The 72089-nt window shown below is 35.7% G+C and overlaps 1 long non-coding RNA gene across 1 annotated transcript; it reads left to right on the top strand.

Annotated features, from left to right (window-relative positions):
• Window positions 1–43902: 43902 nt before the first annotated feature.
• Window positions 43903–47983, top strand: LOC131061695 (uncharacterized). Its single transcript, XR_009110580.2, has 2 exons — window positions 43903–46925; window positions 47020–47983. It is a non-coding gene; the product is annotated as an uncharacterized LOC131061695 (long non-coding RNA).
• The last annotated feature ends 24106 nt before the right edge of the window (window positions 47984–72089 follow it).

Below are 72089 nucleotides of genomic sequence, written 5' to 3'. Positions count from 1 at the left end.
TTTGCAGGTTGAAGCTCTTGGAGGTTATCTTTGGATAACATTCTACAAGCATTACCATTGTTGTAGCATTTCAAGCACTCTATGCCAACATTTCCAACAATCGTTTATGGAAGGGGAGTTTCCTTGATCTCTCTCTTTCATTTTCCTATATCTTTTACCAATCTCTTGTTGCATCTTTTCGATTATCTTTATCACTTTATTATTCCCGTGGCTTCTTGGGTTGTCCGTGGAGGTGGAAACACCAAAACAAGGGTTTGACTTAGGCAGGCTCCAAAACACAACCCCCAACATTTTTCTTTCTTTCATGTGTGTAGGTACACCACCGTGAAGAGGAGACTAACTTGTGGGAGGCTTCATAGCGTGGACCACGTGTAACATTCTCTCATTCCTTTTTAACTCTTGGTCTAGTCTCGTGTTCCGTGTTATCGCTTTATTTTAATACCTTTTTATCAATTAATACATTTTGTTAGTGCGCCTAGAGATTTTTGCTCAGACTCTGCGCTTTGTTTGTACAAGATGATAGTGCACTCCGCTGGTGTCCTATCTTTACGCCCTCGTCCCAAGGACAGAGGCTCAGTGCAACCATCTAGAGAGTCATCTCGACTTTATGACACTTTAACATAACTCTGATATCCCCTAGCTCATCTTAGTGCTAGTTCGAGGAGGTATCAAAGGGATAATTTGTTCTCAAGGATCCATCATCCTTGAGGTAGAAAATATCCTCCGCTACATTTTGGTGAACTCGACATGAAGCAAATTCTATTTTGCATCTTTACTTTTTGTTTGGTTTATTGCATGAGCTTTTAAATTTGTAAAAAAAGGCGAGGCCGGGGGGGGGGGGGGGGGGTGAAGAAAACACAAAAACAAACATTCGCATTTAGTTTAAATTTCTACATTTCCTTTTGGCATTTGCATCTAACTTAAACCAAATTTATCATTACAACTTTTCCATGTCCCTACGGTGTGGTCCTAAACATTGTGTAGCTCATATATGAGCTTTACAACTCAGACTACAATAGAAGTTGTGGTTAGGAGGTCTTCCAAGAGGAGTTTCCCCCCTAATCATTACAGTCCTCCTCTACCCAACACGATGAACAAGGGCCCTCTCCCTGATCCGAATGAGTTTCTCACTTCTCATACTCTTAGGATCCCTTTCATGGGCAGTTCTTCAATTGCAAGTTCCCAAAACAATTCCCGAACAAACTCTCCACCACCTTCTCCTCCTGTTGTTGACCATGAATCAACTGCCACTATCTACTTTGATCGAATTTAGTCTTTAGAGGAGAATCTGAGAGACTTCGAAGGGTTTCTTAATTGGGAGAATGTTCTCCCCCAAGTGGGGAATGTAGTTAATACCCTGAGGGATATGCTCATCTCAGATAAGAGAGGCCTAGAGATGGTAAGAGCGTTGTCCATGATTGTGAAGAGTCATGTACCCCTAGTAGATGCCTCTCCTCAGGATGGTCAGCCATATGTTTGTGGTTCCTAGCTAAGTGTCGACATACTTGGTTTATTAGTGCATATGGTCGACCCCAGGCTCACCATTCATGGTATCAATGCCTCTAATACTATGCTGGGTTGTAGGGGTATGTCTAGTGGCTCAACCTTCGCTTCTGCTACAACTCAGATATATGCGGTTAGCACTAGAACTACATCTACCACTAGCACTGGTCCTTTTTGAGGTTCAGGTGAAGGTAGTGGCAAATCCGACCCACCTCCACCTCCTTCGCCTTCTAATCCTGTCCTGAATACAATCTTGCAAAACATGGAACAATTGTAGTTGTTGCTGCCGAACTTAGTCTCTACCTCTAGTCAATCATTTGTTCCTGCATATTACAAGAAGAGTCCCCTTGATATCACCATCCTATATACCATCCTTTCAACTATCGCTGAGTCTCTAAAGTTTGATAGGTTCAATGATGATGGGGACCCGAACGTGCTTATAGATTCCTTTTTGGCTATGTGTAGTGACTACCATAGTCTGGACTTCATTCTGCTAAAGCTGTTCTCATGTTTCCTCAAGGGGACAACGTTAGAATGGTATAGCTCCTTACTCGACCATTCTATTTGTACCTTTGATTAGCTTATGGATCTCTTTCTTAAACGGTTTCAGGAAAACATTGGTAGTAGGGTCACCATTCCTGACCTTGTTCAATGCAAACAGAAGCCTACTGAGAAGATCACAGATTTCATTTCGAGATATCAAGCTATCTCCACTAAGATCCCCTTTTCCCTATGAGATAGTGATCTTCAGAGGATGTTTCTCAGCAATCTGTAGCTGACATTGAGGAAAAAACTATCCCTTAACCGATATCGAAACTTTGCAAACATGTGCTCTACTCTTATGGATTATCAACACACTTTGTCACAGTTCGAAGATGCCACTTCAAACCCTCATGTTGGGTCCTTTGCAGGTACATTAACTGAAGGGTCTAGAAAGAATAAAGCAGTGGATAATGTCATGGTTGTTCCTCTGAAAACTACTAGACAAAGATCGTAACATAAAAGAGTCTTTACCAAGTTGAATAACTCTTACTTGAGCATAATATAGTGGTTGTTGAAAGACAACCTCATCACCCTTCCAAAAATTAAACCACTGTCTCATAGTCATACATACCCCCATTGGTATGATGGATTGAAATTATGCCATTATCATCGTGTGCCTTCCCATGACATTGAGTGGTGTTATCGTCTTCAACATGTTGTCCAAGACCACATCAATAGTGGTGCAATCAAGGTGGATGCTTGAAAGCACAAATCAAACAAGTTCCTTGATAAAACAACCAATTATTTGCAGATTTACACTGATCCATTCCCTTCGCATTCAACAAATTTTTTCTTTGCATCTGAACCTTCTTCGGATGATGGTCCATATGTGAACATGGTCATGATCACTCCCATTAGCTCACCCCCGACCCAAAATGGGAAGGTATATGATTTGTCATTGTCATTTACCCCTTCAGATGCCCTGTATTGTAGAGAGCCTACTCCCCTTTATGTCCTTTCCAAGTTGAATGATCAAAATGTCACAAGAGTGATAGTTGAGCTATCAAGCAGAGTCAACGTTATCACAGAGGAGACTCTCTTTGTAAACAGTTGGCATAGGCTGACGTATGATGATTTCCATGCAACCTTGAGGATGCATGATGGGTTTTCTATTCGCCCCTTGGGTAGTATCACCTTGACAGTCCTCGTAGAGCCTAAGGTGACATCCTTTGTGTTTGTGATCATCCCTAAGTTAGACCTCTTCTGAGTTAATCTCAGTATTCCTTGGTTGATTCCGATAGAGGTGGTCCCTTCAGTTGTTCACAAATGTCTTAAGTTCCCCCATGAGGGCATGATGCATGTCATCCAGGACATTGGATATCGACCGTTGATCACCTGTGGGGATTTTTTCATTGGACCACTTTTGGCCTGCTCTGGTGGGGCCATGCTTTCCCATAGTGATCTAATGTACCACGCTTACTATCAATATAAGACGAGGGAGTTGGCTCCTACATCTGTGTAACCTAGTGTTTAGTTGCCACCTCCTGCATCGACCCCTCCTCCATCGATTCGAGTCTTGGAGTGGGTAGTGCCTCATGTCTCCTCGTCATTGAGGGTCGAGGATCATCCTGTTCCCTGGAATAGACCTCCACGTCCACCTAGGACCGCATAACCTCTAGTGGTGTCTTCTATTCCTACAACTGCACCTAGCATAGCTAAGGGAAAGACACCTCTGCTGCCCAAATCCGCGGCCCACCCTCCCTTTGAGCTCCTAACAATGGCCAATATTCCTCAACCCTTTGGCTACGAGAAAGGGAATAAATATTCTCGTGTTTCTTCATCTCTGCTTGCACCTTCCTCACAACCTACATTAACACCTTCTGTTCCTCTGACCGCTCCGCGAGTGAAATGATGTTGGGCGCCCGTTGTTGTGCATGTGGTGCCTCTCCAAGTTGCACCTCCTATTTCATCGTCTAGGCCTTCTCCCATCCTTGACACAATTCTAAAGGCTTCTCCTATGGAGCATGATACTCCTAAATCCTCTTCGGCTTTGATTGGTTCTCCTCACCTCCGTCGAAACCAGCGTGTGCGTGAGCGTAAACATTTTTTATGGGTCCAAGCTTGAGAGCGTGATGCTGCCTTGTAGTCTACTGGGTGTAGCCTTGACACCCAACTCTTCTGCTTCAGAGCCTATCCCTTTGGTTGCTCCTATCTCTACATCTATTCGGTCTCGCTCCTTGCCGCTTCAGAAGCTTTTGATCAACCTCCCCCTAAGAGGGTGCAGGTTTTCATCACTCCTTCCTTGGAGCCTCCTCTGAGTACTTCTTTGTCGGACATACCTCCCTTGTCCCAACCGCTTAATATGTTGCACATAGAGGTGGTGCCCAATGCAACTCTGTTTGCCTTGCTTGTTTCGTCATTGCTCCAGCATCCGATTTTTCTTGGGATCTTTCAACCCGTTACGATTGATAGGAGGCCTGACACTCCTATCCCGTGTAAGCAAAAATTTGAACAAGGACTTGTCCGAGAATTCCAACGACACAAGTATTCATAGGTATGTTCCTCACCCCTTCCTCTACCTATCTCAATGCCTATTATTTTGCCTGTCTCTATGTGCGTGATGAAGAAGACCCCTCCATCTCCCGAATATGTTACTGCCCCTCTTGTAGAGGCCGATAGTCCTATCCTTGTTTCATCTTCTCCAAGTGAGTCACCTGCTTCTTCCATGGAAGCCTACATGTTCACCTCTTTGGAGGACATCCCGACTTTATCTACAATCTTCACGCGATCACTAACCCTTGCCTCCTCCGAGCCTATGGACAAAGATGTAGTTGTTGCTTCATCTCTTGCTCTCACCACTAGTGAGGCGCTCGGTGTAGCCCTTGTAATAGTCACTCTTAGAGCTTTCCCCCCTTCTCCCTATGATCTAGATTGGGAGGATGAGGATCTCCTTGAGGACAATGATCTCCCGCAGTACGATCCCCTCCTAAGGGCTGATCATTAGGATTTTTATCTTTCCTCTACATCTGTTTGCATGTATATGTGACTATGTTCCTCTGTGCTTTCTTTATCTGTTTGTTTCCTTCCACGAGACCCAAGTTACTCTGTACGTACTTGGATATGGGAGGTTGGCTATCTTTATCTGTTGTTCTCCCCTGAAGGACCAGAGTTACTCCGTAGGTGCTCGGATACAGGGGATTTTCTGTCATACACATTCCTCTATTTGTCTACCTTCTTCTTCTATTTGTCGTTTCTTGCTTTTCGCCATTCAGGAACAATGCAAAGCATTGGGGGCATTCTTTGTCTTCTTCCTTGTTGACTTGGATTTTTATTTTATCTTTGTCTTCATGTGCTCTTCTTCAGATTCGAGAAATTTGGCACTATGATGATACACCCATCTCGCAGTGATACTATATATCCTTTTGACACTGCTATGGGTTCTGATGCAAGACTATCGGATCCCCCTGTCCTCTTGCATTGCATCTTTTTATGTTGTGGATATCTATGTGCCACTTTCTCTTGGTGGTATTCCGTGGAAACATCTCTCTATGTTGACATGCCACAACTACTCTTCTCCTTAGAATGACATGCCTTCCATGCATATCATTCTAAGGGGGGCCACCATAGCTGCATTTTATCTTTCAGCTCTTGCATTTGTTTCCTTTGCTAATTGCTTTTTCATGCATGCCTAGGTGGGGCCAAACCACTTGATATTTTTCTTTTCCAAGATTTCCTAGGTGGGGGAAAAAGCCATTGGATCTATTCCAAAGATTGCCTACATGGGGGCCAAACCATTTTTTATTTTTCTCTCTTGTTTGCCTTTGTAGGGGCGAATATACTACTTACCAAATTTATCTACCCCATCGCATGCCTATCTAGCATGCCACTACCCATGCTAGAAAATTTATCTCCTATTTGCCCTATTGCATGGTCATCTAGCATGTCGCTATCCACGCTGGCAATCATCTCACCCTATTGTGTGGTTATCCATATCGGCATATTAAGACCTATCGTATGGCTATCTAGCATAACACATCTTGCTACCCATACCGACGTATCTTATACCAATGATGACCATTTATCTTATATGTTTCCATAACCGAGGTCTTTCCTCCAAAGCGAGGTTTGTTTCTGTTATGTTGTCTTATTCCTTTCCTTTACCTTACCATCCATCATGCTAGTCTCCAGCTAGCATGTTTGCGATGTACCAAGTACCAATATCTATTCCAAAACTTAGCATCATCTCATTGGGGGCAAATTTGTTTGATCAACCAAAATCTGCCTCCCAATCATGACTTTTATTTCTCTGTATCTTTCTCTACTTTATCTTTACATCCATTGGCAAGGGCATGCTCGCTAAAGTGGTGGAAAAATGTAATGCAATAAATGACACCTTCCTCCATGTAATTAGAGGTCGGGCTTTGCCATCCTGTTCTTTGGTCCACTTAAACCATTTTTGTCAGATCTGGCCGAAGTATCACCAATGCCGCCAACCTATCATCTTTGGGGACACAGGCGTGACACAGAGACATTTGCGCGATGCGCTAGCATCCTGCAAATCTAAAAGTCTGCAAGTGGCCATTTGAGCATTACGCCTGCACCCGAAAGAAATTGTAACACTTTTGTATGACCTCACCAATGTCCGGTTTTCTTCCAAGAACTTTATCGATCAATTTCGAAGGAATTTTGAGCGATTTCTCTTGGTAAGTTGATGATATTTTGCAGGTTGAATCTCTTGAAGGTTATATTTAGACATCATTCTACAAGCATTACCATTGTTGTAGCATTTCAAGCACTCTACGCCAACATTTCCAACAATCATTTATGGAAGGGGAGTTTCCTTGATCTCTCTTTCATTTTCCAATATCTTTTACCAATCTCTTGTTGCATCTTTTCGATTATTTTTATTACTTTATTATTCTCATGGCTTCTTGGGTTGTCCGTGGAGGTGGAAACGCCAAAACGGGGGTTTGACTTAGGCAGGCTCTAAAATACAACCCCCATACCTTTTTATCAGTTAATACATTCTATCAATGCGCTCAAAGATTTTTTCTTGGACTCTGTGATTTGTCTGTATAGGACGACAGCGCGCTGCGCTGGTGTCCAAGCTCTGCGCACTTGTCTTGGGGACAGAGGCTCAACAGAGACATCCAGAGAGTCCTCTCGAGTTTTTGACACTTTAGCATAACTCTAATATGCCTTTGTTCATCTTAGCGCTAGTTTGAGGAGGTATCAGAGGGATAGTTTTCTCTCGAGGATCCATCATCCTTGAGGTAGCAAATTTCCTCCACTACAATATGTATGTATATTCACATATACATATACATACATATACATGTATGTACATACGTACACACACACATATATGTAGATGTTTAAAATTAATTAAATTAAATATTCAAGTAATTTATCCTTTCTTCCATAATCTTGCTTATCATTATTCCTCAATTTTATATTCCCCCACTCATTCTCTCTCCTCTTGTCACATCCTCCTAACTTATACACTTGCCCTCTAATCTCTCATTAACCCACCTAATCTCCTCACTTAATCATTTGCACAATCTTAATCACCTTTATTAGGAGCAAGTCAACCATTTTTCATAAATGGTTTGTCCCCTTCACCTTCCAAAACCTTAAATGCACCTACTTTGGTAATGTCAAAGGATTTCAAATCCTTTGCACATTCCCATGCCCTCTCTTCTCAAGGAATTTTTAATTCCTTTTCTATTTTCTTTTTCCCATACAATCTTCTATTTGAGAATTTTTAATTCCCTTGTCCCTTCCGAAGGAATTTTTAATTCCTTTCATTCTTCCAATGTGCCTAGGGATCTCTTCCCCATGCACCTAGAGGAGTGTGGGGACAAGAAATGTCTTAATGGCAAATTTCTTGGTCTCCACACCATGTACTGTCAATCCTTCCCATCAATTTCATTCAATCTCCAACCTCCATTCCAAATTGATCTTAGCCCTCCATTTTGGCCTTCTCAAATCTATAAATTGCGGTCTCCTCCCCTCATTTTCATATATCATATTTATGCAATATCAAGATACCTCTTTGAGCCTAGAAATACCTCATAACATCCATATTATAGCTAAATTCATCCACACTTAGCCATTTTAATGCATCCTCCATCCATCATGTCATCATCCAACCTTATTGTTGTGTAATGGAGAGCATTCCACATCCATATCAAGGACCAATCCAATCAAGCGAGGGAGGGGCACATCCTTGGCTTCATCGTAGGTCCAATTTGAGGAACAAGAGAGACTACATGCGAAGGTATAATGGTTTGCTTCATGTTTATTTGAATATAATTGAAACTAACCTTTAACTTCCATGCTTGTTTTCCCTTGGATCATTTTGGCACACTCGGTGGGACCCACGTCCATTACTACAATCCTTTTAGTGGATTTTTGAGAATTTTCTCATAGTTTTTCCAATTCAATGTTTGAGACTGCACTTCGATGTCTCTACCTTGCTGGATCAACATTTGTGCATAGAGGGATCAATGCCCGTGTTTCAATTTGAATTTTACCTCTTTGTTTCTTTTGCAGGTTCTAGATCAACGTCTACGATCTGCCAAACGACATCTCCACCTTATTCAGTTTTCTAACCTATTTTGTTTATTTCATTTTTAAGTTAGTCCAAAAACACTAAAAATCATAACATATTATTAAAAATCACAACAACATTTAAACTAAAGATTAATATTTTTCATATTATTTTGATTTTTAGCAGTTAACTTAGATTTCCTAGGCTAATTAGGTGATATTCTTGGGAAGTAGTACTCTGATGGCTGCGTATACGTTTAGTGTTTGCCATGTGGTTTGACATCTCTATCGAGCCTATTTTGTTGCCTTTGTCCAGTTTTTGAATTTTCAAATTTTCTGCACTAACTATTTGCTGCAGGTTGTGTCTTAACATTTGCATAGATGATCAACGTCCGCGCTCTGCTTTAACGTCTCCGTAGGTGAAAAGTTCCCCCCCAGATTTTAAATTTTTAAATTTTGTTTTTGTCACTGTCTGTTTTTATTCTTAGGATTAGGTCTTGTTTCGATGTCTGTGAAGATGTTCAACGTCTGTGCCTGCACTTCAACACCTGCGCTGGAGTAGTTAGGATTTTAGTTATTCATCAAATTTTGAGTTTTGCAGGATTTTCCCATGTGTCCAATACCATTTTATCAAACTACTAATTGTTTTTTCTTTTGCAGCACACTTACCAAAGATGAAATTTTCTTTCCACTAAATTCAGTTTATTTTTCTTGCAATTAGATTAGAGAACCTGTTGTTGTGGGACTAAAAAGATCCTTTGTTGTGCACTTGAACGTGTGTAAAGCGGTCTCGCAGTGAACATGCACTATCCTCTCCCCCTGGTCTTCGTGATCTTGGGTGCATGAGAAAAGTGTTAGCAACGCTCAATTTTTTTTTTCTATGTAAAGGGATTGTCCCCCCGAGAAGCCCATAAGGCTAATGAGGGGAGAATGACCCAAGCAGTAATAGGCTTTTAGCCAAGTCAGCTCTCAGTCGCTATATAAAACACTTGAGATGAAAGTCCTCACGACAGGTGCTAATTGCCTACCTACGTCGACTTCCCCAGTACCCGTGTTCTATAGGAAGGAAGCCTCTTGAGGGAGAGAGCATACATGGATACTCAAAAGAGAGTTCCATACTAAGAGCCTTGTTTTGGTAAGCTAAAATTATACATTAGTGGTGCAGGGGATGCCGATTATACCTTGAAGTTACCTCTCATGTACCAACTCAAGATGAGGTATGAATCCATTAGTTAAAAGATCTTTGTATCTTCGAGGTAAGAGAATCTGGTATGCTTGAGAAGTGAGTGCCATGGAGGGGAGCTAGTGCTACTAGAATCTCTATCTATCTACTTGTTTGAGGTATCACTTTATGCGAGATGCCCATCTAATGGTTTGATATTTTAGCCTAGGATGTATGTTTGGTATATTTTCATTACATTTTTGATTGGGCTAATCTTGGTCCCCATCCCTTTTACACTTATCATAAAGTGTTGTCCTTGGCTAATGTGTCTTCATTGTCTGATATTTTCTTGCTAAGAGTAGACAAAATCAAATATTTTCCCAGTTTGACCAAGTTCCATTTGAAATTTTCATTCAAAATTGTCAAAACTATCCTTTAGTGTCTCCATCTTGAGAAAACTATCCTTCAGCATCTTTGCCTCATTGTTTCAACATCTTCATCTTGCTTCAACATCTCCACCTCACTTATCTTTTCAGCCAGTTTTATTCATGCACCATAAGACAAAATACCTCAAGCATCTCAAGAAGTCAATTTACCGCTAAGTCAAGAAGAAGAAACCTAGCTACAAGTAACTCCTCAAACATTGAAAGTTTTTATACATCATTCAATTTTTTTTGTTGAAACATAGGACCTTATTGCATCATTTCCATGATTACTTTCATGGTCACAACAATGATTTTGATGAGGAGTCCTTGAGAATCCACACTTTCCATCAAAGATTAGGTCTATCACAAAGCATCAATAGGAGTGGCCACATTCCTTTGTCTAACTTGCCCCATCCTAAAATCACTTATTGAGTCACTCATCCATCTAAGGTAACCTTTCTTCTTCTCACATTTTTTATTTTCTCCAATCAATTCCCTTTTTCTTCCATAATCATTATCATATTTTCCAAGGACTTAGCACAATCAATCATCAACCTTAATCAATCCAGCCAATCAAATCATCCAATAAATCAATCAACCTCATCCTAAGGTTAATAATTTGTGAAAGTTTAATTTTGACCTTTTACCTTTAATAAATCATCAATTGGATTTTGTGCTTGGGAAAGAATCTCCCCCAAGTACCTTTTCCTAATCATTTGGGTTGATCAAAACCCTAATCCTTTTTCCCTATTTTGCTTGATAACTTAAGTATATTCTAAGTAGAAGAAGGTTTGATCACGTATTCCTAATCCAAGAGTATACACTTTTCCTATCTTAGTTGTCACCTTGCTTTGTGGTCAACATCATCAATCACATCAAAGTCTTAATCCAAGGGCTAAGGTGTTGTTTTAATCAAATCAATCTTATCCTAATTCAAAGACCATCCAAATCAGTTTCAATCCAATCCAAATCAAATCTAATCCAACCTTGTTAAGTCCTTTCATCACTTTTTCTTATGAAATCCAAATTATTTTTAAAGTCCTCTTTCATCACTTTTTCTTATGAAATCCAAATTATTTTTAAAGTCCTCTTTCATCACTTTTATCTTTAAGGTTACCCGTGTATGGTCTTGAATCACACACAAAAAGTAAAGATGGTTGCTGAAGGCAATGAGATGCTTGAGAGTAGTCACCTCTTAGTTCAAAATGTCAAACAAAGAGGAACAACTTATTGACCAACCTAAGCTTTCTCTAAGTGTCCAAGCCTTCATAGAGGATCCTTACAATTAAGACATGATGGAAAGATTTTTCAAACATGATCCCAATGTGCTTGTGGCTCAACTCATCGCCCAAGGGGCACACTTACCCCTTGGTTTTGATAGATCTATCCTTGATAAACTGTTGGAAGGTGGCCTCATAAACAATTCCATTCTTGATCTCCTTCTTCATCAGCAAACCACAATATTCGTACCCACAACCTCTTTACCCCCAATCTCTATACCACCAAGCACTTCTAACTCAACCATGTCCCAACCTCCTAGGTCGACCACACCCCTCCATAATTCCCTCAGCTTTATTAACACTAACTTACCTCCTACTAGAACTATTCATGGGTCACATCCTCAAGTCACTTCACAACCTCTTGGTTCTGCTCACCAATACATTGGTGGTGGTGGTGGTGTCCCGCTTGTGGCCAACCAAATCCCAGGGTCTAACATGAGTCATTATGTCCCTAATGTCCACAATCAACCACTTGACCTCATGAAGGAAATTCATTGCATGAAGGACCTTATCAAAAATTTTAAGGATGAAACTAATAAAAGACTTTATATATTTGAGGGAATAAGTCCTTGTCCATATGACCCTTCCATTTCAGTTGCGCCCTACCCTCCAAATTTTGGAGTGCCCAAGTTTGAAAAATATAAGGGAAAGGGTGACCCTAGAGACCATGTTTGTGAATTCTATATCCTTTGTCAAGAGGTCTGTTATAGAGATGTCTACCTTAGAAGAATCTTCCCTAAAAGTCTTAGTGGGGATGCCCTCGCTTAGTTTTCCGCCTTGCCTCATGGCTCCATCAAGTCCTTCCTAGACCTAGCAGAGAAGTTCGTGTCCCATTATGCTTACAATATTAAGAATAATGTTTCCATGGTGGATCTATGCAATACAAAGCAAAGGCTTAGACAAATCTTTGCTAACTTCCTTCAAAGGTGATAACATCTTATCAAGAAATTTCTATGAGACATACCAAAGTACAATCAAGTTGAGCTATTCCAACGTAACCTGGTACCTGAACTATCTAAACCCCTGATTTGTCAATGTTTGTACACCTTTGAATAAATCACCAAGAAAGGCTTAGCCTTAGAGCATGTCCTCCTAGAGGAAGGAACATTAAAACATTATCAAAGTCTAATCAAGGTTCCTCTTCGTACAATGACAAGGCCAAGTATTGGTCTAAAAACAAAAATATTGTCAATGATGGAGTCACTGATGCCAAGCGTGTTCAGACTGTGATTGTCTCATCCAAACCCACCACCACCAATAATCTATTCAACACTCAATCCAACCCTCTTAATCAATCCCAACCTTGCAACAACGTCTCCACTCAATTTCAACCTCCTCGCTCCAACAATTAGTCCGAGAGTGAGTATACTCCACTCGTCGAACCTATTGAGGTCATCTTCTAGAAACTTGTCAAGGCTAGCATTGTTGTCTTTCTAATGAGATATTCCCTTTCAATACAAATCAGTCTAAACCCCGGGGGTATAATGAAACAAATATTGTGACTACCATGGTGTTAATGGTCATGATACACACAAGTGTATGAAATTGAAGAACTACATCCAAGACCTAATTGATAAGGGTGACATTCAGGTTGAAACCTCTAAACTTGGTAATTCCAACAATAAGCTTAATATGTACTTGGATCCTTTTCCTAAGAATGGTAAGGACAAAGCCTCATCATCTCATGAAGCTCACTACAATTACACCAATTACATTTTTGGCTTTGACTCCTTGGTAGGCCACATAGAACTCAATGATACCCATGTCAACACCATCATAATTCAAGGAGCTAATATCCCTCCCACCTCTCATAGACCAAAGGTTACCATCCAAGGTTTCCCTCCTCCGTAGTCATCAAAACGGTCCTCCCAAACAAAAATAGTGATTCAGGGTGCCGCACGTTCCACTTCCTATTCCAGAATGACTGGAATGTCACCACTCGACGAGAAAGAGTAATCATCCAGGGAGCTCCTTCACCTCCTTCGCAACCCCCATGTCATCCACATGTTGCTATGATATCCTTGATCACCTTAGTAAGACACCTGCACAGATCTCCATCTTGGAACTTCTCAAGACTTCATCTGTCCACAAATAGATCCTTGAGAAAGCCCTTCTAGAATCCCGTGTCCCGGATAACATTAGTGCAACCCAATTCCAAGCCCTCATTGGTAAAATTTTTGTGCAACGCCATCTTGTTTTCACATCCAAGGATGCCCCATCCAATGATCCATCCAACAACAAACCCCTTCATATTGAAGCCATTGTACAAAAGAATAAAATGAAGAGGGTCCTTATAGACGGTGGGTCTAGCTTAAACCTTTGTACATACAAATTGATCGAACAACTAGGAATATTTGAAGATTTGGTTGATCCATCTGGAAAGATCACAATAAAGGCTTATGATGATGCAGAAAGAGTTTCAAAAGGTACCATAACATTACCTCTTCAACTGGGCCCTACAATGGTGGAAACAACATGTCAAGTCTTGGACCTTGATCTCCCATTCAACATTCTCCTTGGCCGACCATAGATTCACTCAATTCAATCCTTTGCATCCACCTACCATCAATTCTTAAAATTCCCTTATAATGGTAGAGAGATCACCATCCTAGTTGATCCACAACCTTTCCAAAACTGCAAGCTCCTTGAAGGGAAACACCCCTATCATTGTCTACTTACTTCACCTGTTCTGCCTCCTCCTTCTAATCTATCAAATTTCATCACCACATCATCCCAACCTGAGGTCAAAGTCAAGATAATTGACAATGGTTGTGGAGAGTACACCCTTCAAAATGCTCTCTATGTGGGTCAACTCCCACCCTCTACAAAGTGATATGGTAAACCAAAGGAAATAAATAATCAAAAGAAACCCACCATGAAGTGGAAGAAGACTACCTTTCAACAATGGGGCCCACTTGACAAAGAACGCTTAGAAATTGATATCACTTATTGGTTATATAGAGAAGAAGATGAAGCACCACTAGATATCCCCAAACAGATATATCCTAAGGAATCTACTATGCTAGATTGTTGGATATTGTTGCTTCTAGAATATGTTATTGTGATTGATGTCAATATATTCATGTGTTTTGGTTTTTTCAGTATTGTAGAGAGTTATGTTGGTGTTTGATCTATTGAGCTCTGGTATGATCATATATTTGGTTGTGGATTTGGGAGAGTGTTTGGGATATTCATGTGCATCTTCATTTCATATGGTTCATGATTTGGTTCTCTGCAAGTTATCTTTCTTGTCCGAGTTGTTGCTGTTGAGTGTTAGCATGTTGATCGATGAAGATTTGATTAAGTGGTGTTGGAAACAACTATTGTGGATGGTTCTAATGTTCTTGTTGGTGTTTCCTAATTGTGTCCTATTTGTTTTGCTAGTCCGCATAGATCATCGTGCATGTTGTTGAAGATCTTATGGGTCTGGTGATGTTCTTCATGTTATGCTATATTTTTGGTGGTGTAGCATGTTGCGGTTGATCTTGGAAAGACTTCTAGTGGTGTTGCGTGTTTGAGGATTTGGTTTGGGTTGATGCTATGTCATCTATGACATTGTATTGGTTTGGTGGTTTATTTATGTATCGTGTGATGTTATTTTGTAATTAGGTGTTAAGGGTCTATCTGACCTTGTAGTCAAGGTTGATGATCTGTATAAATAGGTGTTATATTCATGTAATTCAGGTGTTGGTGTTGTGTCTGCATTATCAAAGAGTGGTGTATGTCTGAATAAGTGAATTCATCATTCCATGTGATGTATTGAGTAGAGAATGTTTTAGAGAAGACAAATGAGCTTAACTAGAACTGTCATCGGGGCATTAGGAGATGCCATTCTTTCAGTTCATCCAAACCGGATTGTAGTCCAAATATTATTGTAAGGTAGTGAACCTTCCCTGAGGGTTGTAGTCTTTCGAGTTATCATATTTTGAGTAGTGAGCTCTAGGCAATGTGCCTAAATGCATGTGCATTCCCCATTATAATATTTACACAAACTACTACAGAGTATCAACTTATTATGGGTAGGTTCCCACCATGGTTTTTACCTTTACTGGGTTTTCCACATCAAAATATTGGTGTCATGTGTGTTGTTGATATGGTGTTCATTTATGTTCTTATTGCTACTAATTAGATCTAAGATTGTGCTTAAATTGTTTTATCTAGTGAAAATTGATTCATGCCCCCCTCAGTTTTCCTTCATTGTTGTTGCCAACAATTGGTATCAGAGCTAGATCCTCCAGAAGAAGCTTTATTGCTTGAGGAGATCCGAGATGACAAACTATGTTTTTAAGAAAGAGAGTTCAAGATTTGATGGAAACAATTATACTGTATGGAAGGACTAGATGGAGTGTCATTTGAAGTGTCTTGGAGATGATTATTGGAAGGTTACAAAGAATACCTACAATGTTCCTCAGAATGGTCCGGTTACTATTGATGAGATCAAGGATATTGAACGTAACATAAGAGATAAGGAAGCATTGTTGAGTGCCTTGAATGATTCAGAGATGACTAATGTGATGGGTTTATAGACTACACATGAGATCTGGAAAAATTTGGAGACCTTGTATGAAGGAGATGCACAAGTCAAAGTTGCTAAGTTGCAGAGTTTGAAAGGAAAGTATGAGATGTTGAAGATGGGAGATGAGAACATAACATCCTTTATGGGTAGAGTGAATGAACTTGTCATGAACATTAGATGTGTTAGTGGAACTCTTGAGGAAGATGAGATTATTGATAAGCTGTTGAGATCATTGCCTCCTGCTTACAAATATAAAATTATTGCTATTGATGAGACCTAGACTAACTATTGTGACAAGAGACATGTTGGTTGGTAAAATTGCTACTTTTGAGTTGAGTGAATTTGGAGAATAACATGGTAAAACTAAGATTGGATTTAAAGCCTTTGTATCTGAGAAGCAGAAGTATGATCTGAGAGAGAGTTCATTTAGGGTTTCTAGATATTAAAGAGAGATGAGAGAAATGGAAAAATAGGAAAGACAATTGGATGAGATTTAAGTACTTATTGCTTTGAGATTGCCTAAGGGAGCCAGTGTGATAAATGAAGAGTTAGAAGATGAATTTGTATTTATTGCTATCAAGGAAGATGATGCGATACCAATAAATTCTACAAGCTGCATTATTGAGGAGAAAGATTTGACTGCTAAGATTGAAGAAAATATGAATGGGTAATTGACAATGGTTGTTCACATCACATGACAAGTGATAAAAGAAAATTTGTGAATATGGAGAGGTATGATGGTGGTATAGTGATGTTTGGAGATGATAAAGCTTGTGTGATTCGTGGTAGAGGTTCTATTTATTTTGATGGTAAGAATAATACTGATGATGTCTTACATGTTGAAGGTTTGAAGCATAATATTTTTAGTGTTGGACATATGGTTGACAAGGGATATGATTTGCAATTCAAGAATGGTAAATGCAAGATATTAAATGCCTTCGGTATAAAGATTGCATTAGAGACTAAGACTAAAGGTAATATATTTCACTTGAATGACGGTGAGAAAAGAAGTTTGATTGCTCAGATAGATGAAACTTGGTTGTGGCATAGAAGGATGTGTCATGTTAATTTTGACTGCATGATAAGGATAAGATCTACTCAAGATATTAGGTATTTGCATAAAATTGTGAAGCCTTCTAATTTGGTGTGTAAAGAATATCAGTTGGGAAAGAAAACTAGAATTTCATTCAAAAGTATGTTGTATACATCTAATGGTTTATTGGATCTTTTGCATATTGACTTGCGACGGTCCTACAAGAGTGAGAATCATGCAGGGTGATAGATATTTCACGTTGTTGATTGATGACTATTCTAGAAGGATGTGGGTTACTTTTCTAAGGGAGAAATCAAAAGCACAAGAGAAATTCAAGATATTCAAAGCTAAGATGGAGACTGAGATAGGATTGAAGTTGAAGTATGCGAGATCTAACAGAGGAGGAGAATTCACATCCAATGAGTTTGATTCATTTTGTGAGAGGAATGGAATTAGAAGACAATTATCTGCTCCTAGAACTCCTCAACAGAATGGAGTTGTTGAAAGGAAGAACATAACCATTTTGGATGCTACTAGGACTATGTTGATTGAAGAAAATATTGCACAGACCCTTTGGAGAGAAGCTGTTAGCACTTGTGTTTACACATTCAACTAGGTGCATATAAAAGGTGATTTCGGTAAGACTCCTTATGAGCTATGGTTTGGTCATATTCCTACAGTTAGATATTTCAGAGTTTTTGGAAGGAAATGTTATATCAAAAGAGATGAGGATATATGAATGTTTGATGCAAGATTTGATGAAGGAATCTTCTTGGGTTATTCTACCAAGAGCAAGGCGTACCGGTGTTATAATAAGAGGTTGAAGAAGGTAGTGGAAAGTGCAAATGTGAAGGTTGATGAATGTCATGGAAAGAAGATCAGAGCATGTGGATATGAATTTGATGATCAAGATGTTCAAAGCCTATGTAGACTCAAATATTAAAGTAGAATGCTTTGGTAGAAATAGTTAATCCGAATATTGCTACTGCCAGTGAAGAAGTTCAAGAACCTAAGAATCTAAACAATCAGAAGACTCTGAGGTATGTGAAATTGAATCATTCAAAAAATCAGATTATTGGTATAAAAAATAAAGGTGTGATGACTAGGAGAAGGATTTTTGATGAAGAGATGTGTTTGATTTCAAAGATTGAACCTAAAGATGATGCAGAAGCATTTAAAGATGAGAATTGGATAAAAGCAATGGAAGAAGAGCTAAATCAAATTGAGAAGAATAACACATGGGAGCTTGTTTCGAGACCTAAAGACAAGAATGTAATTAACACTAAATGGGTGCTCTAGAATAAACTGAATGAAGCCGGTGAAGTGGTTAGAAACAAAGAAAGATTGGTATGTAAGGCATGTTCTCATATGGGAGGAATTTATTATGAGGAGCCTTTTTCTCTGGTAGCTACAATTGAAGTTGTTAGATTACTTCTTACTTATGCTTCTTATAAGAATTTCAAGGTATATCAAATGGATGTTAAGTCAACCTTTTTAAATGGTGATTTGGAAGAGGAAGTCTACATTGAGCAACCAGATGGGTTTTCATTATCAGGTGGAGGAAACATGGTATGCAAATTGAAGAAAGCACTGTATGGACCGAAGCAATCCCCTAGAGCCCGATATACTAGATTGGACAAGTATTTGATGAAGTTGGGATTCTATAAAGGAATTGTTGATAGTAATTTATACTTTAAGGTTTATAATGATAACATTTTGATCATTGAAGTGTTTGTTGATGACATTATTTCTAGAGGAGATGATGATTTGAGTATGAAGTTTGCTAATGATATGCCAAAAGAGTTTGAGATGTCTATGATAGGTGAGATGAAATTCTTCTTAGGATTGCAAATTACATAAATTAACAGAGGTATTTTTATTTCTCAATGTAAGTATGTGTAGGAATTATTGAAGAAGTTTGGGTTAGATGATTCCAAACTTGTTGGAACTCCTATGGTGACTGGATGCAAGTTGTCTAAGCATGTTGAATCTCATAAATTTAATCAGACTTTGTATAGATCTATGGTTGGTGGAGTGTTATATTTGACTCAAACTAGACCAGACATTATGCATGCTATTTGTCTTTGTGCTAGATTTCAAGTTGATCCTAAAGAGAGCCATGTTACCGCTGTGAAGAGGATTTTTTTAGATACTTGAAGAGGATGATTTTTTATGGTTTAAGATATCTAAAGAATGATGATTCATGTTATGTGCTTATATTGATGCTGATTGGGCAGGTGATGTTGATAACCGAAAGAGAACTATCGATGGAGCTTTCTTTTTGGGAAAGAAGTTGGTTTCATGGTCCAGTAAGAAACAAGATGCTATATCTCTATCTACTGTAGAAGCTGTATACATTGCTACTAATAGCAACTATACTCAGGTAGTTTGGATGAAGCAAATGTTGAAGGATATTAGAGTTGTGTATGATGAGCCTACTATTATATATTGTGCCAATTCAAGTTCTATTACTATTTCCAAGAATCCACTACTGCACTCTAAAACAAAGCATATATCAATCAAGTATCATTTCTTGAGGGAGAGAGTTAGTGATGAAGAAGTAAAATTACTAAGCCTTTTCCTATAGATACATTTGTATATTTTAGAGACAAATTAGGGGTCTTTGCCCCTCCTGACGAGAACTATATGCATTGAGATGCATCAATCCAGTGGACTTCAGAGTCTTATCTTCTTATCCAAATTGATGAGTTGGTGCTACTACTCAGCCAGATTAGTCAGTGTATGGTTCAAATTTTCAGATTTGTGAGTTTATTCTAAGGGGTAGAGAATAATCATTTTTATTTTGATCTTTGACATTGCTATCAAAGGGGGAGAGAAGCATGTGAAAAAATGCCCTATCTTTGAAGCTTTATGTGCATGATCTTAGGGGGAGTTTGTTGGAGATTGTTGGCATTGATTATTCCTTTTCATTGATTGTTTTTCACATTCATATGTTGCCATAAATGCCAAAGGGGGAGATTGTTGGATATTACGACTGCTAGGATATGTTGTTGTTATTGATGTCAATAGATTCCCGTGTTTTGGTGTTTTGGTATTGTAGAGAGTTATGTTGGTGCTTGATCTATTGAGCTCCGATATGATCATATCTTTGGCTATGGATTTGGGAGAGTTTTTGGGATGTTCATGTGTATCTTCATTTTAGATAGTTCATGATTTGGTGCTCCACAAGTTATCTTTCTTGTCTGAGTCGCTGCTGTTGAGTATTAACATGTTGATCGATGAAGATTTGATTAAGTGGTGTTGGTGTAGCTATTGTGGATGGTTTAACGTGCTTGTTGGTGTTTCCTAATCATGTCCTATTTGTTTTGCTGGTCCACATTGATCATTGTGTGTGTTATTACAGATCTATGGGTCTGGTGATATTCTTCATGTTATGCACTATTTTTCAGTGGTGTAGCATGTTGCGATTGATCTTGGTGAGACTTCTGGTGGTTTTGTGTGTTTGAGGATTTGGTTTGGGTCTATGTTATGTCATCTATGGCATTATGTCATCTATGGCATTGTATTGGTCCAGTGGTTGATTTATGTATCGTGTGATGTAATTTTGTAATTAGGTGTTAAGTGTTTAGTCGACCTTGTAGTCAAGGTTGACGATTTGTATAAATAGGTGTTATATTCATGTAATCTGGGTGTTGGTGTTGTGTCTACATTATCAAAAAGTAGTGTATGTGCGAACAAGTGAATTCATCTTTTGGTGTGATGTATTAAGCAAAGAATGTTGCAGAGCAAACAAATGAGCTTAACTGGAACTATCATGTGGCATTAGGAGATGTTATTCTTTCAGTTCATCCAAATTGGATTGTAGTCCACATATTATTGTAAGGTAGTGAACCTTCCCTGAGGGTTGTAGCCTTCTAGGTTATCATATTTTGAGAAGTGAGCTCTAGGCAATGTGCCTAAATGCATGTGCATTCCCCATTGTAATTGTTACCAAAATTTTGTCACACTTAAAAATCTTCGTGACCTACAACAGGTCTTATGTATTGTAGAGAAAAGGTACACAATTTTTTTCCAAGTTTACTATCTTTATTAAACAAACATGTATGCCATACAATTATCTTATTTCGAATATGAAATGTTTGAATCAAGAAAGAAAACATCTGCACATAATACATCTTTATTTATAAAGAACAAACTATTCACAAGATCCCACACAAGCTGTGGGAATAGCTAAGAAAAGATCACATTGATCATAAAAATTCAAACACAAAAAGAAGAGAAGAATGTAGGAAGAAGGGAAAGAAAGAACCCATCATTGCCTGAATAGGTTGATGAGTTCTGTAGAAGGGTCTTTTTGCTGTCCACTACATGATATGACCTGAAAAGAAGAGGAAAAAATGATTTGGTTAGAGCTCCGGGTTAGTCATTTCACTCCTACATACATAAAGCTACTCCTACTATACATACACTGCTATATCAGATTCAGAACATAGAAGATCAATGCAGAAAAGATGCCATGTAATATTAGTGAGAACCATGTTTTTATCTAACTTGTTTTTTTCATGCACACATCCATGCTTTCATTTTATATCCATCATGTATGTGATTTAAAGTGGGCCCCCAAAGGGGTTGAGCTCAACATACTGAGTAGTAATGCTAGAATAGTTAGATAGAGGATATCAATCATTATATGGGTTGTCAAAGAACAAGTACCTACATCCATTAGCACACACACTGACACATGATGGGATCAAATCATCAGATGACAATGGGTGCACTAGTAGAGGAAAATATAAGTCTTAGAACATAAAGATCACTTGTGAGTAGTCTGTATTAAATGGGACAACAACATAAAGACAATGACAAGAAAACCAAAATCATTGATATAAATAGTCATATCAAATACAATCAAAGAAGAAGCATACACCATGAACAAGCCTCCTCTATAAAATCATGATAACAAATAGAGCAATCATCAAAGCTTAGTTGTCATGGTCATAAGCAACCCAAGAGTCTTTCATAAGCAGAGGATTAATTTGTTCTAAGAGGCATAAGTATAAAGGAAAGATCAGCTGGGACCACAAGAAAGATCAGTTGAGAGTGCAAAAGGAGAGTCTCAGTCACAAAGATTTGAAGAAATATAGCAGTCCCATCAAACTAATTTGACAGGGTATTAATTGCATTTTTATAGTCAAAATAGGGATATAGGGCAAAGCTTCATACAAAGAACATAATGCAACAAGGTCAACTTCCTTTCTTTCAATAACAACACCTCCTCCTCAAAGCAATGATAATTGGCTAATGATACTGCAAGCCACCAAATGCATCATTATCACATAATAGAGATATTAAAGTTACAGAGCTATTGAATATGTCATAGAGGGTTTTTATGGCCATAAAAGACAAAGATTTTGCACATCATTTGCTGAGCAAGAAATCTATATATTACGAGATGTATTCATCGATAGAGTATTGTTCATTAAGGGTTTTTCGGCTTAGATCAACAAAAGAGATAGTTACAACCAAAACATAAAGCCACATGTCGCACAGAATTCATAAACAAAAACCCTAGATACATATATGATTTTAATAAATCTCCTATGAGGAAATAAAAATATGTTATTACTTTCAAAAAAATTGCAGAATCTTTTGTCATGCACAATTAATAATACACAATACAAGTATATGTAGTCCAAGCACGAAGAGTTTGTCGACAGTAACATATTTCTTTTGCAGCTACAAAGGACAGAGAAAACTCAATAGCAGAGGAAGAGTCACTTCATAAAACCCTCGATACAATGATGCTCTAAGCAAAGACCTTGTTTGCATTCACAAAAAATTCCTCAAATACACCAAACCCATGAAAAGAGCAAGTTTTTGCATTTCTATCTCCAAATAAAACTTCAAATATGCCAAAAGATATGAGGAAAAAAGCATACATATTTGTGTTTCCAAAAGATTCAACAGTCGAGTTCAAAGCTCCTTGTCATACTCTAATTCGAGCCACACAGTGTTTGCGGCGACCGCCAACAGAGGGTTTCTCCAACAGTTTCTAGAAGATGAAAGATAAAATGAAACAATGCATTTAGGGTTCAAAGTTTTATTAAATGCCCTAATTCATGAGATTTTAATGGGCTTTTTATTTATTTATTTTTAGAAACATATGATGCATGTTTAGAGAGCCCGAGGTCATGACTTTAAGTCATGCACCCTGGGCAAGTTTATGTTATAAGCCCATGCATATAGTGCCAAAAGAACTTTGGGTTCTTTTATTTTGTAAATTATAATTTAATATATACTAATTTAAGCTTAAAATATAAATTCTTTAATTAATATATATTAAATTATAATAAGTGTCATATATCTTCTTTAAATAAATTACAAATTTTATAATTACTATAAATTTATTAAAAGATTTATTTTATAAAATCTTAATAAATTTATATTAAAATATAAAATATTAATACTTATTCATGGATATATTTTAGCCACCAATTTACCCTTGAATGGAGGAACATGTAGATCTTATAAGGGTAAGAGGTTCTTTTTCAGTCACTATATTTAGATCAGGTCATCATGCAATGTATGCAGAGAGGGTTTATTTTTTATTTATTTTGGAGCTATTCTTAGCATTAGTAGCAAGCAGATATTATAGTCAGGCAGTTTACTTTTTCTCACGGCTATATTTAGTGTCAGCCTCCTTACAGTTTTCGGGGAGTAGTGTTTTATTTTCAGTTCTATATTTGGCAGTAGGCCATGCAATTTGAACAATGAATATTGCTTCTTCATGGGACCTATTTTTAGCAGCAGATTAACAGTTCTATTTTCAGTAGGGGATGACTTTTTCATGCAACATCAGTTAGAGTCCCCTTTTGAGCATTGGATGTTATTATTGGTAGAGTTTCGCATGAGTTTTTTAGGTTATTTTGGGCAAATTCGCCCAAGGCTTTTTCTCATGTAGTTTTTCTTTTTAGGGTTTTGGAGGAGATGTACATGATGGGTTCTATATATTCTCTCTCTCCTTTTTTCCCTTTGGTTCTTTCTTTTTTCCATACACATTTTTGCAAAAAAGCATTGTATCTCAGCACTTTAGTATTTTAGTTTTATAGTAGATTTCCTTTGATATTTCAGAGTTTCATATATTTGCCTTGGTAACTGTGAATGTTCATTTGTAGATTTGATAGAAATTTATTGTGTTTTAATTTAAAACCTTTGAATTTCAGTCTCTTTTATGTGCATGTATCTTCTGCTTTTCATATAATCATAGGTTTTAGGTTGTGCAAAAGGGGTATTTTGTCAATTTGGTTGTGAAAACCGATTTTTCCTTCCAAATTTACATTCTCCTTGGCCTTCCTAGGAAATATTTATGTGGTTGAAGAGTAAAAATTACTTTGTGTGGGCGAAGTTCTGTCATATTTTTGTGAATTTTAGGCTATTATTATTAAAATTTCGGTGTATCACCTCCTAGTTTAATTGCGGTTTTTTAGCATTTTTAGATTATTCTCTCACTCTTTTCAACATCAGTTTTTAGTTTTAGGAGGGATTCAAGGGAAGCCGATCCATAACCCGAAGATTCACCTTCAACTTGAGTAACTGGTGCAGGAGCACCTCATCCCTTCAAGGGCCCATATGTGGGGCATGATTTAGTTTTTTTTTGTTTTTTTCAAATAAGGTCTATTTAGACCCAACATGATGTAATAAGGCCAATAGTGCCAATAAAATGTAAAGGTTGAGTCAGTTGAGTCATATGTCCTAAAAATTGTCAAATTGCTCACATAGGGCCTAGTGGTCAAAACAAGTCAAAATGGAAATAACAAGGTTGTGGGGAGTATTTTGTGTCATTTTTAATGTTAGAACATGTTATTTAACCTATTTGGGGTATTGGATGATCAAGAAGTACAATAAACCAAAAGTTGTCAAAAAGCAAGAAATGATGTCAATGCAACTTTTCAAAGTTGCTTGACAACATTTGCAAAAAGGTTGGTTTTGGGTGGTTATAGTTGGTTGGTCAGTTGGGAATCCTTATAATTCTATAAATATGGTGAAAAAAATCCTCAAAAAGATGTAAATCTTGGAATTGAAATTTTTGGCAATAATAGTAAGTGGTTTCCTTGCACATTCTGTGTTTTTCCTGAACTTTCCTCACATTCAGTCTGCAATTTGTTAGTTTTAACCATTGCTATGCATTCAAGGTTCATTAAAATGGTTTGAGGGTTTAAGTACAGTAAGTTACCTTTCATTTCCTTCAAGTTTCATGTCATTTAGTATTGTTTTGGCAAAGATACAATAAGTTCTCTCAAAATTGTCAAAACCTAGAACTAAGGCAGACCAAGACAAAGAAAATGCTATATCTTTTTGTTCCTGGTTGATCAAGCCACACAAATTGGTGGAAATATGTAATATTATGTAAATTATCATAACATTATTGTTGCAGGGTTCCATGGTAGTTTTTCACGTGGTTTGAGGTATGAAGGTGACTGAAAACTTGCCTCAGGAAGGTTTGACTATCACAAGAAAAAACAGTCCTAATATAGGGTCAATATCTCAAAACTTAACAGTTGGATCTTTCTTATTTTTTGATATGTTCTTCATACCCTAGTTTTCTAGCATCCCACTACAGGGATCTAAAAAATATGTCCAACTGAAAAAGTTATTCATCTCTGAGTGAAAATGTGTCAAAGAGGCCAGTAAGTTCTTGTTTAACAGTAACCTTTTGAACATGTTGAGGGTTGGATCATAGTACATGGTGTTTGATAATTAAGGGCTGGTAGGAGTATTGAGAGGGTGTGTGGAATTCTCAAGGCCCTGTATAAATTGATGGTAGCCTTCAAACAAACTTAAACTCCCTTTGGTTTATGACTGTCCTCAATGCCAAGAAACCTATCCTAGTTGGTCTAGAAAGTATGATTGAGTTCATAGGCAAGAGCAATATGTGTGGAGTTTTATTAAATATTATGGAAAACCTTCATAAGGGGAAGCTTTTAATCATTGGGAAACCTCAACAATGTGAAGTAGATTCCTAAAAGGTGTAGGGATTGTGTGTGTGGGTGTGCATGCTTTGCATCAGATTGGTATCAGAGCAAGGGAGTAGTTCTTATTGAAGGTTGAAGGGAGTCAGACAAGATGCCTTTGAAGAATACAGGTACAACAAGGGAGATCCAAGAATTGAAGGAGAAGAAAACAAGGTTACAAGAGTCCTATAATGCCCTCTTAGCAAGGCTTGCAGCCTTGGATACTAGTCAGAGAAGAAATGTTGATGTAGGGGATGTTAGTGAAGAAGAGGAAGGAGACGAAGAGTTCCATGAGGCAGAGGAAGCAACTGAAGAGTAGATAGACCCTAAAGAATAGAGAACACTCAAACTTCTTAAGGCAGTAAAAGGAGACAAGTACAAGGTAAGGGGTGATATACCAATGTATGATGGTAGTTTGAAAGAGGAAGAACTTTTGGATTGGATAGCAACAATGGATGCTTATTTTAATGGATAAGGCGTACTTGATGAACAAAAGGTCAGATTGGAAAAGAAAAAACTCAAGGGACATGCACTCCTATGGTGGGATCATGAAGAAGCCGATAGAAGAAAGAGAGGAAAGACCAAGGTTACTTCTTGGTATCGGATGGTGGCTAAACTAAAAGGTAATTTCCTTCCTAAAGACTATGAAATTCAATTGTATAAGAGATTGCAAGGGTTAAGGCAAAAGGAACAAGATGTTAAGGCATATACTGATGAATTTTTAAAGTTGAGTATAAGGTCTGGTAGAGAAGAAGGTGAAGTTGTTAAGGTTGATAGATACCTAGGAGGTTTGAGATTTAATATTCAAGATGAGTTGGTTGTGGCTAACCCCAGTAATGTCAAGGAATGTTATCAATTAGCTCTCAAGGTGGAAGAAAAGATGAAGAGAAGACAAGATAAGGTTGCAAGAGGTAGATGCAATATCAATGGCAGGGGTAGAGGTACATTTCCTTCACATAAACCAAACAATGAGGAAGAAGGTGAAGAAAATAAAGGTAAAGAGCAGTCATTTTCTGATTTTAGAGGTGGTTTTGGTGGTAATGGAGGTAGATTTGGTAGGGGTTTTAACCAATTTTTAGGGAGATGTTACAACTATAATGAGTATGGGCATCCTTCTTTCAAATATCCTGAGAAGGGAGCAACATCATCATCATCCTCTAGAAGGGTTGCATATGCTCAAGAGGAAGAGGTTAGTGATAGTCCAAAGGCAATTGTGTGTATGGGAGAAGTCGGTGAGTGTTTGATGATGAAGAAGTCCCTGTTGAAGACATCAACACGACATGAACCCATTCAAAGGAGAAATCTCTTTAGGACAAAGTGTAAGTGCAAAGGTAAAGTTTGTACTTTCATTTTTGATTCAGGTTCAAGTGATAATATGTTTTCAAATGAAATGGTTGATACATTGCAATTAGAGAGGATACCTCATAAGAGTCCATATAAAGTATCTTGGGTTAATGATGATATTAGTTTGTTGGTTAAAGAGTAGGCAAGAGTTGATTTTTAGATTGGTGAATACAAGGAAAGTGTTCTATGTGTTATTTTTCCCATGGAGTGTAGCCATATCTTACTTGGTAGACCATGATAATATGATAACCGTACACTCTACAATGGTAGGGAGAACACTTATACTCTTGAGAAGAACGGAGTACAATATACATTGTTGCTCATGAGTGAGGATGTTAAGGGTAAAGGTAAGATTGTGATGTTTGGTAAGAAGACATTGGTTCAAGCCAAGAAAATTGAAACAAAACCTACACAAGAGAAGGTGGAACACAAGGATAGCATAGGGGTAATGATTGGTTCTATTTGGTGTCCTACTAAACCCACTCAGATCAGTACACCTATTATGAAAACTGATCCAAATCAGAGTATTCTAGAGAAACCAAACGAACCAAGCCAACCGGTTCAAGTTTCTACACATGCATATACCGGTTGCCCACCAATGGGAAAGTTATTTTCTGATCCTTATTGTGTGAATTGGATTGTAGGTTCTTATCCTTTTGTTGTTGTAGGATATCAGATGATTCAAGGTCCCTTTCATGATGGATACTCATGGGGCATGAGTTCTTTTCCAAGGGGAGTATGGTGCAGGAGCACCTCATCCCTTCAAGGGCCCATATGTGGGGCATGATTTAGTTTGTTTTTGTTTTGTTCAAATAAGGTCTATTTAGACCCAAAATGATGTAATAAGGCCAATAGTGCCAATAAAATGTAAAGGTTGAGTTAGTTGAGTCATATGTCCTGAAAATTGTCAAATTGCTCACATAGGGCCGAGTGGTCAAAACAAGTCAAAATGGAAATAACAAGGTTGTGGGGAGTATTTTGTGTCATTTTTAATGTTAGAAAATGTTATTTAACCTATTTGGGGTATTGGATGATCAAGTACAATAAACCAAAAGTTGTCAAAAAGCAAGAAATGACGTCAATGCAACTTTTCAAAGTTGCTTGACAACATTTGCAAAAAGGTTGGTTTTGGGTGGTTATAGTTGGTTGGTCAGTTGGGAATCCTTATAATTATATAAATATGGTGAAAAAACTCCTCAAAAAGATGTAATTCTCAGAATTGAAGTTTTTGGCAATAATAGTAAGTGGTTTCCTTGCACATTCTGTGTTTTTCTTGAACTTTCCTCACATTCAGTCTGCAATTTGTAAGTTTTCACCATTGCTATGCATTGAAGGTTCATTAAAATGGTTTGAGGGTTTAAGAACAGTAAGTTACCTTTCATTTCCTTCAGGTTTCATGTAATTTGGTGTTGTTTTGGCAAAGATACAATAAGTTCTCTCAAAATTGTCAAAATCCAGAACTAGGGCAGACCGAGACAAAGAAAATGCTATATATTTTTGTTCCTGGTTGATCAAGCCACACAAATTGGTGGAAATATGTAATATTATGTAAATTATCATAAAATTACTGTTGCAGGGTTCCATGATAGGTTTTGCACGTGGTTTGAGGCATGAAGGTGACTGAAAACTTGCCTCAGGAAGGTTTGCCTGTCACAAGAAAAATACAGTCCTAATGCGAGGTCAATATCTGAAAACTTAACCATTGGATTTTTCTTATTTTTTGATATGTTCTTCATACCCTGGTTTTATAGAGTCCCACTGCAGGGATCTGCAAAATATGTCCAACTGAAAAAGTTATTCATCTTTGAGTGAGCACGTGTCAAAGAGGCCAGTAAATTCTTGTTTAACAATAACCTTTTGTACATGTTGAGGGTTGGATCAGAGTACATGGTGCTTGATAATTAAGGGTTGGTAGGAGTGTTGAGAGGGTGTGTGGAACTCTTAAGGCCCTGTAGAAATTGATGGTAGCCTTCAAACAAACTTAAACTCCCCTTGGTTTATGACTGTCCTCAATGCCAAGAAACCTATCCTAGTTGGTCTAGAAGGTATGATTGAGTTCATAGGCAAGAGCAATATGTGTGGAGTTTTATTAAATATTATGGAAAACCTTCATAAGGGGAAGTTTTTAATCATTGTGAAACCTCAACAATGTGAATTAGATTCCTAAAAGGTGTAGGGCTTGTGTGTGTGGGTGTGGATGCTCTATATCAGCAACCCACAGGCTCGAAGGTGTTTCCATGTTTCACAGGATTGCTTGGTTTCACACTTAGCATCATGGGTGCAATCCTTCATGACAACAATAATATTTACACATACTACTACAAAGTATCATCTAGGTGTGGGTAGGTTCCCATCATGGTTTTTCCCTTAATTAGGGTTTTTACATCAAAATGTTGGTGTCATGTGTGTTGTTGATATTATGTTCATTTTTGTTCTTATTGCTGCTAATTAAATATGAGATTGTGCTTAAATTGTTTTATCCGGTGAAAAATGATTCACCCCCCCCTCTCATTTTTCCTTCATTATTGTTTCCAACATAGATAAGATGGGCTACAAAGGACACAATATTGGGCCACAAGGGAAAGGAATAAAAGCACCCATCTCTCCAATCTCCTTCAAGCATAATAGGGGCTTGGGTTACTCTCCTGTGCCCAAGATCACTGTCATTGGTGCTCAGATAGACCCTCCTACTAAAGTGGAAGACTCCAATGAAGAAGAATTCTAAGAAATGCCTTTCGAATACCTTGATGATATATTTGACGCTGTCCATATTAACACTATCACCCCTGTTAGCCCTTCCACCTCATCCAATCTCCCACTTGTCCACCCCGAGCTTATTGATTGGAATCAATGAGAACCACTCATTCTTGACATCTGTGTCAATGATAATGCCCTCTTCACCTTACGTACTATGCGAGACCTTAAAGACCATACATCTATCAATGGAATCCAACTCAACAGGGAGACATACCTTGGTAGTCAAGTCAACTCCCTTAGTCGCAAAAATGATAATAAAAAGAAAAATCAAAAGTCCCTTGGTGAAAACCTGTCTAAGGCACCTTCAGACTCAAAAAAGTAAAAATAAAGGACGTAATTTCTAGTGAAAACTTGGATCAAGCACTAGAAGATGAGTGTCTTGACTTGCCTACCATGGTTCCCCCATATCAGGAAAATCACCTCTACTCATTGAGGAGACTAACACTATCAACATGGGAATAAATGACAATCCAAACAATGTGCTTATTGCTAAGTCTCCCACGGATCAAGAGAAACCAACTTTCATGAACTTTCTACAAGAGACACAAATAAACTTTGCCTGGTCTTACGCTGACATACTAGGCCTTGATCTAAAACTAGTAGTGCACAACCTTGCAGTTTGTTGGGTGAAAATTTTGTGAACTTGTAAAGGGTTACAAAAAGAGTGTTTCACGACAACACTTAGGATAATATCTCTCTGAAGAAAAGATACACTCCCTCCTAATTAATAGGGAAGGCTCTCCCTTTCTACCACAATTATTCTACTTTCTTCTACCTACTATCTTTACACTTAGCAAAGGTACAACAACTTGACTTAGTTCTCTTTTTTCAGAACCAGTTCCATCTAATTCTCTTATAAGAATAGACTTTTCCCTTAATTTAAATAACTTGAAAACTTGCAATAATACTTAAACTAATTATTTTGGAAAGTAAAGTGTCCATGAAAGAACAAAGTCTCTTGTTACTTTCCTCTTCTAAAAATGACTTAGGGACGGGAACTCACACACATAAGAACTCAAAGATTATTTTTTATGTATTATAACTCCCATCAAAAACTATAACCCAGATATACCATTAGCTCAAAGACTGACATATATATTGAAAGATATTCTACTCTTACTAGATAGTTTGTGTAGCACAAAGACTTCACTTTCTATCTTTTTAAATTCAAATCGAGGGATAATTTACAGAAGCACAAAGACTACAATATTGTCTTAACTAGATTCCAATTAGTGAATCTTCAAAGTAACTCAAAGATTACTTGTAAAAATCCAAAGCTCTTCAATATCTATCACCACTAACTTTCACCAACTTTAATCAATTGAGAGAATATGATATTAAATGACATAAGAACATTAATCTCACGCAAAATATTAAACTCAAAACAAAGTTTGAATGACAAGCTTCAATCCTTCTTGATTAAATTGCAAATTCACAAAAAGAACACAAAGTCTCAATTTGCTCTTCACTTGGGCAGAGTTTTGTTGCATAAAACAAAGACGGTAAAAGATCCTTAGTACAATAACAACCCTCGTATATATAGGAGAGGGGTGTAGCATGAAAATAGGAAAATATAACTAATTTTATGACTAAGTCAAAAGAAGAGTTCAATTTGACTTAGGATTTGTGCACTCAATAGGTGCACAAGATCAATTACAAAAAGACACTTGAAGTGTCAATGGATAAAACTAAAAGCCACTAGAGAATCACAAAAATGGTTGTGTCACTTTCTTTAGGTATAATTATTCTTCTGAAATTCCTCAAACTTCTGGAAAGCATGCTTCATTTGGACTCCATCAGGTCCCTAGGTATTATTGGTGATGATCTTGACCCTAGTAATAGAATCCTCCAAATCAACACATCATTTCTTATGCTTTCTCAAAATAGTATCTAGGAAATGTAGGTTAGATTGAAGATCAACCAACTTATCTATCGAAGATAAAGATAAATCCTCTTTGTTAACTTAAGTAGTTACAAGCAAACTGAATTCTCTAATAACCTCATTTATTGGTAGCACTTTCCCATACTAATCAAGGAACACAAATGGATTTTTTGAAACTTTTGCAATAATCTCTTCCTTCTTGTCAGAACAGTCCTTTAGAGCCTTCCTTATATAATTGACCAGACACTCAAGAATATTCATTTGATGTTCTAAGACTTCTCCCTGTTCCACATACATGCGCCATGAAGGAATAATATTATTCTGAATAAGGTCATTGGGATCATAATCCTCGAATTTCAACCAAGCCTCAAAATCTCTTTCTTGCATTTCAAGCTCCTAGGAGAAAACCTCTATGGTGCTACCTATTTCTATCTTAACTATATCAAGGTTGTTGACAATGGTACAAGCTGAACCTATGAGTCGCGTGCCTTGACTCAACATACAATCCATCCATTCTGCCACAACTCTACTATGAGATGTTGCTTGCTCCACTCTTTTAACAACCTCTTCATTATTACTATCCACCCCACACATATAATTATAATTCATTTTATTCCCATATTAAGTTAGTCCAAGTTAAAGACATTACTTAACCTACCCATTAAGATTGACACTTACCTAATTATAGAAGAAAACACAATACTAATATCCATTATTTTCCCATTATCACGTTAACATGCCCAAAGATAAAAATGATAATAAAAGAGATCATTTTCAATAGGACTTACTTAATCAACAAATGACCACAATAATTCAAAACTAACACTAAGAACTAATATCCCAAATTCTAAACATCTTTATTCCTTGCATAGCATTTCATTCTCCAATTAATTTAATAAAACCATTATACTATCATGAAATAAATCATTTACAATTAAAGATGTAATTCAAAAAATGAGGGTAAAATATTCCTGTACTAGCATATATATATATATCAAAAATCTAGTATTAAACAAATGAACATAACTGTAAACTTTATTACATAGCCCCCAATTAATAATCCTGACCATAACTTTTTACTATATATATATATATATAATTGTTCCTTTGATTGTGTGCTTGAAGGTGCTGCCTCTCTGCTATGACCTCTTGAGCTGATTTTAGATTACTACAACACTACAATGGATTTGAGTCTGTTGATATTGTGATTTCTTGTCCATTGTATGGAAATTTTAAGCACTGATGACATGTTGGTGTAATAGCTTGTATATCCTGAATCCATGGTCTCCCAAAGAGTATATTATATGGTAGATCCACGTCTAGAACTTGGCATGCTGTGTCCTTTTGCAAAGGTCCCACTCTGAGGGGTGATATCACAATTCCCTTAGATGAATGCTCTTCTTCATTATGTGCTTTGATTTTTATCTTTTTACGAGGATCAATTGCATCTTCTGAATAGCCTAGAGAACGGACAAGATTCATAGAGCAAATGTTCAAGTCAACTCCCCCATCTATTAGGACACGCTTAACAAGCGTTCTATGAATGAGGAATTCAATTTGCAAGGGAGTGCTATGGGGATTTTGAAATGACTTAATTCTTGGATATGAAGGAGATGAGCTTTGAATAGGATCCTTTGAAATAGGTTTGATGACAATCATGGATATCCCTTGGGGAACTTTAGCTTTGGATGTATTGTTTGGGAAGGATACTATAGAAGGTTCTTGCAAGCTTTCAAGAGGTGTAGAAATAGATGCCTTTGGAGAGTAAATTTGCTTATGGATGGATGGATCATTGTTAGACATGGGTGCACGATTTTGATCTTCTTTAGCCAAATCCTTTAGACATCTCTTTAAGAGGTGCATAAGAGAGCCACCTTTCTTTTGAGATGTATTTAAATCCTTGTGAGGTTTTAACATAGTTGGATTTTGATTTTGAACTTGTTTGATTGCTTTGATATGTTGGCTTGTTACTTGTATTTTGCTTTGGTATGTCATGTTGATATGATCTTCAACTATTTCAAATGTTTCAGCGATCTTATGTCTCTGCGCTCTAATTAAAATGGGCATTGTGTTTGATATTGTGCTAGGATTTGATTGTCCAAAAAGTTGTTTTGATAAGGGATCAACTGTCAAGGTAGATACGATAGAGTGATATGACACGAAAAGATGGTTCAAGTGCTTAAAGGTTTGCAAGTTTTTAGATCTTCGATTTAGGAGTGCAATGATGATGATTTGATAAGAACCAAGTCCAGTAGGAATGATATATCCTACGATGTGGGACGAGATTATCTTGACCAAACATTTCAGTTTCGTGATAAAGGATGATTGATCATGATGATAAACTATGTTTGAGTGATCAGTTTACCAAAGAGGGTGATAATGCACTTTGAGATGTTTAGATCCTGAACTTGTTGGGGGTGAGCACTTTGAAAATCTTGAGGTATTTGTGATCTTAGAGTCTAATTTTGACGGATGATAACTTGACCAAGCAAACAAAGGAGACAATCCAAACACAAATTGACAGATAATAGGTGTTTATGTTTACTACAAATTGATTAGGCAGAAATGATAAATCTAAAATAAGCATGTAAGACACAGTTCTGGACTGACAAATGCAGAGTTTCATACGACAGGATATGCAGTTTAGAATGACACAAGATATGAGTCTATACGACAAAGCATAAGTTTTCATGTGAAAAGCAAAGGTTCATACGACACACTTTTCTGAACCATACGACAAAACAACTGACTCGTACGACACAAAATGTTGTGTGGTATGACACAAGATTTTATGCAAGTAGGTTCGTACAATAGAGATCCTAACTCGTACGATAGATAACAGAGTAGAGATAAAAATGTTTGTTTGGTTGAATTTTTGATAACTGAAGTTTAATGTTTTGCTTATGTCTTCCAGTTTTTGGATGTCTGATTTGTCGATTTAGGGATGAATACACAACAAATGCATGATATGATAAGTGACTCCAAGCATGCTAAACCCTAAGGAAGTTGGCTAAGAATGAAAACCTTTGCTTGCTGACTTAGGTACACACCCAATAGCTAATCAAAATACAACCACTGAGTCTCATGCAATGAATTCTCAACACCGTATTATCCGACTCCAAACACTAATGAGGCCACGATATGGCAAGTATCTTGGGAGAGTTAATATCTCTCTTGCACAAAGATTATCACCCTTTCAGAGGTGAATCAGGTAGCTTCTATTGTAACTGACACTAGTAAGGGATCCGTTCGGTGCATTGGCGTATAAACTCAATTAAGAGGTATCCCAGCCTTGAAAACCAAGGTTTGATATACCCGAAGGTATAGATGAGAGCTATTCCCGAGCACTGCTTTTGCTTTGATTTTCATAAAAAACACATTTATTTTATAGTGGGTTGGATTACTTGGCGTTAGCCATTCACACTTAGGTCGTTCCTCTCTCACCGACCTTAATGGCTAAGAGTTATTACTCCTTGGGAGGGCATGCCTGCTAAAGAAATGTACTAATGAAAGCAAAAGACGAGTCTAGCTTTCTGATCACCTAAGAAAGGTGAGAGCATACTTGCCTATCATCAAAGACACGAAATACATGATTGTTCATTTCCTTTAGCAAAATTGAAGTGTGCCTAAAAAACTTTAATGAATACACAAAGTTTAGTCGGATTCATAGGCAACCTGCAAAATAGATCCGTTAGTAGTCATTGATTGGTTTTTGAATTATGTCTTTGACAAGCGTATCTTCATCAATTGTCCTATAGAAAAGAGTTAGGCTGCCAAAAAACTTGCAAACCAGTTAGGGTTAGCATTAGTGAAGTTCAAATTAAAATAAAAAAACCCTAACATGCAGTTTATCAAAAAATCATAGATGCAGAAACTCGTACGACATGATTTATCAGATAAAACGACAAATATCTAGATCTCTGACACAAGCCAAAGCTAGCTCGTACGACACAAAATTATGTTTAGTATTAGTAAAGAATTTGCAAGAAATAGACTTGTACGACACAACTTTAGACCTAGTATGAATAAAGAATTTGCAAAATAGAACCTCATACGACATAGATTTATACCTAATACGAGTCAGGATGAGGTGTCGTCCTAGGCTGAAAGGAAGTTCATACGAGCTGAAAAGGTAACTCGTACGAATTTCTGAACCAGAGCCGGACAAAGATGAAGTTTACTGAAGATTAAGAGGCCAAAAGTGATGATTTTGGCCCCACGGTGGGCGCCAAAAAGTCATGCTCTGTGAAGTTTACCTATACCTGCAAACACAATGCACTCAATAAATCATTACAAGCAATGGTTAGTGAATTAAATCAAAGAAAGACAAAACCATAACTAAGTGACTTATTGCCTCCTAGTAAATGCGAGTATGAAAAATGCTCTCAGATCTGATTATGCATATTCCAATGACTTGACTACACTTAGATGGAGGATTTGAATGATGAAAATGCATGATCTAGCAATGATAACATGATTAAGCTACATGATTTCATGATTATTGTAGAAAATAGGCTAGAATGAAGATACAATTAAGCTAAGATTTGAACATGATAACAATGCTTGAAATGAGAAACTAGAAGCTAGATGCCTATAGTAACAATGCTTGAATGCAAATGAGATGAATAAATCGGGATGCAAAATGATATGAAATTGGGACCCTTTGTGCTAAAAATGGGGTCTATTTATAGGATTTCCCAAGGCTAGGGGTGATGCGGCAGGAATCAACGGCAAAGATTGATCTGAAGATATCAATGGTTAAACTGGAGAAGGTTGGCAAAGGGGTTGGATTAAAGGAACATCTGTCATCTCTATGGTGACAAGTGTCAAGAGGTTTCTAGAAGAGGTTAGATGAAAGGGAACACTTAGTGACAACTGTCACAAAGGGGTGCTTTTATCCCTCATAGGAATCAATGATAGTCCCTGGATGGTTAGTATGAGCAGAGGAAAAAAAATATAGTAGGAAGCATTCATAAACTGCAACAATCCATTAATCAAGTCAATTCTTAAACATGTATGCAACGTTTTTAAGGAAATCTGCAAAAATAGAGAAATGACAATACATTTACCAGTATTTCCAGCTAAATACGTGATGAGGAGGGAAGAAAAACATTTAGAAGACTTAGCAAAATATTCAAAATCAATATTGCCACGTTTTTAAGGGAATTTGCAGGAACAATGTAATAAAAAACAGTAACTACCAGATTGAAAACTCAGCAGAGTCGAAGGTGAGGAGGAGAGACTGTCTTCTTTAGACAAATTCGACCTCCCAAGCCACCTGTGTAAGTCGATGACAATTGTAGAGGATGTGTGGAGAGGGGTACGCTGTGATTGGAGCCCCCAATGAATCGATTTCACTCCTTCAACTCCTCATTCAAACAAAATGATTTTCAATTCCTTTCCCCCTTTTTTTGAATGATAACTTAGCTTGTTTTAAATCTTCACCTGGCTGAGAAAATCGATCCTCAAAGTGTGGATCTAGATTGATAAAACATGAGTAAATGGAAGTTGAGTGAGGTAAAATCAATTGGATTAGCCAATTAGAGAGATAAATGAATAGGAGAACTCAAACATTCTTGGAGAAAACTGAGTTATCCCTTTCTAATTGGAGAGTTTAGACTTTTAGTTATAAGAGTTAATCTCTTGTTTTAATTTTTAACTCGTGTTAAACTTTTTTTTTTTTAATTAATTTAACTTTCAAAAAATCATAAATTTGATTTTAATTATTTAATTTATTTATTTATTAATAATTTTTTAAATTTATTTATCATCATTTAAATTGGTTTTATTATTTAAATTAATTGATTTATTACTATTATTGTGTATATGCACAGGTTTGCATTCCGTGAGTTGCTACCGACAAGCTAGGAGACCCCTCCTCGATCATACGTTCGTCTTCGACGGTCGACAGTTGACCCTACATCCACCTCATACTCAATGAAATCATCAGATAGTCATATAAAATCTGATCTCATGAGTAAGTTATATGAGCTATGTGGTCTACTATTGTAGATGTGACAGGAAGTCGCCATGTAAAATGTAACTAACAGAAAGTAAGGAAAACCACTAACCCACTAACATGTGTCAAATGGATACTCTATGATGATCTTTTTTAATCTCCTATGTAAAGGTTTCAGGTCTTGAAAACCTATTTTTCTTATTAATCAGAACATGTGTCAAATGTATGCATGACTCACTTATGTGTTTATTTGGTGAGTTTTCTTTTATTTCCTTTATGGATGTGTAATGCTTGGAATAGATGGTAATGATGATGCTAATTACAATTTGATAAGTTATCCTTTCGTATGCACATTAACTTTTAGTTCTTCATGCACGTTAATATTTAGTTATCTTTAATTTATCTTATTCTTATGCATACTAACTTTAGGTTGCAATATTTATCTATTTTGACATGATATTTCATACTCGTTATCATCTAACTCTTACTTCACCTTACTCAATTCTTAACATGCATGAATGTTTAATCTTACCCTTACGTTAATGGTGATTTATATTCAATTTTTTAAATGCATGTTAGATATTAATAGGATTTAATTATGATGGTTAATTCAAGGTTAGGACTAGCGGGTCCTCACATGGATATAAATAGATAGAGAGATAGAGAAGGGTGGAGCGAGAGATTAAAATAGAGAGATAGAGACAAAGATATAGACAAATATAGAGGAAGAGGTAGAGAGAGGTAAAAATAGAGAGATAGAGAAAAAGAGAAAAAAAGATAGATAAATATATAGGGAAAGAGAGAGATAGATAGAGGGAGAGGGAGAGGGAGAATGAGATATATGTGGCACTATGATAGAGTGATAGAGAGATACAAATATAAGGAGATAGAGAAAGGGGGAGAGATAGGTAGAAAGAGAGAAGAGGGGGAGAGGAGAGAGATAGGTAGAGAGGGTGAGAAAAAACAGGGGGAGGGAGCTCAATATATAGAGAGGGAGAGGGAGAGGAAGAGTTATTATAAAATATAATATATAATTATAATATGTTTTTTAAATGAATTTACATTATATATAATATAGGATATAATAATAATATAAGTTATATTATATAAAATATTATTTGGGCTCATATAGTTCTTAATAAAAACTTTAGTATCCTAACATCCACATAGGTTTCTTGTGTTTTAATAAACCAAAAAATGAAATTTAACCACTTGTGCACATGAAAGCATATTTTGTACACAGATTATTTTTCAAATAATAATATACATATATTTATAATTATATATTATATTTTTTTATAATAAAAATAGTAAATTTAAATCTATTATAATATAATTAATATAAAATATTTTTTAAGTAATACGCATTAAATTATATATAATATAATTTTGTTTATTATTATAAATATAGATAATAAAAATAAATTATAATGGGGATGACCCCACAATATCGTTAAGTTTCAAATATCTATAAAGTTAGTATGTAAGAAACATGAGGGAATCTATGCAATGATTGGTTGGACTAATGAAAAAATAAAATTCAATGAATACATAAGTATCCGCCTTAGAAGAACTAATAAAATGAACTACATTAAATCTATAGAATCATATTTATTAGAAACAATTATACTCTAAAAACAAAGATCTCCAAATTTAAGAGAAAAAAAATAAATTAATATAAATACATTAATAAAATTTAATAATATGCAAAAATTCATTACCAATGATATATAAAATTTATAACAAGTGCCATGTAGTGGTGAGTACTTGCCGTGTAGATTTGTAATAGTAATTGAATATGTATTTTATGCTATATTATTGATAAGGAATCAATAGGTAATAGAAGAATTCAATCAAACTAGTACATATAAATGGAGTAAACAAAAGAGACAAAAGGGAGGCTTATACATCAAATTTTCACACCTATGTTTATCCCCAAAGGGTATTTCAACAAATATAACTAAGGAGCTTATTGATCATTTGTAATACCAATTTCTTAAAAAAATTAATGGATTCTGTTTTATTGTAATAACTAGCTTATATTTATTGAATTATATATAAAGAAAGTAGAAAGTCGAGAGATATCGAGGCTTTCATTTCATATTTCTACTTAAACAATATATCTTTATTAAATTAAAAAATGAAAGTCTCAATATCTCTGGAATATATATATATATATATATAAGCTAACTTAGCATCCACAACTACAAAAAAAAAAAATTTAAATAAATAAACATATTTATAAGTTAAATAATTTATTTCTAATTAATTATTTAAATAAATTTTAAAGAATAAATTGTTTTATAATTGAGATATTTTAACTTTAATAAAATTATCTTAATATATATAAAAATTTAAGTTAAATCAAAATTAAAATTGAAATGTAGCCATTATTAAATTTTAATCCTAATTTTACCAAAACTTTAGTGCTAATATAATAGTAGCTATTGTTAAATTATAACCCTAATTGTAATATAACTTTAATGTGAGGGTTCAAGGTTAGTGTTCAATTTTATTTAGTATTAATGTTAGGGTACAATTTCATTCAGCGTTACAGTTCAATCTAGTTTAGTGTTCATATAGGATTAGGGTTCATTCTGGTTTACTGTTTATTTAATATTAGGGTTCAATCTACTTTAGTGTTTAATTAGGATAAGGGTTAAGATTTAATCTGGTTAATAGTTATATTTGATTTAGGTTTTAGGATCAATTTTGTATAGGTTGAAGCTTGAGTTTGGTTTAGGGTAGAATTTGTTTACAATTGAATAGAGTTTATTGTTCAATCATGGTTAAGGTTATTTTTAGGGTTAGGGTTAAATTTGGTTTATGGTTAGGATTTAATTGGTATAGTGTTAATACTATAGCACAATTTGGTTTAGAGTCAGATTGTCAAAGTTTAAGATAAATTATTAGAGTCAAATTGTCAAAATTAAAGATAAATTATTAGGTTAATAGTTAGGGTTCAATTTGGTGCAAGGTTAGAGTTGTGGTTTAAAATTTTGTTTATGGCTCAATTTGATTTTTTTGTTAGTTTTTAGTTTGGTTTACTCTTAAATTAGGTTAAGGTTTAGCATTCAATTTGATTTAGAATAAAAGACTAAATTAAATTTTTTATATAATATTAAAGTATAGTATTAAAATATTTTAATTTATATAATTTAAGTTAATTAATTTAATTTAATTTATTTTATTTTATTTTGTTTACTTTAATTTGTTCGATTTAATTATTAAGTTGTTAAATTATATTATTTAATTAGTTGGATTTGTTTAAATTTAAGTTATTATAAAAAGTATATTAATGATTTGATTTAGTTTAATTTAAGGTATAAAAAGTTATACTTATTATGATATTTTATAATTTAATTTGGTAGAATATTCAATTAGGTTTAGGATTAGGGTTTAATCTGTTTGGGGTTAGCATTCAATATGAATATGATTTAATTTATTTTAGTGTTAGTTTTAGGATTAATAATTTGTTTAAGGGTTAGAATTACATTTGGTTTAGAGTTAGGGAAAGGATTCATTTTTTTCAAGGTTAGGGTTATGGTTTCATATGGTTTAGAGTTGTGATTAGGGTTACGGTTGAATTTGTTTAGTGTTGGTGTTTAATTTGATTTAATCTTCAATTAGGATTATGGTTCAAATTGAGTTTTTTTTAATATTAAGGTTATGATTTGATATAGATTTATGAATAGGGTTTAAATTAAAATATTAATACTAACTTAATAAATATCAGGAATCTAGATGTAAGGAAAATATTTATTGTATCACTATTACAAAATAAAATAATTATTCAATAAAATATTTTAAATAAAAAATAAAATAACTTATTATTCACTTGTAATTTAAAGATAACATAACTATTTAATAAAAAATAAAGTAATAATAAATAATAATAAAAAATAAAGTAAAAATAAAATAAAATATATTTCTTGTCATGAATCTAACATGATAAATGTAATAACTAATACAATAATTTAAATAAAACAAAAAAACTAAAAAATATATTTGAAAAAGATTTGTTTTTTTCAACATATTTCTACTTAATTAAAGCTATTATAGAAATCAAAACAAAAAAGAATATATCTACATTTAAAACACTATTACATAATTTAAAGTTTAGAATACTTTTACCATAATTTTTACCATAATTTTAAGTTTGTTAAAAAGCCTATTGTAATAAAAACAAAATCATCAAGTGCCACTTAGTGGCTAGTACTTTCTGTTTAGATTTGTAATAGTAATTAAGTATGTTTTTTTGTAATTAATTAGCAAATAGAAGATATTACCGTAACTTTAATGGATTCTTAACCCTAATTAAATTGTAATCGTATTTGAACCCTAACTATAATACTAATTGAATGTTAATTATAAATTTAATTGAATCCTAAATTTAACACATAATAACCCCTAACCTAAATTGAACACTAATCTTCACCCTTACCCTAACCCTATTTTAACTCAAATAAAAGTCATGTCTCTAACTCAATTATAACTCCAATCTTAAATGAATTGTATTTCAAACTTCTTTGAATCCTAACTATAATTTAACCCTATAAATGAATTTTTTTACATATAAGTCTAATTGATCCTTAACCCTAATTCCAATTTTTAACTTTACCTAACTCTTGCTCTAATTAAATCCTTACCCTAACCATATTTGAACTATAACCATAATTTAACCCTAACTCAAAAATTTATTTTATAACTTTAATTAAACACTAATTGAATCATAGTCCTAACCTTAATTGAACCCTACTCCTAATTAAACTCTAACACTAAGCTATAAATTTAACCTTAATTGAACTATAATCCTAACCCTATTTGTATAGTAATCGAATATGTTTTTTTTCAAACAATTAAATATTAATTAAAATAATCATAAAATTAATTATATAAAATCAATTTATTTAATTTTTTTCAATTAAGAATAATATAACTCCTAAAATTTAATATTTTTTTGAGAATGTGATTTGTGAACAAATCATAAATTATACCTAAATAGTCTAGTAAAGAAAATTTAAAAATTTAAATATTTACTGTAGCAAAAGAGAGGAAAGTGAGAACATTTTAAATACAGATTGTAAATAATTGAAAAAAAATTAATCCATACTAAATATTATTTTAATTGAAGAAAACAATTTCTGTAATTTGATTTATGGATGTTCAATATCAAAGAATCTTTCCAAGATATTGATATTGACCTCTAAAAATAAAACTAATCCATCTGACTGATTTTTGAAGCTATAAATGCCCTAAAACATCCTCTCATATCCAAACATTAATATAATAACAAATTTAAGTTAGATATTATTTTTAATTTAGATAATTCTCAATGCAAATAATTAATGAAACATGATTGTTATTTTAATGCCCTAAAAAATGTTGAATGCAAATACTTAAAATAAACAATATGATGTGAGGAAAACAAATTGTAATTAATTTCCATGTAGTTTTTTTTTGTATTTAATAGTGAGTGAAAAATACTTTCATAGTTAAATGAGAAATTTTAATGAGAACTATTATTGTAAATATTCCACTACTAGCTTTTGCAAAGCAAAATACAAAATGAAATTATTTAATGAAAACTATTATTGTAAATATTCAACCTACTAGCTTTTACAAAACAAAATTAAAATTTTAATATAAAAAATACTTACCTCAGTTGTCTTCATATGATTATAAACATCAGTTGTCTTCATATGATTATAAACATCAATTATAGTCAAGTAATTTTTCTTCAATTTTGAAAAACAAAACCTTAATCGTCTTCATATGGTGAACATCAATTGTAGTCAAACAAAACCTTAATTGTCTTGGCATAAATGGCTTCCTTATCTCACCCATGGTTTGGAAAAAAAAAACCTGTAAAACTACACTTCATGGAGGAAGTGGTGACGGTTAAAAAAGGCATGACCGTTGAAAAAAGGATGACTGTTAAGAAAAACCATGACCGTTTTAAAAAACATGTTTTTTAAACTCCTATAAATGGTGACTTCCAGCCGGGCGCTCCTCATCACTTCCCGGCAATGTTTTGTTTGTTTTCTTGTTTGTGTCTCTGTTTTTTTTTCAATGTTTTTATTGAATTTTTCATGTTTTTTCAGAGCATGCATGCTAGTCTGGTCTCTCTGTCCATGATTTGTTGTCTTTTGGTTGGTTTTTCTATTTTGCACAATAAGAGGCAGAATAGATGAAGAGGGAAAGCAAGAGGCAGAGACAGAGCAATGGCAATCTATAGTACTATACAGAATATTTGGCAGGAAGCGTGGGAATTCCTAAATTGCGTTTGTTTTGTGTTTTTTTTACAGCCTTTGGGCTGTGGGTTATGGTTACCGTCTTGTTTCAATCAGTAATGGGCCTGATGGGAGCTTGATTGGAAGCTTGGAACTCATACGAAATACTGATACACATGGTCCTGCTATTCCTAGAATTCGACTTTATATGAAGTATGGTTTGTGTATTGTTGCTTACACATCGGTTCTTTTGTTTTTCACTTCGAATGTGTTTTGGGTTTAATCCTTATGAAAATGATCGTTTCATCTGATTTTTGATTGTTTGGTGTTTGAGTGTTCTGATATTTGGCTTAACTTTTGTGGAGGATTTGATTGATTGTTTCAAAAGCTACTAGACACTGTAAGTCAGGGATGTTCTGTTCTGTTGAAAAATTGTAGAAATGTATTTTGGTTTGTTGTGCATAGGAATCCGGATTACTGGTATACCGTATAGTTAGTTAGATACCATTCTGGGCTGAGGATTTTAATGATTTGGGTATGGTGGATTATGCCCTGACTTATTTCTACAGTAACTCTGATTTGGGTGGTTTTGATGTATTGGGTTCTGTTGGATTGATCTACTTGCAAATGTATTGAGTATGTATGGTGGTATCTTTATTTTAGTTATGCTAGTTAAGACCAACATGCTGAGATGGTTCTAGGCCGAGTTATAGATGTGATTGAGATGCACTTTAATCTTTTTTCCTAAATCATCTAGGGTTGAGCAAAGGACTGATGAAGTGAGATTGCAAAGCATGCATGAGACGGAGGACTGGGTGAATGACAATGACAATTAAAGGGATAGAATGTCACAGGGACATGCTCATCCGCTTGAAATCGAAGGCTCTACCTATTTTTTTCTTCCCACCGAATAGCCATTCTTTACATTAAAAACTGTGTTTTATCTTAGTCCCATATTCTAATTGTCTGCTTTTATCTTAGTCTCATATGCAGACCATTACTATCATATATAAACTGTCATTTTGTTAATTTTCACATCATTTATGGGTGCAAATCAAAGATTGGAGTAGCCTTTTTCAAATGCTTTGGCCCCCCTTTCTACTTGGCCAAACCACATTATGTCTGTGTGTCTTATTCCTAACTTGAAAATTATTTGACATTTTTTATTTCCTGTGATTGAGAATTATTTTAGACATTTTTTCTTTCCTCTGATTGAAAATTATTTTTGACATTTTTTCTTTCCTGTGATGGAATAATGGTAGATTATATATACAAGCAGTAATATATAGAGGATTATTTTAAACGACATCTAAACTGCGGAAATCCTGCAATTATATTTAACCTATTCAATCTCATAGATACTATTGGGTTTCATGAGGTATACCATATCTGTGTTGGTCATATCCTCTTAGTTTTAACTTCTTTTTGTTACTGCCTGTGTATTTTCTGTTCCTTGGCATAGTCTGTGTATATGGGGAGCTGTAACTTGTAAACATTTGTATACCATCTCTGTGTCGGTCATATCCTCTTAGTTTTAACTTCTATTCGTTACTACTTGTGTGTATTCTTCTGTTCCTTAGCATTGCCTGTGTATATGTCACTATGCAGGGTTTAGTGGTGTTTTCTGTCACATCCCCGTCAGTTGCTTCGAGGGTGGATTTTATAAAGAAATAGTAAACATTAAGAAAAAAAAAAAGCATAGTAAATTGCCAACTTAATGAGGCATGAGCTTCGATATGGGCTGGCTATTGGCATTAAATTGGAGAGGACGGGAGGTATGGCGCAAGTCAGAGACTAGGGCAGACTTGCCATCATGGAGGATGGCATCCCAATCCCACGAGGACGGTAGATGATTGGATGCGTGGGAAAAGGTCCAGGGGCAGTGAAAACTCAGAGACAAACGCAATTGGCAGTAAAAAGCCAAATTCCAAAAGTTGTTTCCCAGACTATCACTGCCCGTGCCTTAATGTAAGACTTCGAATAGGTGGAGTCTCTACCAGACTTAAAAAGGAGAGAAAAGAATTGATAAGGGAGAATGGTGTGTGAAGTCTAGGGAGAGAGAACAAGCAGGAATGGTGTGAAGAGAGGGACAAGAGGAGGCAGTGGGTGGATCTGTTGGGTTACAGAAATTTTCTAGAAAATGCAATCGGATGTTGGTATGTGTCTCTGTGTTTTTTTTTGGTCTCTATTCTTTTTCATTGCTTTGGAATAGCCTTCAAATTCTCAGTCATCATCAGGGAAACTAGTTTTTACGCCGAGAGGCATTTTCAGTTGCAGAGAATTTTTACTTTTATTGGTACTTGTCAATTATAGGAGAAGCATTCATCTCAAAAAACACTGGGAAAAAGTAGTATTGTCTTGGCCTGTCATATCTTGGTGGGTTTGCAACTAGATATTTGGTTCATTGGTATAGTGGATTATAAAATTCTTCTGTTCTATTTATTTTCTTGATTTTAGGTAAGATTTGATCTATTTTCTCTCTCTGAGACTTGAAGTATATTGAATTTGGAGGACTGTTTTCGTTTATTTTTATAAAATCAAAATCAACGCATTTGGTTTTATGAATGCACAATTTGCTGAAATTCAATTTTCCAAACTTGTGTATAATAATTATCCCGTGGCCTCTAGATTTGGTCTGCTGGATAATAATTATTTGGGCACCAGGGATGTGCAGTATCACAGTACCCTCTGCCATTTACAGAAAGAGCGAGTTTATCATAGAAAATTAAAGGGGTTATTCATCTTGATATGGGAACCTGCATTGCATTCTGCCAAGGAACATATTTAATGGGTCGACTCAAGATTTGATCAAGTGCAATTGTGGGTAAGCTTTGTAGACTCTTATTTTTTCTCTTGTTCTTCTTTCTCCTATCTTACACGACAGAGGAAAATTGGGCTAACTTATTTAATTTTAGCAGAAGGTTTAATGGGCAGTTTCTCGAGTTTCTGCCAAGAAATATTGTTCAACACGAGGTCTACTGCAGGGGAGATTCAGGGCTTCTACAAGTACTTCAAATCAAACCAAACTGGAGAGCCCATGAATATTTTATGCCCTAGAGACTCTGGTATAAGTAAGATTGTCAATGCGGATACTGATCAAGCCTCCTGTAAAGATGAAACCAATCAGAGAATTCAGGGGAATTTATCTACTTTTAGAGAAGAGACCTTCAGTACCACTTCACAAGGCCTTACTGTTAAGCTAGGTCTAGATCATAAATCCCTAAGGATTAAATGGAAACGTGTTACAGTTGTAGCGGCAATTCTGTTGATTTTAGTTACTGGTTGAAATATCTACTTGGGGTGGCGTAAGGTACAAGAAATGGAGATGATAAAACAGTACACCAGGAATAAGCCTAGACAGAGGAGGAAGCAGATTGAACAAAGTGTAACTCCTCCAACGCTTGGAAGCTTTGTCCAATATGTGGATGCTACATATTCCAGGGAGGTACACATTCATCTAATCATTTCATTAAATCTTCCACACCGTGGTCTTGTTATTTTTCAGCATTTTGTTAATGTTGTTAGGACATTTGATATGATTTATTTGGGTATTTTAATAGAAGTCTTTCGCCATTACCTGCACATCTAACTTTTCAATCTCCAAGTTCAGCGCATTCTTTCTCATGATGTCTCTGTTAGCAGATCATATAACACCCAATTCTAAATGCTTGTATACAACTGTTACCCTGTTTCTCATCTCCTTTTCTGAGTTTCTGTTAAAGCCACTGGAGCAGACAAATTTATTTAATAATATTACCAGTAAATTCGATGTGGATGTTGCTATTTCATAGGTTCTGGTAATTCACAGGTTTTCATTAGTCAAGTTTATGTGTGTCAGTGATCCGCAGGTCTCTATTAATAAAGTTCTTGATTTCTCTTTCATTTGGGCTTTATATTCTGATTAATGGACTATACTTTATATCAATTTTCAACTCTTGTCATTGATGAACACTTCTTTATCCTTCATTAGGGTGATATGTTCATGCGTTTGTTTCTGGTTTTATGTTTCACCGATTGAGAATGTTTGTTTTGTTAATATGGTTTTCATTTGCTTCTAGAAGGAAATAGTAGCTGAGGAGATACAAACAAATTGGTTTCTAATTTTCTATGGAGTGTATTTAAGCACCATGAATTAGATCAGGCAGTTGCAAAGCAGCTTTGAGATTCAATTCCTTGTGCTTATTTTGTCTGATATTCTGGACTCAGGTTTTTTTACAACTTCCCTTAAAAATTTTGTCATTTTTGCAAGAATGCTTTCCTTTGTATATAAAATTCATCGTTGTGTAACTTTGGAACATAAATTGACATCCACTCAATGAATGGATGACTCCTATGTCAATTTGATAACATAGGAAGAATGTTTGTGTTTCTGTTCCTCAGTCGTACGGATCTTCCTCTGATTAGCAGTATTATGATATGGCCTCGCATCTTAGCATAAATGAAGTCCGCATGTGCAGTAAACATATTTCAAGAATTTTCCTAACAAAAGATCAGCACTTAAATAAAATAATGTGAGGTGGAATCCTCAATCCATTGTACAGCTTAGTGGTGGAGAATTAATGGACTTGAAAGAGAGGTCACAAGTTCAAATCCCATAGGGGGTAAGGTGTGTATGCCTCGTTTGTAGCACAGTTAGGTGCCTCCCGCAAAGAGACGACTAGAAAGATATCATTATAGAATGCACTCTTTGGATGACTCATCCTTCTTCCTATGGCTTTGAGGCTAATTTCGTAGAATTTGAAGTGGCAAGAACTGAACTAGACACTGTTAGTTACAATGTACTACTAAGAAACACTCATTGTCAATCCTTTGTACAGCCTAGTGGTGGAGAATTTATTAACTTGAAAGAGAGGTCATAAGTTCAAATCCCACAAGGGGTAACGTGTGTATTAAGGGGTCCCATGGGGGGCAAAAGCTTCTATTTTTAAGAGATAGGAGGTACCATGAGGATTTTTTTTTCCTACATGATATTTTGTGATCTTTTGCTGAAAAATTAGGAGCTTTGACTTTTTAGGTCTGCAGGTGAAAACTTTTAAGCTGATCTGCACTACAAAATTCATGAGAGTGCCAGCTTTAAAATTATCCTAAAAAATCCCAACAGCCTCAGCTCTATTTTTAATGAAACCCCCTCCATAGAACCCAGCCTTAACCAACATGATTCCCCATGATTATAGGTGATCATACAATACTTTTACATAAAGCCCAAATCCTATTGAATGCATCCCAAACTCTCTCAAATTAAAAATTTGCGAACTTCAACCTATACTATTTCTCCTTTTATTACTACCCTATCTTAAATTTAAGTTTCTCTCTAAGTGCCTTTATGGATATTTAACCATTAATTTGTAAAGATAAATGGTTGAATGGGTGCTATCAATGATTTCTTCAAGAAGATTTCAAATGTGGAAGTGCTGATTATTTGGTTGATTTGAAAATATCTCGATCCGGTTAAATCATTCAATGTGCCAGAGACAATTCTCTAATACAGAGTGAAGCATGGAGGATAAGAGTATCTCAATTGTCATTGCAGTCAATGCAGAGTAAATTTTAATAACTTTGCAAACTAGAGCCTTGAGAGGATTATTTGTCAATTCTTTGAGGTGTTAGTATTTCTGCAAGTTTGTATAGGGGTACAACATGGGAATTAGAATATGAGAAAACACAAAATAATGAATTCCCATAGTTAACCAGAGACGATTTCCAAATGATTTTCCATGCCCTCTAAGCACTAGGCATTGAGAAACTATTTGCAATAGTTGCAAACATGCAATAGACACATGAAGTACTATAATGTTAGCAATGAAGTTAAGGTCAAGTGCGTTCTAATTGATGAATTTTGTTTGGCATGCAAGAAGTATAGGAATATCCCATTTGCCATTTGAAATCTGTCATAGGTTCAATCTTTCTCACTTCATTTCATCTCTGTTATATCTCTCATATCATTTCCATTCATCAATAATGGCAAACTTTGAGTTATAAAGCGAATCACCAACTACGTCATATCTCATTTGGGCCCCTACAATTAAAGGAATGTGTGTATTGGCATGGAGATCAGAAATATTTTCTGCCTGTAGACAATATTCAAAGTAAACAAATCAGGTAGAAATGTTTAAGATACTGCCTTTAGTATAATTCATAAAAATGAGTTAATGGAATGCCCAAAACAATTCACGACAAAATAATCAAACAAGATGCACCTCTAACAGCTTATTTCTTTGTAAATTTTGGCACTGTTTCAGATTATACAGTAGAACTACGTGGGATCATTTATCTTTCCATTATATCCTCTATACTTTTGTGTTAATACAATAATTCCTCAGTAAGGCCCTTCCCTTCCAAATACACATCCTAGCTCTGATAGGTAACTTCTCTTAGTTCATTCAAAGATTCCTATAGTAGATATCACTCATTGGACAAATATTTTTTTAATGTAAATCAGTACTCTAATAATATATTGTTAATCTATATATTTTTAGATATCTATACCCACACTAAAATAACGATGCACAACCATGTCTTCATAGATGCGCCTCCATACAAACCTAGGTAGACAAAAATCAAAGTATGACTTGATGCAGGTTTGTCTCTCAGAAATTTGCATCAGTTTCCACTGTGGGAACAGCTAGCAATCCCAAAAAGCATGGCTTATTAAAGAGGTGAGCAAGCTCCAGATGTTTTTGGTCTCCCTGCAATCAAGTTTCATTGTAAATCTCTTAAGACAGACTAAATTAAATTTAGATAAAAAGAAAACTGTGCTGAGACTTTACTTTAAAGAATTCATCCATAAGCAATGTTTCTTGCATAAATTTTTTCAAATTTTCCAAGGGACTAAGATTTTATTTCCTTGGGGACCCAGCTATCCTCATTAGGCAGAGCCCATCACCACCTCATACAGAGTGAAGCATGCATATCATACAATTGGGATTAAAAAAGCTTTATAAGTTTATACGAAAGCATTTTAGTTTCACCTTTATGGGTGTTTCTGATTGTTACTCAGTTCCCTTAAAAATGTAGATTAGAAGTTGAAAAAGAGATTGCAACAGACTTAACATAAAACTTGTTTTCCAGAAATAATTCTGGAAATTGCGGAAATGAGAACAGAAAACTCACCGAATGTGTGTATAAGCGATAGAGGAGATCATTAATGCCACCAACCTCTTCGTTGAGAGAATCCTAGTGTCATATAAATATAACATTTAATATTTATATATTTTTTGAAATCACCAGCAACTTGAACACAAAATCTTCCACCGTAAGAAACTTCCATAGCAAGAACCTTTTAAGACTTCCTCCAGCGATGTTGAAGCACTTCCATTACCAACTTCTTGACTTTTAACATAATTTATCCAGACCCAACTGACAGATGACAACAAATAGAAAGAATTCAAAATACCCAATCACTACTAGTTCTCATCGTTTGAGATTTGAAACAGATAGATAGATGGTGTGCTTAAGGAAAGTTGGGAAGAAAGGACATGCATTTTTTGCAGCAAGAGGGTGATTGAAACTGAATGACACTTCATCAAGGGAATGTGTAACGAATGAAGGATATCCATAATCAGTTCGATAACAAATTGAAGGTATCCATAATCAGTTTGATAACAAATTGAATGTGGACAGCTTGAATAAACTGGACAGCTTGAATAAACTTTTTTAGAAGGCAAAGCTTCACAAAACAATGAATTTCAAACATTGCTTTTGTACATTTTCTTCAATGTGTTGGGTTTTCAACACTGAAGGATGGATTATCTTGCTAATGGAAGTGCTTTTGATTTAACATCGATGAAGGAAGTTTCTTCTTTTTAGCAGTATCTTGCTAGTTTGAGTCTCCAAGAAAAAGCTTCAATCCAAGGGAGATATTTTTCTTGCACAGCTTAGTGTAGATGGTTACTGGAACAGGGCAATGGTGGTTAATTCTCTCACAGGGCAATGGTGGTTAATTCTCTCACAGGAGGAACATGATCGCAGCATATGCAGTGCATATAAACAATCCAAAGTATCTTGGAGCAGCCATTGTGATGAAATTCAAACACAAGCCAACTAAGCAAAATCAAAAGAGACTCTCACATATATACGAAGTTGGGTTTTTGACTGTGTAAACAGAGAAACTAAAAATTCTCTGTACTCACTCACTCTCCCCTATCTGTGAAAACACAGTAGGCAGCATGTCTTTCATGACCACTCTATTTCCTTTGAGAACTTCCAAAAAAATTCATGACAGCGTAAGACTAAATAGTTTGTTATTTCCACATGAAGAAATCAAAAGCATACTACACAGAATTTTCGTATTCATTTCCTCCTGTCTTTCCACAAGTTTGTTATTTCCACATAAAGATGCATGGTAGCACTTTGTACTTTTTAGTGAATTTGTCCCATGGGGAAAGTTTGTTCCAATGGCAACTATATCTGGATAATTTGCAACGATATGGTTACTATATCAAGACAATCTAATTAGTTATTATGTACTATTGATTGTTTCTGTTTAAATTAAGGGTAAATTAAAGGTTTTTGAAAGTTTCATAATTCTTTTATACAAAGTTAGAATGATAGGTTGATGAAGCCCAACTAATACCAAGGAGTAAGATGGTAGTAAAATGCTATCAAGCAACACCACACAAGGGACTAAAACAAGAAGCAAAATGCCTAAAACTCATGGAACACAAAAGATCAACCATATCATGGTTGTTTGAAATTAAAATATTCTAAGGAGCATTAAACAATTCTTTTCAACTACTCAAAATAATTTCGTTCTTAATAGTGATAGCCTCTAGAGAGGTAGAAAGGAGCAAAGGTGTAAGTTATTTTCTCAAAACCAACATCCTTTTTTCTTTATTTGAACTACATGAACTTTGCATAACAAAAACTTGGTTCTCCTTGACACCCTTATAATTTGCTATTTCTCTTTTCTAGTAGACCCCCAACAACAATGCATTAATAATCTTGGTAACTTCATTTTTACATCTCCTTTAACTCTCTTTCATCTTGACGATAGATTGAAGAGTGTGATCCCAAACATTATGATTAGAAAGTGACAAACAATCAAATCTAGAAATAGCAAAGATTATCACATGGATTGTGAAAATTTGATAGCATTAATCATTAACATGAGGTTTAGGAAAAAACGTATTCTTACTTTCTCCAAACAAGCTACACGCATTTGTTGTTTCGACACCCTTCCACAATATGACCCGCTTTGAGACAAATATTGCAAACAACAAGTGAATCCTTCAAGACAGTTCATTGCACCCAAATGCCTACTACGTCCACCATCAAAAAATGTTCTAGTTGTTGATTTTTTTTGTTATTATAATTGTGAATTAAAATTTTTCGTTATAGATTGATTTTATTTCTCACAACATTTTGTAGTGTGTTGGATTAATTAAAGCGCTCAACCCATGTGTTATTAATTGTGGTATGCATTATTATTTCTCTTATTTGTAATTTTTCAAGTTTTATTTACAAAACAAATTTAAAAATATTCAAGTTTAGTATTTTTATAGAATCTAAGTATTTTATAAGTTTAGATTTTATGTTAAAGCAATAAAGAAATATTAGAAGTATATTTATGTTTTAAACTAGAGAATTTAGAAAAAAGGTTATTTGTAGATATGAAAAATAATAAGAAGAGTGTCATTTTTGCAATAGGTGAAGCCATATTGCTCTATTTTGGATTGTTTTGGTGATCAAGAGGAGGAATCTAGGAGTTGCATCAAGGTCTACTTTTTTAATTCTCAACCTATATGTCTTTAGGACACCATTTCTCACAATTCCATCATCTTTGGTATAATCTCATCCATATGGTAGTGGTGATGCCCTCTGATCATAAGATGTCATGTAAGATCTTGTCTCATTCTCCACAATGCTATAAAATGAGCTTATAATGAAGATATATTGTCAAGATTGCATGGCAGCATATGATACATTAGGAGCGTGCATTGAAAGTTTGAGAAATTAGATTTCCTTGATAACAATCAAGCCTCACAAAATATTTGAAAGATTAAATATTTAAGCCTTGGAAGGAATGCAAAATGATTGAGATATTAGGTTGTAATATATTTGTGAGTGTGTAAGTGTAGTAATGTAACAATTCTCAACCTATAAATATTGTACTATGTTGTTGGCTATGTGTTTAGACGTATTTCTTTGTGTTGCTTTATGATGATTATGTGTGTTCATCCAAATACTACTTTATTTAATAAGCATTTTATGACCATTTACAATCATTGGACATGAGAGCGGATAATCATGTTTTCAAATAGAGTGAAAATTCAAGAGTGAAAATGATTTAAAAAAAAAAAAAGCTTTATATGTTGGATGTGATCATAAGCACATTAAAGTCCAAGGTAGGAGAATTTAGGTCTAAAATAGGTTAATTGTGATTTTGGATGCGAGTTTAATAGGAATACTTAGTGCACTAAAAATTTGTAAATGTCCATTACCACACTTATTGAACAAGGTACTAGGAGTGAGTATCGAAAAGTGTGAAGTGGGCACTTTTTATCTCTATTTTTTGCCCTTACTTTAGCATGCATGTGACCTACAACAAATCAAGTATAAAGTAAAAGTAAAACTTTTATTTGTTATTCTTGACTCAAAGGATACAAAGACCTTGCTTGGTGTTGTTTTTATTTTCTTTGCTTGAGTAATGTCTTTACATTTGTAAAACACATAGAAGAAGAAATCAATGTAGATTTTGAAAATGTTCTAATTAACAATATATATGGTTCTAAGAAGTTTAATTTTGTCTTATCAAATATGGAGGGAAGTCATGGAGATTAGATCATGTTGGCCTCCATGACACCTAGAAGTGTTGAGATCATAAAAGGATTCATGTTGTATACAATAGTCAAAGAGATGTTACCAAGTTTTCTCCCATGGTGTCACTTTAACCATTAGAGCATGTGTAAGCAATATGGTAGGATATGTAGGGAAATCAATCTATAATTTAGATTTGTTGGCCCATTTGTCATTATTGTCATTGATGTCATGATTATTATCTAGCATGTATGTATGTGATCCAATCCGAAAAGGTTGTTTCATTATCTTATCATGAATGGACAATTTTGAGGTCTGGTATTTTGTGTTACCAAAAGCTATTGTTGGGTCTAGTCTTATCCGAACGCAAGTGTTGCACACATTTCTAGATCTGGTCCTATCCGAATATGTTGAGATGCGCATCTCTCTAGTTTGTTTGTAGTTGATAGTTGACACCGCATGGAGACACCCGATTGTTGTAGTGTGTGGTTAAGTTCGGTCTCATCCATTCTAGCTGAGTCGACTTGACAATCAAATGATGCAGATATATATTACCAAGGATATCATGTGCTAAAGGCATGGTTGTTGAAAAACAACTATTTTGGTGTACTATATACGAAAAGACTATGGTTATGTTTTGACGCGGATATATATTACCAAGGATATCATGTGCTAAAGGCATGGTTGCTGAAAAACAACTATTTTGGTGTACTATATATGAAAAGATTGTGGTTATGTTTTGTGTGCAAGTTCGGTACAATGAATTTGTGAGATACTTTATGTGCTTCAAGGGAACTGTAATCAGTAATCATGGCTGTCCCCACAATTGTTGATGTTGCTTCCAAGCCCTAACCCGTATTCTCAAAGACACCCTATGTGGCAATTCAAACTAATCCCAGTGGAGCATTCTCAAAAATTCCGATTGGTGTTGTTTTGGCGGAAGACGTTGGGTCTTTCATCCACGTCAAGCTAGAAAAATTTGTCCATCATGGTAAAATTCTAGATCTTTGGACCGAGCAAATAGCTGATCAAAACAACTAGGTAAACTCAGAATTTGTTAACCTAGTTCAGAAGAATTTGAACACATGGAATAACTTTCCCAATTTTTGTCATGATGAAAAGTGGGTCAAGTTAGCAATGAGTAGGTTTCATGATGGATTTCTCTGGGTAGATCAAACCCACATGATAACAATGGATGTAATGAAGACTATCATAGGCCTGAGTGACTCCGGTGAAATTCCTAGATGAAAGTCAACCAAAAATAAGGTTGTTATGGAGTTAACTGGTGCCACATTCGACAAGCATTCTTTAGCAATTGACAATGTCAGGAATCCGACAGTTAAGTATCTATCTATGATGGTTGGAAACAAAATTTATTTCACAAACAGAGAGAATTCCATTTCAGCTATTGCAGTGCACATGGCTTTTTAGATGACAGAGTTAAATAAGGATTTTGACCTCTGCAAAATCATGCATTAGCAATTTTTGGAGAATTTTGTTCAGTGCAGAGAGAAGAAACACTCATTCAAATTTAGAACCCTAGCTTTGTGTATCTTGTTTCAGTGCAGAGAGAAGAAATGCTCATTCAAATTCAAAACCCTAGCTCTGCGTATCTTGTTCTACTTCATGGAATCTTTACTCGATCGTGGTAGGTTTTTTTGGTCATCAAATAAACCAGTAGCTCATCAGATTGCAGACAAACTCCGAGGGTTTATTAATGAAAAGACAAGAGAAGAAGAGTTTGCGACTTTCTTTGCCGCCTTTCAGAGGAACATGCTGAACAAAAACAAAATTTCGAAGGCCAAATAAAAAAAGGACATCACATTTGTAATCACGACTGATAAATGTTACATGGAAGCTGTGGTACCCAGAAAAATCTGGGTTCCTCCATTTGGATATGAAGCACCTTCTGATATACTTGAAGGTGTAGCTAAAGTTCTCTTGGAAAGTCCGGTAGATTAATTCTAAGAACATTCTGGAAGTGCTGATGAAAAATCTTTGCAGGTCTGGATGGAACTCACCAAGAAGGACCGTGAAAATACAGTGAAAAAGGTCATTCAAGAATCTCTGGACAAGGTGAATCTGACTGAAGAAGAAATCTCAAAAGTTAGGCAATCCAGAAGGCTTGGTACATCCGAAATAAAAGAAGGCCAAGCAACCACTTGATGTAGAAAGTCTGTGTGAATCCTTTGCTTAGGATAATATGCTTACTAAAGCCACAACTAAAGATCAAAATACCAAAATTAAAGCTTTTATAATGTATTATGTAAAATTTGAAGCTGCAATTGATGAATATAGGAACATTGTTGCAAAAGAATTGTATGAGGACTTGATTAGAGTTAGGCAAATCTCTAGAGAAGAAGAGCAAACTATTAAAGACCATGTACTTGAAGTTGTCGGTTCAACCCTCTCTTTGAAAAATAAGGCCACCTTATTGGGAGTGTGCAAAACTGAGTTGATAACCAAGAAAAATTTAGATGACCTCACGCTTAGTGTACCCAACGCTAAAGAAAAGGTTCAGAAAGAAATTATGGATATGGTTATGTCTATTGCAAATAACTGTAGTCTTTTCTCCTTTGATCTGATATCACCACTGGCATATCTGAGGATGCACATATTATTATTCTCGAAGACCAAGTTGATCCCTCAAATAGTCATATTAATAATCTAATGGATGTGAATGATGTGTCTACTATGGAAAGTCTTGTAGACAATATTATGAGTAGTAAGGATGCTCCTGGAACTTCTGAAGTCCCTCCAGTCAACTTTGGGTCCAACAAGGGAAAAGAAGTTGTAGGTTCCCCTAATAAACAAGTATCTGACAAGGATGAGAGGAACATTGAATGCAATATAGCATAAAAAATAAAGACGCATATCCTAACAAAAGAGTCCAGTGTACAAGTATCCATAATTGGTACCAATCCCAGTTCATCTAAAGATGTCTGGAAAAAGATATTTTTTGCTCCTTTGATTCTTCCACCAATTACATCTTCTATGCAATTAGTTGACTTCTCTAATGTTGATCTGATGCAAAAACTTGAGATTGGAGAAGCGTTCATTTCCTCTACCGGGCAAGACTTCAGTAAAGGTAATGAGATTGTTGAAGATCTTCTGGTAGCTCTGCATGCTGCTATTCTTGAGTGTCAATTAGATTAAGACACTCCCAATACTGAAAATGCAAAATATTGATCAATTCCTTGGGCAGTCAAGCCGAGACAATCAGAAAGAAATATGAAAAAGACTTAGCTGATGACAGAGAAAAGATTTTGCAGGAAACCAAGTCCAAATGTGAATCAACCCATCATCATCTTTCTCATCTTATCTCTAAAGATTAGTCTTATTTGGAAAATGGTGATATATTGTTTGCTTTTAGTCTTCAGTGGCCAAATGCCACTCAAAGCATAAAAGATGAAATGAATATCATTGAAGACAAGATCTGACAGGCATAGGTGAACTTCAAGTTATCTAAGGATTTATCTGGCTCTAGATGGTTAAAGATTGAGGAATTGCATGACAGATATTATGAGTTGCAGCAACAAAGAGACAATATCATCATTCCCTTAGGCAAGCTAAGAGATCTGAGCAACGAAAGTATCTCTTTCATGAACATGGCTCTTTCTCATGCTTCTCAGTTATCTTACACTGATCCCAGTTCTATTCTTGAAGTAGAGCAACTACATGCATCCCTATTGCCTCTAATAGAGTTTCTAACAGAAGCAATCTTTCATTAGGACTCCCACAAGGACACTGGGATTGCTCGCGCCTAAAATCTCAAATAGTCCTCCATAAGACATCAACTGTTCTTGTTAGGGGGAGTTTTTTTTGTTTGTTATACTTTTCTTACCCTTTGTCATTGTTGTCAAAAGGGGAGTAGTGGGAGTAGTAGGAGTAATAGGAGTAATTGGACTAGTAGTTAATTACTCTCTTTTATTTTATGCAAAGACTTTTGATACTTTTCTTACCCTTTGTCATTGTTGTCAAAGGGGGAGTAGTGGGAGTAGTAGGAGTAATAGGAGTAATTGGACTAGTAGTTAATTACTCTCTTTTATTTAATGCAAAGACTGTTGATACTTCTATTATTATTTCCTGTTATTATTTCAGCAAACTTACTTTGTATAACCTATATTGCCATCAATGACAAAGGGGCAGATTGTTGGTCTATTTGTCATTATTGTTGTTGATGTCATGATTATTATTCAACATATATGTATGTGATCCGATCCAAAAAGTTTGCTTCATTATCTTATCATGAATGTACAGTTTTGAGGTTCGGTATTTTGTGTTACTGGAAGCTGTTTTTGGGTCCGGTCTTATTCGGACATAAGCGTTGCACATGTTTCTAGATCTGATCCTATTTAGATATTTTTAGATGTGTATCTCTCCAGTTTGTTTGTAGATGCTAGCCGAAATCGCATGGAGACACCTGATTGTTGTAGCATGTGGTTAAGTCCAATCTCATCCATTTTGGCTGAGTCGACTTGACAATCAAATGATGTGGATATATATTACCAAGGATATCATGTGCTAGAGGCATTATTGTTGAAAAACAACTATTTTGGTGTACTATATATGAAAAGGCTGTGGTTATGTTTTGTGTGCAAGTTCGGTATAACAAATTTGTGAGATAGTTTATGTGCTTCAAGGGAACTGTATTCTATGCATATGTTAGATGCAATCACAACAATTCAATTATCTGTGATGCAAGGCAGAAGGGGCACAAGGCACAAAACACAAGTTCAAATGTTAGTAGATTAGTTACAACCAAAACGAAATACAAATGAACTAAAAAACCTTAAGATGCATATCAAGAGAGATATAAAGAACACAATAAAGAGCATACATAAATGAAAAAGGGAAAGAAAACTCCCCAAGATGCTCCCCAAAATACTCATAGATGTTCCTCCCTTGTTCCTCTCCTCTCCAAGTCCCACATGAGTGTAGCTCTCAACTGTTAGCACTCTCCATGGATCTCATATGAAGATTCAAGATGGTTGTAAAAATAAAAACAAATGCTTATGCAAGTGTGAATGATTTACTATGAGAACTCCTAATTAGTCTATGTGAATCTTAGTATAATAACAATGGAAATGTTTCTTAATGCTCTCTAAATGACTATAAGTTTCATGCACAAAAGACTTTTGATCCTGAAAATGAAGAATGAGAGCTCTATTTATAGGGGAATTAGGGCAATGGATGGTCAAGATTGAGTGAGCTTGTGAAGGGCTAGGATTGATGGGTTTGTGATCCATGTGATAGATTTCAACCCAATCCCATGATGGAAAGTGTCAACATGAGATGGTTTGAGAGGAGAGGGAAGAAGCATTAAATGCTTGAGATGACATGAAGGTTACCCTAGGAGGGTTTGGTTAGGCTTGAGTTAGTGGATAAAGCTTTTATCCAATGAATAATGTCTTTATCCAATGGATAAACTCTTGTGCAAGAGTTAATGGGGATAACCATGGTCAAAGCAATGAATGTTTGAAGAGACCCCTGAGTTAAATGAGAGTTGAGTTAGAGGGAAAGCCTCTAACCATGTGGGTAAGTTGAGTTAACCATTAATGGTTATGTAAGAGCCATAAATGGTTTGGAAGACTTTGGGGGTTAACCTATTGAAGAATAAAAGCCTTTAATGCATTTCAAAGACTTTGGAGGCTTTGAGAAGTGACTTCTCTTTGCTTAGGAATGTGACAATAATTACGAGATGAATTAGGCTAAATTGGAATGGATTCGAAGAATCTAGAAGGAGTTTAGGAGGCAAGTGGGTTTGGTGTGTGAGAGAAAATAGGATTTTATTTAGAAATTAATTATATTTATTTGTGCAACTTGCATTTGTAGGAGAATGCAAGTGGGAGGGCTTTTAGGGATTTAAATAAATATTTAAATGAGGAAAGGGGTTAATTAAAAAAAAAATGCTTTATTCATTTAATTAATTGTTAGAGTATGGTTTAATGAATTAATTTAAATAAATTGAATAATTTATTTAATTAATAGAAGAAGAGGTTTAAAATGAATTAATTAAATATTAATTTAATTAATTGTTGATTGATGGTTTAAATAATCAAATAAATAGTAAATATTCATTTAATTAAGTGGACAAATTTATGTGTCTACATTTTCCCCTCTTTGAGACGGTACAATTTATCGCGTTGTTTCAAAGAAAGAAAGATAGGTATGAGAAATATGCCCAAAAATGTTAATTTAGTGGGTGGTATGCCCCTTCGAGAGATGGGCCGAATTTTTTTTAAAAATTAGGCGATCTCTCGAAAAAGAGAAATAAGTTGGGGGGAGGTAGAATAGAAGAAATTAGAAATAATGGTGAAAGAATGGAAGAAGACAGAGTGAATATGGAGAAATGAGAGGCTTCCGAAGTTCACAGGGACCACAACGGTAAGCAGGGTGAAGTAGGGTTAGGGCTGGGGGGTGTATATTTGGAGGGGAAGGGGTAAAACTGTCTCATTTGCAACTATCTCCTTGGCAGTTTGGAGCTCTGATAGTGACCTTGGGCGAAGGAGTGAGCACAGGCATCATGGTCGTGCTTATAACAGATCACTAGTTAGAGTGGATCCACCGATACTAGCGGCCAGAGGACTACAGACCGTCGGTACACAAATGTTTAATTTTGCTCTTGATGCATTTTTAACATGTTTTTTCAAGTGTCAAAGTCCAAGGAAGACAATAGCGCTAGACTTGTGTTTTAGTGCTTTTGTCGCCTAAAGTAGCGCTATGGTGCTGCAATGGCACTTTTGCATAGTCTTTTTAGCATTGTTGTCAGTGTAGCGCCTTTGTATCATAGGCATAGTGCCTTTGTAGTACTAGTGCTATTGTGTGGTTGTACTAGCGCTATTTGAGGGTGGAGGTGGATTTGGAGGTGGAGGTGGTGGAGGAGGATGGTTACATAAGAGAGGTAGAGGTGGCCAACCTTTAGGACTGTCACAGGGTCCGCTGATACAGGAAGCAACGAGAACAGGAGGGAGAGCTGTTGGTGGTGGAGAGGGTGGAGGAGGATGGTTACAGAGGAGAGGCAGAGGTGGGCAACCTTTACAGCTTTCACAGGGTCCGCTAATACATGGAGCAATGAGAGAAGGAGGGAGAGATGTCGGTGGTGGAGAGGGTAGTGATGAGGCGATGGAGATGGGATAGGGAGCCATAGGTGGGGGAGAGGGAGACCTGCAATATTTTATGATATTACGATTGCAGACTTGCTTGACACAACCGAGGCATAGCTGGAGGACAAAGATGCAAAGATTGCAGCCAGGGATGTCCAGATTTTTGCACAGGAGGCCGAGTTGACTACAATTGTGTGAGAGAGAGATGATGCAGTGGATAGATTGAGGGAGCTGTAGGATATAGGGCGAGTTGTGGCGAGAGCATAGGGATAGGGTCCGACTGGGGTGGTGTTGAGAGAGATGCGACAGGCTCAGGAGGAGATAGATTACTGGAAAGGATTATATGAGTAGGTGGTACTGAGTAGTCAGCGAGCGATAAGCTTTTCTCGGATGCGATGGGCGAGATCAGAGCGGTCACATAGGGTTCAGAGCAGTGGTAGTGTGATGGGTCCTCCCCGGGGAGCTGGTGAGGCTGGTGGGGAGTAGGATCTAGCCAGAGTGTCATTTGAGGTGTTTCTATGCATTGTTACATTGTTATTAGACTAATACTTGGATGGCTCTTAGTAGCCGATATTTTGGACATCATTGTATTCTGATACATGTATTCTTTTTGATGTGATATATGATGAGATCTCATTTTTGTGGTGATATTATATGTATCCATGTGATGATGTGTGCTTTATGTAGGATGATGATATGATTTATGTTTAGATTCATGGTATGGAGATGTTTACTTTCTAGGTGTACATGTTGATGATATGATTTCTATATGTATGATATGGATGATTTTGCTAATATGTGGATGCAGGTTAATACATGGATGCTGCTTTTGTAATGACATTAATGTGATGAAATGATGATGATGTATGCTAAATGATGAGATTTAGATAATGAATAATGATATTTGATAGATAATACTGTACATGTTGAAATGATGAGATAATGATGAGTAAACTATGCATTTTTTAAGATGAATCTAAATGAATGAAATGTTTATAAAAATGTTATGTATGTTTTTAAATGAATGCACTAAATGGATAAATGAATGCACTTTATGATGAATAAACAAACACACTTATTGATTTGAATTCTTTTAATAAATAAAAGGCAAAGGCAACTAAATGATAATGAATGAATGCACTTAATGCAACTAAATGATAATAAATGCACTTTAAATGAAGGAATGAATGCACTTAATGATTAAATGAATGAGATGATTTGAAATGTAACTAAATGGTAATAAATGCACTTAATGAATAAATGAATGCAACTTAATGATTGAAATGTAACTAAATGGTAATGAATGAACTTAATAAATAAGCTGCAACTAAATGATAATGCATGCACTTTCACGAGTCAATGAAAGCAACTAAATGATAATGTCATTCCTACATGATATATGAATGTCAATGTTGGTGAGAAAATGCAAATATGGAGTGGAGACGTGCGATGATTTATCAGAGAACTCTGTCATGATTGTACTCAAGATAAATTTGATAGGCTTATCTTTCTTATAAAAACTTGAATTAATTTCATGCGAACGACATATATCAATAATGAATGGGAAATGGATGGGTGATATGCAACGAAATGCAATATAAACAGATGAGATGAAATGGCGATCCATGGTTTATTCATAGTGCTTAATTTTCATCATCGAGCATGGTAGTATTGATCTTGGCCGAGGTAGAAAAACCAAGGTTGAGTGTTTCACTTGTAAGCTGTTGGTGTTGGAAATAAGCCACACCCGGACCGATGATGGACTAGTCCAAGAGGGGCCAGTAGGTCAGTGGTAGAGCACTCCATCAGCGTATGGAAGGTCCTAGGTTCAAGTCCTAGCTGGTCCATGTCTCAACATGGTATCAGAGCCAAGTTCAGGCTAGGAGCCCCAAGCACACGAGAGGTGTGGCTTAAGGGGGGGTGTTGGTGTTGGAAATAAGGTACACCCGGATCGACAAGGAAAGTTCCTCTCCATTCTGGTTCATGTAAAAATGGTCGAGGTATACATTGTAGTCAGTAAGCCATAGTGATCCATGATTGTATGTTTTCATAGGATCACGTAGCTTAGTGAACTTCCCACGTAGACACCATTAGTATATGCCCCAGAACTTCATTGGAACAATCCACATACATCAAACAAAGAAAAAGATATTAGGAACCATCTCAGCTACTCTAATCACTTGTGGATATCCTGGACTAGCGTAGGAACCTGATATAAATAAATAAATAAAAAATTGACCAAGTGCTTATCAGCCAAACAAAATTTTCTTGTCAAAGAAAATGTTACCATGTCTTTTTTGTGGGGAAGGATGCATTCTTGTGAATACGGTCGTGTGCAGATGTTTTGATTGGTTGGTTGATTTGATAGGTGCTCATCGTTTGAGTAGGTCAAAATATTGTTTTGTGTCTTTTGTGACGTCTATGTACAAGGAATAATATACTTTGCAATGTTTTTGATTGATGTTGACGTTTTTGGATTTTTTGATTGATGTTGATGTTTTTGGATTTTTTGAATGTTGTGAATGTTTTTGGTATTTTCTTTAGGATATTTTGCAAATGTTTTTGGCATTTTCTGAGTTTTTATGAATGTTTTTGGTATTATTTGAAGGCGTTTTTGAATGAGAAACTCAATGAATCACAAGCAATGGAGAATCCACTCCCATCAGTAAGTGTAAGAACATTTGCCCTCAGTTAGATGTCGGTATGAAAGCGTGATGCGAGATACATGAAGTAATAACCCTAATTGCAAATCAATAACAAGCCATGGTATAAATAATGGATAAATGGATGTGATCGACGCAACAATTCTGAAAGACAATGGAGTCATAGCCTTTACGAATGACGCATGTTTACTAGGTTTTCACCATCGTACTTACCCAAGGTGCCACCAGAGTGGTTTTCACCATTTGGATGAATGATTTTTCTTGACTATTTTCTTGATGTTTTGTATTTTTGCATTTTGTTCAGGACTATTTTCTGAGTGTTTTTGGTATTTTTTGATATTTGATGAGCCTGATGCTCTGCATAGCTTATGTAAGAAATGTTTTTAGATGCATGTTGTTGATTGGATTTATCAGTGGTTCTCCTTTTGAAGTTGCTAACTGATATGCCCTAGACCCGAAAACGACAGTGATGACATATGGACCCAGCCAATTGGATTCAAATTTTCTCTGATGTTCTCTGTTTGGTTGATTGCGAGGATTCTCCCTGAGAACAAGATATCCTACTTCAAATGTGCGAGGTTTGACCCTATGATTGTAGCTTCTGCTCATGTGCTACTGATAGTATTTTAGGTGGTTGTAGGCAGCTTGTCTCTTTTCATCAAACAGTTCCAAGTCCTAAAGACGTGAGACTCAGTATTCTTCATCATTTATTAGATTGTGCAAGGAGACTCGTAGAGATGGTAATTAAACCTCAATAGGCAAGATGACTTCTGCTCCATAAACCAGTGAGTAGGGGGTTGTGCCTGTAGGGGTTCAAATGCTAGTTTTATATGCCCATAGTGTTGGATTCAAACGAATGTGCCAATCACGGCCAGCATCATTGACCGTCTTTTTGAGGATCCTCAATATATTTTTGTTGGATTCTTCTACTTGATCGTTGCCTTGTGGGTAATATGGGGTGGAAAAACGGTGTTGGATATGAAACTTCTCACAGAGTTCACGAACATCTTGATTTTTGAAAGGGAGCCCGTTATCTGTGATGATGGACATGGGTACACCATACCGACAGATGATGTAATTGAGAATGAATGAGGTGATCTTATTGTCAGTGACTTGGGTGAGTGGAACGACTTCGATCCACTTGGTGAAGTACTCTATGGCGGTAATGATAAATTTATGACCGTTGGATGAAGATGGATGGATTTTACCCACAAGGTCAAGTCCCCATTGACAAAAGGGCCATGGTGTTGTGATAGGTTGTAATTCCTGTGCTGGGGCATGTATCAGATCTCCGTGAACTTGGCACTTCTTGCACTTTATGACAAAGTAGTAGGAGTCTTTTTTCCATGGAGGGCCAATAGTATCCTGCTCGCATGATTTTCTTTGCTAGTGAAGGACTGCTTGAGTGAGCCCCACAAATTCCTTCATGTACCTCTTCCAAGACTTTTGTTATCTCATCTTGTTCCAAACATCGAAGGAGAGTACCATCAAGAGTTTGTCTATATAGGGTTTCGACAATGATGGCGTATCTAGTGGTTTGGCAGATAAAGGTTTTTCACCGATTATTTGATTGGTTAGGGGGAAGTGTGGTCACATAAGTAAGTGAAAAACTCAACATACCATGGGGAGTTAGAACCGATATGGTGACATATCATTTTAGATTCAGGGATATCATAAGCGGGGATCCAAAGCTATTCCACCAAGAAGTCATAGCGTGTCAAATTTGGTGGAAGATCCAAGAGAGATGCAGTTGTATCCATTGCGTCAGCAACTTTATTATGATCTCTTGGTACTTGCACAAATGTGGTAGTTGTAAATGATTCTTTGAAACTACCCACCATCCTTTTGTACTACATAAGCTTATCATTCGTTGTTTGGTATTCATCACTGACTTGTCAGATGACCAGCTGGGAATCTCCATATACTTGTAGCTCTTTTAGATTCTATTGCATGGCCAATCTAAGTCCCGTGATCAAGGCCTCATATTCTGCTATATTATTTATGCATGGGAAAGTGAGTCTATAGGATTTCGGGATACTATAACCTTGAGGTGTGATACAAATAGTACCTGCCCCTGAGCCATGTCTGGTGTATGAGCCATCAAAATATAGTTTCTAGGGTTGTGTAGTTGTGATCATGAAAATTTATTCATTCGAAAAGTTGGAAATAAGGGGATGGTCGCCTTTGAGTGATGCATCAACCAACTGATCGACAATAACCTATCCCTTGATAGCTTTATGGTCCACATACTCAATATCAAATTCACTCAGAATCATAACCCATTTGGCCAAGCAACCTGTCGATGCTGCCTTGCTGAGTAGGTACTTGAGTGGATCTATCTTGGCAATAAGTTGTACTTTGTGAGTTAACATGTAGTGCCTTAATTTGGTGGCTGCCAAGATAACTACAAAGAAAGATCGCTCAATAGGCGTGTAATTGAGTTTAGAGCCTACAAGTGTTCGAGATATGTAGTAGACAACACATTCTTTTCCTTCTGCATTATGTTGTGCAAGTAATACTCCTAATTCTATGGTTGTAGCTGAAATGTATAACAATAGAGGTCTGCTTGGATCTGGTGGAATCAATAATGGTGTATTCATTAGGTAGTGTTTAAGCATTTAGAATGCTTGCTGGCATTTTGCATCCCATTGAAAGTGGATATTTTTATGTAATAGATGGGTGAAGGGATGACATTTATCAACCAATTGTGCAATGAACCGCTGAATGGATTGTAGCCGCCCTTCTAATGTCCTCAACCGACTGATATTCCTTGGAGATGGCATGTCCATGATTGTCTTGACTTTCATAGGATCTACCTCAATGCCTTTACTTGGGACAATATCCTAAGAGACTCCCAAAAGTTACTCCAAAGACACATTTCTTTGGATTGAGACAAACCTGGTATTGTTCTAATCTATTAAAGATTTTATCCAGTACTGCAATATGACCCTCTCTTGTTAATGATTTAGCTAGTAAATCATCCACATAATCTTCAATTATTGTGTGCATCATGTCGTTGAAGATGGTAGTCATGACTCTTTGATATGTTGCCCCTGCATTCTTTAGACCAAATGGCTTTACATTGCAACAGTATGTTCCCCATGGACATGTGAAAGCAGTTTTGTGTTGATCTTCTGGAGCAATTTTAATCTGGTTGTATCCTAAAAAGCCACCCATAAGAGAAAGCATTGCATGACCTATTGTTAGATCGATAATCATGTCGATATTTGGTAACAGAAAGTCATCTTTAGGACATGGGTTAGTGCAAGAGCATGGGAGGCCAAAAAGTGGCGATGTGAAAAAAATAGCCTTCTCCACTCGCCTAAAAAATGCAAAAATTCGTGTTGAATTTTTGCTTGGCCTGGGTGTCAGTACACCTTGGCATGGTAAACACCTAAGCAAATCAGATATCAAATAAAATCGGATATCCGATTTTTATAGGTAATTTTAAATTAAAAAATAAATTATATAATATATAAAGTAATATAATAATATATTACATATTACATATTATATAATATAAAATATATTATTATATTATATTATATATTATATAATACATAATATATAATATAATATTATATTATATAATATATTATTATATTATTATATTATATATATTATATGATATATTATTATATTATATAATCTAATATTATATTATATATTATGTATTATATAATATATAATATAATATACATTATTATATTACATTATAATAATATATTATATAATATAATAATATATTATTATATTACATAATATATTATTTTATTATATAATATAATGTTATTTTAAAATAATAAGTATAAAAATCGAATATTCGATTTCTGAGACAATATAAATGGATTGTGACAGCTTGTGAGTTATTTTTAACCCACGGGCTGCAAGATTTTTTAGAATCCGATATCCAGTTATTTGACCCAAATTTGCTAAAAAATACATTAAAAGGTAGGATTTTTATTGTTTTCAATCATTTTCATTCAAATTTTTGTATTTTTTTAATGTTTATTTTTTTTTTCATTGAAAATATGTTTTTTTTCATGAAAACTAGGTTTTTAAAAATCAAATACAAAATTGTTCAAATTTGTTAACTAAATTCAATTGTTTACATTCAGTTAGGTTAAAAATGGGGGATAACAGTGAAAACATTGATCAACCATAACCACAACAACCAAACCCTCCTGCACAAAACCCTCCTTTGCCAAACCCCCTCAATTCAAGATTTAATTGCATAAAATTTGAACCAATTGAGGGGGATTGCAGATGTCTATCATAGGATCCTTCACCCGAACCAAATGTTTGATCCCCTCACGTCAATCATAAAGAGTATAGAAACCATCACTGAGAAGAACAATGCTGCTCTTTTGTGGCGAGATTCTATGAGGGAACAATATGTGAATGGCTTGTCTTATAAGGAGATCGAGGATCTCGAGATATTCAAAGCCGCTATTGCCGCATTGTTTGTTAATCCCCGCATTGGTCAACCCATAGACCCCATAAAAACAAAAGTTTCTATTAAATGGTGCACAAATGATGGTATTGTGAAAAACTTTTGGGATCGTTGGTGGATGGTTTTCGACAAACCACCCAACAACAATCTTGACGTCCCCTTCTACTTCATCAAAAAATTGTATGTTGAGTTTGTTTTAGGAAAACATGTGAACTACTTTGACATCGAAGCTTTCCAGGGTGTGGGTTTAGGTATGCCCCAAAATAGACCTAGGGCAGTCAGAGTAGTCTAGGGCCCATATGTCCCCCCTCCTCTTGTTGATCCCCCACCTCCAGTGCAACATCCAGATATCATTTGTGAGGCGACATCACAGACCATATCGACTATTCAGTCTTTGAGTAGCCTTTTGGTTTCTTAGACTGGGTCAGTAGCTCAACCTACTTTTGATGGTAGCAGTGCATCTGATGGCGCTGACACGTCCTCCTCGGCTCCACACATTTGCGTGCCCCATGGTTGTGTCATGTGTGGGCACGTATGCTTGGGTCTAGTTGGACAACTTGTTGATCCTCCCGCACACAGTGTAGATTATGAGGTGCATGAGATGCACGACGCACCAAATGTTATGACACAAACTGGAGGATACCCTAGAGAGTCCTCACATGCAAGAGGCAAGGAGGCACCTTCATCATACATTGATGATGTAGTGGTAAGATTTGTATTTTCACAGTTCATTCTATATTTTAAATGAATATTTATAATCTAAATAATATTAAGTACTAATTTTTATTTACATGGTCTATTTAACAGTTGATGACCGAGGAGGAGTTGACACAGATCCAAGAGGGCACCTTGACGACCATTTCATTTGGCCTTGATAGCTTTACGGTACATATATTATTGCACCTAGTCGTTTGTATTTTATTGTACATACATGCTCATCATTTATATTGGTATTAATTAGATTATGTAGTAACTTGCATGTATATCTTATTTTACTCTTGTAGGACACAAGCAACATGAGTGCGAGGCTATGTGATTTAGGATCTGGTAGTGCAGTTGGAGACAAAGGAAAGGTAATTGAATGCAAATATGATTGAATGAATAGTTTAAATATCTTATAATGATTATACACATCTAGACATAGATTTATAATTTCATATACTTGTTGTGTATATGTATAGAGGATTCTTGGCTTCACATCCTTGTTGACTACACCCACTATACCTGAAGATGATGAAGAAGAAGAGATGCCTCGAGTACATGTGGTTTATTTTATTTTGTGTTTAATAGATATAATTTGTTATTATTAGTGACAATTATATGCTAACTTGTATCAATGTCATGTTTTGTTGGCATTTTTGATGATTATGTTGTGATTGTCATTGATGGACACACACGCGCTATGAGATCACTTTGTGAATGTATGAATTATGCTCAACCGGTATTATGTTGTAGTCTTTAGACTATCAATGTTATGTAGAAAGTGTTTACCGATCTCAAACGGTATAAAGACCCAAGCTGCATAAGGAGATCAAGCGATTTGAAGATCTCAAGCAGAGCAGAGCAAAGGAGCCAGAAGCGATAGTTATCAGTTTCCCAGTCTTCAATTTTTGTCAACTGGAAATCTGTTTGAACCGGTATTACTCTGAGTTACCAACCGGTAACTGAAAAGTTGGACAAACCGGTAATACTCTGCGATGAGTTACCAACTGGTATATTTTTGTGATGAGTTACCATCCACCGACACTTTGACGGTGATTTTGTGTCATGTTATCAAATGTGTCTAGATACAATGAACCTAAGAACTTGCAATGTAATCCTGTTGGACCAACATGAAATCAGATTCCTTTTAAGGACATCATGTCTAGGGTTTTGTGTGATATAGAGAGTATGCGAGTATAGCTATTAGGTTTTGTAGTGGTTGTCAAAATCCTGAATGTGCGATCTTAAATGAGAAGATCAAGTCTGTGAGCTGTAACAGAGTGAAGAGTTACTGAAGACTGAAGTAATGCTGAAATGCATTAGCTATGAGCTATAATGGATCTGATCAAGCAGACTGTGCCATTTGCTAGATCATTCACTTGTTGATTACTCACATCTTTGACAAGTTAGAAACCCTTAACCGAGTAGGCCCAGAAAAGCCTTTGTAAATCCTCTAAAAAGGTGGTTCACATCTGTGGATCTGAAATCCTCTCACAAGGTAGTCTTTAATCGGACTTATCTCCTAACAGAGATTGAGATTCCTAACAGGATCTATTCTGGTAAAGAACATTGTATGACCTTAACCGGTCCGGTTACTATTCTGCAGATAGTTACTTGTGAGTTTCATCTCACCATGGTTTTTCCCATTTGGGTTTCCACGTCAAAATCTCGTGTTATGGTGATTGTGCTTCTGTGGGTGAATGCATTATTTTCTATTTGGTTTGCATGTGTGTTAACCGGTTTGTTTACTAAACTGTTTTACCGGTTTACTGCTAGACTGTTAAAGTGTTTAAGTATAGTATTTTTTGGTATACTAATTCACCCCCCCTCTTAGTATTCATCAATTGGTATCAGAGCCAACCTTTCTATAAGTCTAACCACTTGGAAAGAGATATGGGGGAATACACTGTGAGGGAACTTACTCATCGGCTCACTCAGACTGAGCAAGCCTATGATGAACTTAAGGTCAAATATAAGGCCTCTCAGGCAAAAAGAAGAGAGCATGCTGAAAAACTGATGGAGCTAACTGAAAACAACTCTTTTGATGAAGCAGACATGGAAGCCCTAATACAAGAAGTAGAAAAGTTGAATGAATCCAATTCCAAACTAAGAAAAGAGTTGGAAGGACTGACTATCCGAAGGTGTCAAGAGCTTGAGAATCGGAGGAAAACTGAAGATCTGGTAAAAGTCAAAGATCATGAGATCTCCAAGCTGAAGCAAGATATTAGTGCACTTACCACTCATCTTCATGAAAGCAAAATGGAAAAAGAAGAAGTGCAAGGTGAACTAAACATGGCTCTTTCTGAGAA

The sequence above is a fragment of the Cryptomeria japonica genome, chromosome 8 (genome assembly GCF_030272615.1).
Source record: "Cryptomeria japonica chromosome 8, Sugi_1.0, whole genome shotgun sequence".
Lineage (NCBI taxonomy): Eukaryota > Viridiplantae > Streptophyta > Pinopsida > Cupressales > Cupressaceae > Cryptomeria > Cryptomeria japonica.
The sequence above is the reverse complement of the archived record's forward strand: the minus strand, read 5'-3'. Positions and strand labels throughout refer to the sequence as shown.